Source organism: Bidens hawaiensis, unplaced genomic scaffold (genome assembly GCF_021521415.1).
Source record: "Bidens hawaiensis isolate Kalapana, Puna unplaced genomic scaffold, B.hawaiensis_p1.1 tig00026908_1, whole genome shotgun sequence".
Classification (NCBI taxonomy): Eukaryota; Viridiplantae; Streptophyta; class Magnoliopsida; order Asterales; family Asteraceae; genus Bidens; species Bidens hawaiensis.
The window spans coordinates 235,822-307,910 of NW_027494345.1; the positions used below are offsets into that span (position 1 = coordinate 235,822).

At 35.2% G+C, this 72,089-nt stretch overlaps 3 protein-coding genes and 3 pseudogenes across 4 annotated transcripts; 3 read left to right on the forward strand and 3 right to left on the reverse strand.

The window, feature by feature from the left end:
- Positions 1-1,965: 1,965 nt before the first annotated feature.
- Positions 1,966-7,552, reverse strand: LOC143574427 (DNA repair protein UVH3-like; annotated as a pseudogene).
- A 4,411-nt stretch (positions 7,553-11,963) lies between these two features.
- Positions 11,964-13,487, reverse strand: LOC143574431 (RING-H2 finger protein ATL46 pseudogene; annotated as a pseudogene).
- Positions 13,488-23,021: 9,534 nt separating this feature from the next.
- Positions 23,022-24,020, forward strand: LOC143574428 (uncharacterized). Its single transcript, XM_077059050.1, has one exon. It carries the CDS (start codon positions 23,022-23,024, stop codon positions 24,018-24,020), a length of 999 nt encoding a protein of 332 aa, XP_076915165.1.
- A 17,424-nt stretch (positions 24,021-41,444) lies between these two features.
- LOC143574416 (benzaldehyde dehydrogenase, mitochondrial-like) lies at positions 41,445-45,390 on the forward strand. The gene is made up of 11 exons (XM_077059043.1): positions 41,445-41,623; positions 42,931-43,056; positions 43,157-43,299; positions 43,386-43,539; positions 43,632-43,861; positions 43,956-44,045; positions 44,137-44,310; positions 44,383-44,520; positions 44,600-44,737; positions 44,831-44,892; positions 44,972-45,390. The coding sequence occupies exons 1-11, from the start codon at positions 41,554-41,556 to the stop codon at positions 45,243-45,245; spliced, it is 1,599 nt and encodes a 532-aa protein (XP_076915158.1). The 5' UTR covers positions 41,445-41,553; the 3' UTR covers positions 45,246-45,390.
- Positions 45,391-57,152: 11,762 nt separating this feature from the next.
- LOC143574429 (uncharacterized) lies at positions 57,153-68,020 on the forward strand. The gene is made up of 16 exons (XM_077059051.1): positions 57,153-57,224; positions 57,324-57,374; positions 57,460-57,558; positions 58,456-58,992; positions 59,076-60,269; positions 60,372-60,699; positions 60,883-61,138; positions 61,266-61,482; positions 61,584-61,936; positions 62,011-62,526; positions 62,613-63,789; positions 63,883-64,236; positions 64,335-64,572; positions 64,800-67,288; positions 67,376-67,518; positions 67,614-68,020. Exons 1-16 carry the CDS (start codon positions 57,153-57,155, stop codon positions 67,996-67,998), a joined length of 8,409 nt encoding a protein of 2,802 aa, XP_076915166.1. The 3' UTR covers positions 67,999-68,020.
- Positions 68,021-69,109: 1,089 nt separating this feature from the next.
- LOC143574430 (uncharacterized) lies at positions 69,110-71,316 on the reverse strand (annotated as a pseudogene). Its single transcript, XR_013142588.1, has 8 exons — positions 71,285-71,316; positions 70,938-71,036; positions 70,515-70,666; positions 70,263-70,393; positions 69,955-70,166; positions 69,655-69,861; positions 69,490-69,570; positions 69,110-69,400 (listed from the first exon to the last, which is right to left on the reverse strand). The product of XR_013142588.1 is annotated as an uncharacterized LOC143574430 (transcript).
- Between the last annotated feature and the right edge of the window lie 773 nt (positions 71,317-72,089).

Here is a 72,089-nt window from a genome sequence, read left to right on the forward strand (position 1 = left end):
ATAATAAAATCATAAGGAAAGTAAGTGTGTTTCACTACACATCACGTAACAAATTAAAGTTGTTTGATGTCTTTAAAAATATTTTTAACATTTAAAGCGATAGGATTAAGGGTTTATATGATTGATGACATGATTGTTTAAATATCTATATATAAAACAATTACGTTCTTTCTTTGGTTTACTTTTAATCCATTTAAATCACTTTTAAAGTTTTATCGAGGGTAGTGTTTGTGTATTGATCAAATAATGTATATCTAAAAGATTGTTCATATCTAGCTCATCAGCGACTGCGAAATTTTGTTTAATTGACAAATTTCATAATAATACAAAAAAACGCTCTCTTCAAATTCGCGCTTCTATATATAGTAATTTTTGTCTTTACAAATTTCATCCTTCTATAATTACACCATTGATGGTCCCTAGAAACATTTGGACCACATGTACTCGCACTACTATTTTGATTAAAAGGTTAGGCACTCTTGTCAAGTTCAATGTCACTCTTACGTGTAGGGCAGTAGATTAAAAGCTGTGTTGAATAAAAGTTGCATTGAATGCGATTTTAATGATGGTGCCTCGGTATGAATTCCCGATCCATCATAATGTCTCTAACCTAGAAAATCATAGAATCATATATACTTAAAAAACTTCAATAGCCAATTAAAAATATTAATTTAAATTCATGATAAGTTCTAATCAAGGTTTCGTGTACGGAAAAAACAGATATCGCGTCGCAACGTCACATCTAGTCTAGATTGAAATTTCGTTGAAGATATTAAACATTAAACGGATATTATATTCGAATATCATGAGTATGAGTATATCAATTAAAAAATAATTGTTATCTAGGTAGGTGTAGGTCTATACTTATTTTCTCTCCAAATTTTGAGTGGTGCGTTGAAAAGCATTTGTTTTTAATTCTTAAAAGTATCATTATACCAATTTAATAAGACTTTTAAACAAAGTCATAATCCTTTTAATCATAGTTAATAGCCACTTTGGTCACGTTGCTATACCTTTTATTTAAACAATCTAACTCTTTTTTATTTTGGAACGACCAAATTAAATAACGCCGGGTACTCCGTACACGTTCTCCATTGGCTAAAGGTAGCCCGAGCCGGCCACGAGTCCGGACGGACGGAGCCCCTAGCGGTCCATCTATTGAGGGATTCCCCGGATAAAACCTGACCCCCACGCCAGTCAAACGGCACGACAGTGAGAAGCCGGTAAAATCGTGTGAGATCAGGACTCGAACCCTGACAAGCCAGGGTCATCCCTCATATCTCTCATATAAATTGGTGATAGTGAGGTTTGATCCCTCATATCTCCCATATAAATTCCTCTAAAGATTTTGACTTTTGATAAAAAAAAATGTATACTTGCTAATACAATCACAAATGTAGTGTAAAAGAAAGTTTTTATCTATTTGTAACATATTTGTGTAATATTAGTTATGTAATTTATGTAATTTTAATTTAATTGTATTAACAATATATGATCAATTTGTTAACTGTATTTCACTTAATGGTCAAAGTTCAAAATTTTCAACAATTACCCGTGTAATACACGGGTCTCAAACTAGTATTAATAATATAGAACAAATGGGAAGGTTAACGTACAAATGAAATTCACGTACTAAACGTAAGAATTAAGTAGAGTAATTATATATACAAGTAGGGTTACTATGTAATTACATCATAGAGTAATTATCATAGAGTAATTACATAATTACTCTACTTGTATTTATAATTACTCTACTTGATTCTCACATTTAGCGCGTTAATTTCATTTATATTTGATCCAAACCTATATAACAAATATACTATATTCGTTTAAATAAACCTATCAGATATACAAACTAAACTAGTTAAAAATACAAGTCACTATTATTACATTCTAAAGTTCAAACCAAGTTTAAACCCTTGGGTTTGAAGAAACATGATAACTCAAAAAGCCCTTGAACCCAAGTCATGCCATCTTTCGCTTTCTCCTCAAGTTAGGCATAGCAGAAAAGTAACTAACAGGCCTAATCCCTTCATCATCCTCTTCATTGTTTTGACCTTGACCCACCGCTAACCCGGTTGCATCATCTTGGCTAGGTAATGCTTCCGCATCCCCTGACCCTCTGCGGTCAGAGTCTGGTTCATTCAACGGTTCAATTGAAGAGCTGCAACTAGGTCCTCCTGACTCCTTGTTTTCCTCTTCTTCTTCCAAGCAAAACCCACCCCCCATTTGAAGGTACTCTTTTGATAATTCCGCCTCCGGGTCATCTTCGTCATTTTGACACCAATCTTTACCCACATCCGCCACATCAGCATCGACGACACCGGTCTCCAAACTAGTGTCAAGCGTCACCTCATGATCTTGTGTTGTAGGTTCATCGGTTTCAGAGTCTTCATTGTATGTGGATATCACTGACTTTTTAACACGTTTTGACTGATAATAACAGCAAGTTAATCAGAAAGTGATAAAAGACATATAACTGTTTATTTCTGAATTTAAAGCGTGTGTTTACCTTCCGTGGTCCGAGTTTATGTTCATCATGCACTTGTTGCACATGGTCACTCTGGTTTTCTTCATCAGAACTTGTTCCAGAAAGTTCGAGATTATTCTTCTTTTTTCTTCTTCCTCTTCCAACTGATTTACCAGTTCCTTTAACACTTGAACCTCTTTTGGTCTTTTTACTTTCTCTCATGAACAGACAATTCTGACTTTTCTATATCATTATTATCTTCTGCATGCTTAACTTTCTTTCTCTTGTTCCCATTGGATGCATTTGCCTGCTCGTTGTAATCCATTAACTCTGAGCTTTTACTCCCTGCCATTCCTTTCACTGCTTTGCTTATCCTCTTGCTACGAATTTTAGCAAACCTCTCGTTAAAAGTGTAAAACGCTTCCAGTCGCAATTGAGTCTGCACAAAACAAATGGTCAAAACCAGACATTTTTCCTGAACTTTTTAAATTAATTAAAAATTAGGATGATGAAGATGGAGCACCTCATGTTTGTTGTACTCCTTTAGAACAGGTCGTAGTAACTCATCCGCCTTCTGTGAACCCCAACCAAACTTCTCAAAACACAATCTTTATAAAAACAAAGATCAACAAACATTAGAAACAGAGTAACTAAGTTACACTATGTACGAAAATATTTAATAAAAAACGCTCACTTGCGAAGAACAAATAGATCTGGCTTTCCCCATGAAAAAGGTTCTGTTGACTTGTCTACTTGTGGAGACGCGTATGCAGAAACCACTGCATCACTTGGAAACGTAGAAGGAATATGCCAGTTTTTGCTCACATTTCTCTGTATATAAAATATATTCAAACTGAGATCAAAGATGAAGAAATCGTTATAAAAATAATGATACGAACGAGAAACAAATTTATTTTACATGTGTGTCCATGAAAATTTGCTTCAGGTCATCAACACTGGCATTTGACCCTCTTTTCCTTGTATTTGACGAGTCAACTTTACCAAGGATACTTGGATCGGGAGGTTCTATCCACACACGAAATTTTTGAAACCCGTCTTCCTCGGGAAAAGCATTTATTACTTCTACTGCATTCACAATGCCAATTCCACTACACGATATTGCATAATAATCAGATAACCCAAAAAATATTTTGTTTCAAAACAAAATAAAACAAATGACAAAGATTGTCTTACCTGATACCTTCAGTGTAATCACTCCCCAAAAGCATTGCCATACGGATTAACTTTTCTCTCGTTAAGCCAAGCTCCTTTTCAATGTCCTAAAACCATATTAATATGCAACAGATACAATAAGATTCAACTATATATAAATTCTACAAAAATACACTAGTTATATTTGATGCATACCTTCATAAAGTATGTTTCTACATATTTTCTATCATCAAATATGTTTTTGTAAACACTTCGTGCCCCAAACAACAACACATCAGAGTCATCCGTGACAACTCCATCAACAAGCTTTTCAAGTTCCATGTATGCACATTGAGCTTCCGCTTCCATTGGAGCAATGATATATGGCAATCCAAACATTTGAAGAAGCTCCTGAAACATATATAAACAGAAATTAACTTCTTTTCTATTAGCATTTGTATCATGTGGGCTCTAAAGATGCTAAAAGACTGCTTGTGCTTACCTGGCATTCGGTAAACATATCACCACTTACAGACTCTGCATTCCGTTCAAGCCTTCTTTGTTCATCACCAAGATCGATGCTTTCCTTGTTTAAATTTGCCATTTCTTCCTCTATATTAGCCTTAGCGATTTCAACCTGTTCATCGCTCAGATCATTGATAACAAATCTGTTGGCATCTTCTTGTATTTGCACATGAGCTGCATTACTGTCGCGTTCCTCTGCAACCTTCTGCACGATATCAGATTCGGATTGTGACTTGTTAGAAGAAGTTCCTTTAGGTTCTAGTGGCTCGGAAACATGGTCAACCATCTGGTCTTTAACCTCACTTTGCTGAGGCCCAGTGAGATTATCATGTGAACTAGAAATATGGGTTCGAGTACTAGATATATTATCAGAACTTGTGATAATGTCAGCCTTCTCTCCAAGGTTATCTTCACTAACTCTTTCTTCTTCAGTTGTTTCCACATGTCTCTCTCCTTGAGAATTATGATCATCGTTTGCAGCTTTAACTAAATCATGGTGGTGCATTTGATCGCTTTGATACAAAGTTTCCATCTGTACTTTCATTAAATCTGGATCATTTAAAGTAGTTGCATCCACATCAACAGATGATTTGTTTGGAAGAGCAATCTCTGAGGATAATCTTGGAGTATCAATATCTTTACACGCTTCAGGTGCAGATGATGCATCGGTATCTTTCTGGTGCCTCGCATCATCCATACTTCGTCTAATTGCTTCCTGAAAATCCATTTCTTCCAGCAAATCACCTTTTGAAGCAGGCTCCGTTTGCTCTAACTCATGTGCAGAGCCCAAATCAGGATTATTATAAGAAGGTCCTTCTTCCCATTCCACTTCACTTTCATCGCCTTTAACTTCTCCCGGCATTCCGTCTTCCCATTCACAATCTGAAAGGTTAATAACGGGCTGCTTCTCAGATAACGTATCATGAGGAGTCACTAACTGAACAAATATATCATCATCACTGTCTGCAAATTGCTTCTCATTATCATCATCAAATGAAACCTCTATCGATGTTCCATTAACAGGAGTAGATTCCTGATTTGTTTTAACACTGTCTGCAAACTGCTTCTCAATGTCATCAAATGACACCTCTATCGATGTTCCGTTAAGTGGGGTAGACACCTGATTTGTTTTGGTGGAGAAACCGAATCGATCCTGATATGAAGTCTCAGAAAGCTTGGAGTTGGAGCTTTCAGGAAGTTTATTCGAATCAATCTTATTCTTTTCAATCTCTTTCATTAGATCCAGGTTCCTTTGTAGGTCACGAGTCATACGAATTCCCATAGCTCTCACCTTGCTGACTCGTACACGTCCCCTTTCATCTCTGTATGTCTCAACATCTTCAGTAAATGCCTTTTTTGGCCCATTTATGATAGACTCAACTGCTCCGTTTGACTTGGTGGTTGACCCGACACTAGAACCAATAGATGATAGCCTTGTTGCTATCTGGCTTTGCATGTTGCTGGTTGTCTCAACTCCAGCAGATGTAAGGGATCTACACAGTGAAGCTTGTTACTAAACAAGTGAACCACAAGGGGCGCTGTAAAAGTGTAAATTATTAACTGAATACATACTGTCTGTCTCCGGTAAAAGAAGTTGAAAAGATAAACTCTCTATTTGCTTCAGATGCTATCCGTGAAGTCTGGACCCCACCAACTCCCCTTCCACCAGCTACTTTCTGCACTTCATTAATCTCCCTACGAAAGGCGACTGTTTTAAGATAAGCCTCTATTTGCAGTTCAGAAAACTTTTCAGGGGCCTACAAGCACAGAAACATGTAACACAGAAGATCTTGCAAGGGCAATAAACATTTAGTCACCACGTTAAAAAAAATAAATACCTTCTTGACTTTTTGATACTTTTGCCGATTCTCTGCCATCAACCGTTCTCTCATCTATAACAAAAACGTATATTAAAATACATCAATCAACGAAAGTTGTTGAAACTCACAAAAGACATGATGGATGTTAATATGTGTACTTACTTGCACTAGAAGATCAAGTTGCATAGACGGTGGTAAAGAAGCTAAAACAGCAGGATCAATCTTTCCTTCTAGTGTTGGCTGAATAATTGATTAGATAGGAGATACGTTAAAAACCAATAAACCACCAAAAACATTATAAGTGCATTCTTCTGTAGTTTTCATGAGCTAAGTGTTCATCACAAGAGTAACATATCGACTGTACTTCAATATGAAGGACATGTCAAGCTCTGTCCATCTACATACCGCTATATCTTCTAATCAAAATACTTTAAAAATAAAAATAAAAAAACCTTTGTAATTAGTAGCACCTAACATTTTCACGTGTTCGCCTAACACATATTCTAACTTTTTCCTTTACTTAAGTTAGAAAAAAAAAAATACACATTTACTTACAAATTCACATAAGTAGTGAGCTGTAAAATTGTTATTCAGCTGCTCAGACTACAAATAACTTCACTCATTAAAGACCTACATATCTTATAACCTTAACTAAGATAACTTACAAGTAGCATCTCTTCATCATCTTCTTCATCGTCATCTTCCGCAAGATCTCCAGCACCAGACGTAGACGCCTCACCCATAAAACCTTCACCTTCCTCCGCCTCAATCGACGCTGCCAACCTTTAAAACAAAACTCACATCATCCGAATCCATTCCACAACAAATATCAATACAAAAAACGATAACTGTTCATAGCTCTTACATTGCATCTAAAGCTTCTTGATCCAAAACCTTACCATCCGGCGGATTCGCTTTCGCACTACTCCCAGAACAATCATCATTATCCATCACCACCGTTTTACCCTTATCCCGGTTACTCTTCCGCTGATTCTCCAAATCATTCGCCAACTCTTTCAACCTCATCGCCTTAAGCTATACAATAACATTAACTTCTCATTACTTAAAAATCCCTAATTTAATAGTGTAAATTATAAACAAACTACTGACATGATTAAGCAGCAACTTTTCAGCGGTTTTCCGAATCTTGGCTTGCGCATTCTCGCGCTGGCGCCTACGCGCAATCACCGTCCTCCTTGTTTCTCCTTGTTTCGGAAAACCATGGGCGTGGCGCCATCGAAAACAAACACGGGTTTTGTCCGTAAAAACAGCAGCTTGCAAATTCGACGAAAGAACCCTAGAATATGAGCGTTTCTCACCATTTCTCCTTGTTCATCATGCATCGCCTTCATAAACTGTACCATCCATATGCTGGCATCTGTAAAACAAATTCAATACCATTTCAACATATACTAATTGAGCTGGAAATAACTAAATTGAATAACTAATAATGGTTGACGTGTTTTTATTAATATTAAAGAATATGAATTGTTGTACCGATTGCGAGTCGTTTGCCGGCGAGGGTTTCGACGGAGACACGGCGGCCGACAGGAGATAGCAGGTCCCACAGACCGTGGACGCCCATGGTGTGTTGTTGTCTGATTTAGGTTAACAGTTCTGTTAATTGTTGCCGCCAATTTTTGTGAATTTGGGGGTAAAAGTGGGTGGACTATTGAAAGCTGAAACGACACCGTCATACACCTTTACGGTTTATATTGGCTTTAGAGTTTGTCGGGCGTATCCAGGAAACTATCATGTCGGTTACGTCTAGACAGTCGTTGTGTCATCACAAGAGCAGAATTCTCAGACAAAAAACACGGTGTGACGAAAACTCTAGTGGACTCGGTATTCGAACCAAGAACCTCACAAGATCTAGCTCAAACCATTTATTCTTATAATCACAAAAAATAACATAAGTAGAGATTGAACTTGTGTTTCCACTAGAGTACTTAAAAATATGCCACACCTAGGGATTGAAACCCTTGTGTAAATGATGTCACCAAAAAAGATTTGTGTTTACAAAAATATAGACTAACTAATCGAGTTTGGGATATGGTCAATATATTTCACATAACTGAATATATGGGTCATATTTTAGCTTATCAATTTCAACATACCATGTCGACAAGATTTTTACCTCTATTAATTCCTCTATGATATTTGTGACGTCTGTAATCTATGAAAGAGGTTTACGCCTAAAACTTAGTTTTAGCATATAGGTATTTTTAGCTTTTTGATAAAAATGAATAAATCATTCATGTTCAGCTCCTTTAAGCTCGTGCCTTAAGATCAAGTGTAGTTGAATGTGGCTAGTTAACTAAAAAAAAGTATCGTCATGTTACAATCACATAGACAGTGGGACATTAACTAATTAATCCATAAATCATGTGTATTGGAAGGGCTTTAGCTAGCAAGTAGGGGTGTTAATCGGGTCAACCCGATCGGCTTTCGGGTTAATCGGGTCGGGTTAGTCGGGTTTTCCTTAAATAATATCTAACCCGCAACCCGACCCTATTAAGGTTTGGGTTAGTCGGGTTTGGGTTATTCGGGTTTCGGGTTTGTCGGGTTGGGTTAATCGGGTTAACCATGTTACTTTATAATTTTAAGTTGTTTTATGTGTTTGTAACTTGTAGGTTGCAAAATTTCTCATTCCACTTAATTTTCAATTTCTTTTACAAGCAATTATCTTATAATTTCCAATATAAACCTGTAAATGAACCGAACGAACATGAACAAAGGCGTCCGTATTCTTTCATTTAACTTTTAACGAACACAAACACTTAATCAAACAAATATTTGTGTTCATGATCATTCATTTAAAATCTAAACGAAGAATTTACGAACATAAATGAACATAATCAAACGAAGATAAACGAACATGAAGGAACATATATGTACATACATTAACAAACACAGACATACATTAACAAACATAAATGAACGCATTTAAATAAACACAAACAAACAACTATAAAACATATTAGGGTGATATAATTACTAAATGCAAATAATATTTAATAATTTTTTATTAATATGCAAACGAACATGAACGAACGTAAACAAACTTAAATGAACGATCATAAACAAACATTCACAAACATAGATGAACGAGTGAATATGTGTTCATGCTCGTTCGTTTATTTAAATGAACACAACATAAATGAAACATTATTGTCTTTATAGTGCTTATTTCACCTTTTAATCATTGTATATAAAGTTAAGTATCGCCACTAATCGAGTTATTCGGGCTAACCCGAAACCCGACTTTTTCCCAAAAATGAACCCGAAACCCGACCCTATTAACAATTCGGGTTATTCGGGTTGACCCGAATAACCCGATTAATACTTTTTGACCCGATTTAACCCGACCCGGATTTGCTTATTTGGGTTCGAGTCAGGTCGGATTAATCAAGTTCGGGTATCTTGGACACCCCTACTAGCAAGTTAGCCATCTTAACTATTTTGGAAACCCTGCCCCTTTTAGCCGATGGGTGATGTCCACCATACAATACTTGGTCTAAACGTGTCTAATTGAGATTACCACCATTCATTATTGCTTTGAGCCCAATTCGTTTGTTTGTGGAAGGATTATTTGATAGTGGGCTGGGCTACCTATTCAATTCCACCATACCAAATTACCAATTGTGTTCCACAAATGTGGATTCCCATTTACTTATTTAGTGGTTTGGTTTGTATGATATTAAAGTTATCTTCGTGTTATTTATGTATGCATTGCAAGCTTACAAGTTTATGACCTGTCTCTTCTCCTATTCACATAACCAATAAGGCTAGTAAGACCTCTTGAGCCGATACGGCTGATAGGACCTCTTGAGCCGATATGACCGGTATAAATCATTTTATATTATTATTACACGAGAACGTCTACCCCCCCCCCCCCTCATATTAAGATAAAAAATTAGTTCTAAACTTATAAATCTGATTGTATTTTATTAACCACACAATTATGCGTTCTCTGTTCCAAATTCAAGCCATTTTTCCTTTTAAATTATCCAAACCATCATTTCTACATTAATGGCATCAATAACAATCTATTCCAACGTCAATGAAGAATTGCCCTCCCAAAGAGGGTGTTATTTCCGGATGCCATGCCGGTGCTGGTCTAAGGGATTATCACCGTTAAAGGAGTGGTCGCAGCTTGTTGCCATTCCCAAATTGAAAACGTTTATCCATCAATTTAGCATGCAACGTTTTAGGCACGGTAAATTCCAATATGATCCAACGAGTTATATGCTAAATTTTGACGAAGGTATAGGGTATTTGGAAGATGATGATCAGTCCGTTCCAAATTTCTCCATGAGGTACTTGGTGATTATGGTCCCCCATTCGATGGATTCAGACGATGATATTCAACATGTGTTCACCAACCAACTAGGCAAGAATTGATGGCTTTCGCAGGCGCCAAAAGGATTATTAGAATTGAATTTTGTACATTATGTATAAATCCTATATTGTCGATACAAAATGTTTTACAAGCCATAACTAGAAGGATCCACGGCCTGTTGATAACCCGCAACCAACATAGCTTTTCCTATCGATATGGGCATCAAATGTTATCAATTACATAGTTTGTTCATTGAACGTGTCGCCTGTAGAGTCGTTGAAGCGAATGTAAAATTCTTTTTCTTCCTGTTATTGTTTTTGTATGCCACATTCTTAGACTTTTGTTGTTGGTTCTACAGTTTCACTTAAGACGAGTTTCTACGAATGTAAAATTATAAGACGAGTTGAAACAACTTGCATCAAGTAAGTTAGGTTCGGACTCGAAGTTAAATGGCAATAAAGCATATTACATATACATATACATATACATATACATATAATATAAACGAAGACATAAAATCCTACGTGTCGTGATGTGGTCGCTCCCCTTTTTTTAAAGTCATCAGATTTGCTTGATTTATAAATGAAGGTTTCTCATGCATTTGACCCGAATTCATAGGTATGGGTTTTACCAAACCCATATATTCCTTAAATAGGTTATGACATCTCATTAAATTAAAAATTATTCTCACCAAATTATTTATGTAAAAATCATATAAAATAGGATATAATAAAAAATAATATCTTATTTATTTTAAAAAAGATATATATATTATTTAAATTAAAAAACTAATTTGATAGTAAAAAAAAATAAACGGGTCTTGGGTCTCATCAAATCATAAGTATATTATTAACTTTCATAAATATTATTTATAATTAAAAGGACAATTTCATAGTAAAAAAAATAAACAGGTCTTGGGTCTCATCAAAACCATATAGCTTTTAAACCGGGTTATAACATCTCATTTATTTATAAAACAATTTATTATTAAACCATAAGTATATTATTAACTTTCATACAATAAAAAAATGTAAATTAAAAAAATAAATAAATATTAGAAAGTTCATACCCAAAAGTCCAAAACAAGGTCACATTAACATAAAGAACAGTTTAAATGACCCACACCATCCCCGCCATGACCAATTTTGGAATCATGAAAAAAGCAATAAATCATACTTTCCTTCATATGAAAGAAAAAAAGATTCTTCATGATGCTCAGGCTTGCCTCCATGGATTACACACACCTCTATACAAAAATATGGCTTAAAAAGAGGCAGTAGAAACAACCAAACTACCAAAGACATGATAAAAAAGTAAAAGAGAATTTGAGATTGCAATTGCAAAAGCAAAAGCAAAAGATAAAGCAAAGTTTGCTCCTCCATTACCCTTAAATTATTCTCTTAAACAGTCATAATCTTAATCATCAAGACACTATAGTTTTACATATGTTTCTTCTTGAACTCTTTAACAAAAAACAAAAAAACAAAAAAAAAGTTTGGTTTTTTATTATCACTATCAGTTGTTAATATGTAAGCCATAATACTATAAAGTTTCAATCTTTAGCAGTAATAAGCCTCTGAAGTTCTTGCTTCAGAACCCATTAATAATCACAAGACTATACAAGAAACACACAAAGTTTGAATCTTTAAAATAATGTATTATTTCATTTAAAGTATTGATCAGGGTTTGCACATATAAGCCACTCAACTACAAAGTTATCATTTTGAAAGCAGGAAACCGCATATTATTGCTCTATACCGATAAAACTCTCTTTTGTAACAAATTCTTGAACAATTAGAATCACCATTTCATGCCAAAACGACGAGATAGCATTATTATATAGAGGGACTAATCAGTAAGAAAAATTATCATAAATAACATGAAAAAGAACCAAACTCTTTCATGTACCTTGCCTTCTGCTCATCCAAGGTAATTTCATGTCAACCGAAGATGGATTATGAATCTGATCCTCTGAAGCACCCGTAAACTTCCCCTTTTTTGACCATAACCAAATTTTTGAAACTGAATAACTATCAGTTTTCGCACTAATACTGATCTTTTTTTCCCTCCATATCATCATTAACTTTTAAACTTTCATCCCCTTCTTCGATCTTTCCTTCCAAACGGTTTCTTTTATTGTTTAACGCCAGCTTGAGGCGCGTATTACCAACCACATACTCGTATGAACCCATTGAATAACACCTTCTTGCATCCAGCTTTCTACTACTAGTCTCCCCTGTTTCCTTTTCACCTTCGGTTAATCTTCTAAACTTACCAAGCCTAACCATATAAACACCTTTTTCAGCAATCATCTGTTCATGTTCAACAATCTTTTGTCCATCATCCTCATTTTCTTCCCTCATATCATCAAACTCAAAAATCGGATTATCTAACGAAATCCCAGGGTTAAAAAGGGTATTTCTGCAAAGGGGACACGTCGAATTCGACTGAAGCCATGTATCTATACAACTTATATGAAAAGCATGGCTGCAAGTGGGAAGCAATCTTAACTCATCCGACTCAACAAACTCGGACAAACAAACCGCACAGTCAAATGACCCTTTTGCCCCCACAATCTCCTTGTACATGAAAACCGGCAACGAGTCGATAAACACTTGATCTAAACCGGAATCATGTAAATGAAACAGCTGTTGAAGCTGTCTTTGGAGCGTATCCGAGACGGGACCGGTTGGATACCGACTAGGTCGAGTGAAATTCGACGACGAGTGGTACTTATTCAATACTCTCACAAGCAAATGGAGCAAAGCAGATATGAAAAACAAGACAGCTAATATTATGATGATGAAAAGAACTGCAGGACTGATCTTAATACCTGAAGATGATGAAGGGTTTGCTGTATTATGAACAGTAACACTAAATGGAGGTGAAAATGATGAACCAGAAACAGATGATTGTTGGAACTTTAAACCATCATGTTTCAACCAAGACTTTTTTATATGGGTATGACTAGAAACCAATCTTTCTTCTCTAAAGATCATATTTTTAACATATAAAATCTTATAACACTAAAAATCTTGTCTTTTTATCTCAAGAACAAGAACCCAACTCAGTAATGATAAACCCTTAATCTAATATCCCAAGAACACAATGTGTAATGAAAAGAAATGAAATTTGTGAAACACCTTGAAATCTTGAAGATGTTGGGCTTCTGGTTTAATGGCTGAAACCCTAGAATTTCGGATTAAGAATGATGAGAATTAGTTATATCCTTTAATAGGAGAGGGTAAAGTTAAAGATGAGTGATTAAGAAATCTATAAGATGTTGATTTGTAGGTAAAGAAAGAAAGGTTTATTTTATATATTGAAGAAGTAAAGCAAAGGAGGATCCAAAGGTGGCAGTCACAGTGACACTATTAAAACATGACTCCAATTCCAATTGATGAGAAAGGTATTGAGTGAGAGATGATGCCACGTGAATGATGGGAGAGTGACGAGAATCATGTGATACGTGTGGTTTAATTTTTTATTTTATTATTTGACGTAATGCGCCGTGTCTCAGTCGGAAGGCTTTGGATGCAACTTGCGTTTAAAAACTTGTTGGTTCACGAGATACGATAATTAACTCCAAGTATCGCATTTTGATACGTTAGACTCAATTGTTCTCTAGTAATTTAGTTAGTTTCAATTTTTGTGTTTATTATTTATTTATTTATTCATATATTTATTTGCTATTGTCTTTAGGTCCAACACATGAGGACGATGGTTGAGGATTGGGGAACGTTATGGTCTAAGGTTTGAAACTTGGCTTAATGGGATAGAGGTGCACAGATCAGGTTTTTTCAAATATCCGGTTCCGGGTATGGAACCCGGTTCGGGTGTGACCAGGTATTGGAAATTCGGTTATTGGCAATACCCGGGTCGGGTTCGAGTCATGGTATTGTCTCTAAAAATCATACTATATGCATATGGTTCGGGTATTCTAACACCTGGTATTTGAATACCTTATTTATGGGTATTGAAAAACCTTATTTTCAAGATTTTTTCGGGCTTTTTTTCCGGGTATTTTTCGGGTATAGATTGGATTTTTTAAGATGTTGCACTTTTTAGGGGTATTTTCGGGTATTTTTCATGTATTTTTCGGGTTTTTTTGGGTATAGATCGGGTATTTGAAAACCCGATATCGGGTGTTGAAAAAACCCAGTTTTGGGTATGAAACCGGTTCTGATTTTCAGGTATTACCAAGTATAAATCAGGTCCGATTATGGGTACGGGTTTTGGTACTGAAATGCATACCCTATCTCTACCCTACGGTATAGGGTTGTGTACATGTTCGGATATTAAAAACCCGAATATAAAAAAACCTATTTCGGGTATTTTCGGGTCCGGTTCATAGTTCAGGGTTTTTTTTGCACCTCTACAATGGGGTTTTCCCCGCAATGGTGGGTGAAATCCTTGATTATGTTTATGTGTGATCAGTTAAGCATGTAGTGTCAAAATCAGTATAAACGATTGATATCCCGTTTTAAGAAAACTCACATAGTCATTTTTTGTAATTCCAAACGTTAATAAAAAAAGTTAAAATTAGTTTTGTAGATGAGGTTTACCTGCTATTTTTTATATTAATAAATAAGCATGCGAGTGTGGAGCTAACACAATTGATAGAGTTATTTGTCTTAACTTTAAATAAAATATCTCAAGTTTAAGTCTAAACAAATATGTAATTGAAATTCATTGATATAAAATAAAGTATGGATAACGTTTGCCGCTAAAAAAAGTTAGTTAAATAAACGAGATAATCAGTTATTTATATTTAATTTTATTTATATTGTTATTTCTGTTATTATGTTATATTGTTTGAAAATAACGACTCTAATAAATTAAGAGGTGAAGGATTGTATGGGTTTATCCGATTGATTTTTATAAATGTGTCATTACATACTATTAAATATTTTAGGTTGGAGTTAGTTTAAGGATCACACAAAACTAAATTCATATGTAAACCCACACGGCCACACCTAATTTCGTAGTCATGTGGTAGCAACAACTGAATTAATTGTTTATAACCGAAATCGATTAATTATGAAACTTTAAAACCTGATGCAAAGTTTAGGTTCGTTTCAACCTTAAAAAGAAAACAATGATGTGTGTAGCAACTTGTAGTTGTAACTTGCAAATAGCGGACATGTGCATTTATTTGAAGGATGAATCATGTGAACGTACGAATGCTTTTTGAGTTAAGATCGACAAGCACCATTAGCTACCCATTTAATATTATTAGGTAGAAACTTTGATGGCATTTTAAGATTACTTATCAAACCAGCAATAAGCACGTGGCAAATAGCCAAATAGTAGGAGCATATCATTTTGATTACTTAGACATGCCTCACGGTCACAATTAAAGTTAACTTTTTATAACCTTAATAGTGATTTCTAAAGCTTTGTACCTTGAATTGTATGGTATAAAGGAATGTTACTTAGGCCGGGTGTGTGCGTGCGCTAAACGGGCGTTTAGAGATGAGGTGGCGCACCCATAATGCCAGCCAGGGGTGGCTCGTGGGACAGCGAAAACAAGTTAGGGCTTTAGGCCCACACTCAATTAAGACCTTCAAATAAAAAAAAACATTATATATAAATATATTATAACGGGTATAATAAACTCAAAGTAATGTATTGGTATAGTGGTAGGTTTGGTTGTTACTATAAGTATATGTTATGAGTTCAAAATTTGTAATAATCAGTTTTTTTGTCTTTTCAATTGTTATGAAAAGGCCCCAAAATCTTGTTTCGATTTAGACATTCACATTCATTGAGCCGACCCTGATGCCGGCTATAATGAGCCACAATGTTATCGGTTTTAGTAAACACAATAACCTGTGTTATGGCATGAGAAAGGTGGTGCCACCTATCTCAACCAACTATAATTAGTTTGTTAATTCATAAAACCCTAATCAATCCGTTAGTTAAAACTCAACTGCCTAGGTGTCAATGACATGACGTTTTAACTAACACAATCAAAACAACTGGCCTTAGTATTTTAACTGTCTCTGTCACTCTGCGTAATTCATTTTTCTGATAATATGATTCATGTATATATGTATGTGTATGTCGTGTGGTGTAGTGTTGGGTTTAAATTAGGATTACTAATCTTCAATAGCTATTATAAACTATTTTATTCACTAATCAATAAACGAATACGGTATTAAACTTTATTTGATTTATTTTGAACGATAAAACCCACACACATCCTAAATTAGATAATTGTGGTTAATTCGTCCATTCGTCTTAGTTGAATAGTTGAATAGTTGATGCTTAAAGTTGAATGATTAGCAATAAACTAATCTATCAGTTATCATTGCTTATTGGGTTTAGAAGTTCTAAAAAACGGGCTTGTTACACAAACCCAAAGTCGGCTCAAAATTAAGCCCGTTTGATGTAAAGATCAAAGGTGTTTGTGTGTTCTATCCACAATCCCACACTTAAATCATTTATAATTTACGATAGATTGTTGTAATAATCGATTGTATTAATCATAACATGAATTATTCAGATTTTTTTTTCGGAACGACCAACTAAGTAACAATACGAAATTGGGTGCGTAAGTAACATAATACGAAATTAGGTGCGTAAAACAATACGAATTTATTCAGAAATTAGATGCGTAAGTAAAACAATACGAAATGCTTGATTTTTTTTATTTAGTAAACCAAAAAGTTATGCATTATCCATTAACAAAGAATAGTAAAAAGACGAACAATTTATTAAAAAAAATGGATGATATAACTCGTCATCCTATTATACTGTATAGCATAACGGAATCAAAAATGTTGAGATTGCGTAAGAAGAATTAGTTTATTCGGAGATTCAAGAGAAGCGGATACATTTCTCAACAAAAAGCTTTATCAATACAGTTTGGAGCAATGTTGTTGAAACCGGACTAATCAATAAGACTAATGATGCAATTCAATAGGGACACATTTTTTTCTCTTATGATACGTATTTGAACTCTTATGACACATTTTTTTCTCTTATGATACAGTTTAATAGTTGGACACATTCAAAAGTTGGACACATTTAGGCTAGCGAAGATGTTTGTATGTATTATACTTACATGTTCATTGTTTTTTCGCTCAATATGAGCGTTCACATTCGTTTCCCTTTGACCGCATAATATATTAGTTAGGAAATTAGGGTTTGTAGTTATATCACACTATATTTGAAAAAAAATAAAAAAGACTTGTTATTCATAATTATGTTTATTGTATGTTTATAAATAGAAAATTTTATTATCTTACAAATATTGTAAGCTTGTAAAACGTTCCATATCTAAAATTTTTTATGAAGATTTCATTATTCAGTATTAATAAAGTATTATCTTACACACTTCTACAATTTATTTTCACGTTATATCACGTGCATTTGATCTTCCGTATCACTAATAAGATATTTGCAATAAAATTTAAAATATTTTGATTAAAGGTTTTTCACACACATTCACACTTAAGCAAGATAGAAAACAAGTATAAAGTCTAAAGGCTAAAGTCTAAACCAACCTAGATGATAAGTCAAATTGTCAATTATTATTTTAATAAATTGTCATACATGTGCGATTGAATGTGGTGTTTGTTTATCTACGAGTATTCATAATCAAATCGTCTTTCTCATCGTATAATTAAATAAAATTTGTTTATTTTTAAAAATCCTTAACATTATATTTCTTACATATATTCGTCATCTAATCAGATAATAATTTTTACCACGTTAAAATATATGATGTTAATAGTAAACCTCCAAAATATGGGGGGTTTGCTTAAGTTTTTTTTTAATATAATTTTAGGTGTGAGTATGAGGATGTGGTATGTAGTAGTGAAAATGAACACAATCTTGTAATTTTGTTATAATTTGGATATTGCGATTTGCGAAGGCGATGAAGACTCACTCCATTATGAGTTCTCTAATGTTTTTATCACATCACACTTCAATTTCCTTTACTTCGTTTCAGTTATTTAAAAAATGTCTCATCCCTGTTCTACTTTGAACTCCATTTTTTTTTCTAGTAAAATAAAAATAATAGTGTTAACACTTATTAAATAAAAATAATAACTGTATGATTTAAAAAAAAAAACTTTATTGATATAAACAAACAATACATTAAAGACATAACTAAAAACTACATTTGTAACTCGAACGTACATGATCCGCTAAATCTGACTTTTAATGCACTTTGACGCCACTAAAATTGGTTTTATATTTATAAAAAAGAAAAGTTTTATATTTATAAAAAAGAAAAGAAAAACTATCTTGTAGAAGGATTTAAATACTAGTTTTAAGGTCTAAATATATGGGGTGGTAGAAAGAAAAGGCGAATAATGCAATAGATATATTTTGAATTTGTTAGTATGATAATGTCAACCACAGAACATTTAGCCCTACAATATCAAAGTATTAAATAAGTATTTGTTTTTAAAATAGTGACAATTCGAGTACCATGATTTACAAGAACATGCGTAGAGTTAAATTGTTTAAAAAAGGTATAATAATGTGACCAATAAAGTGGCTATTAACTATGATTAAAGAGAATTATGACTTTGTGTAAAAGTCTTATTAAATTGGTATAATGATACTTTTAAAAATTAAAAACAAATGCTTTTCAACGCATCATTTTTAGACCATTTGTAGTCATAATGCCCCTCCATTAGGCATTATGCGTCACGTGACATCCAGTCAAAGTTATGGTTGTTTTGCAAAAAGATAGCGTAGTCATAACTTTCCACCCCTGGGCGTTATGCGTCACGTGACGCCCAATCACTTTTTTTTTATTTTTAGTACTTCACCTATTTTAGTAATCTATTATTATTATTATTATTATTACAATGGATATTTGATATAGGTATGGTATTGGTAGATAGTTAGGTACACCATCTCTATCTCCTTCTCCAATTTGTAACTCCTTCTTCTCCAATCTGTAACTCACCCACCACCTCCACCTTAACAATAAACCGATCATAACATAAACCACCACCACCATCGATCATAACATAAACCACCACCACCGTAACTCACCCACCACCACCACCACCACCGATCATAACAATAAACCGATCTGTACCTCCAATCCACTCACCCAATCATCCAGTACCAACGGCTCTCAAACGGTAATGTAGAAAACGGTCAGATTTGTTTGATATGCGTGCCTTTTTAAGCGTTTTGTAAAAAACGCTGATAGAAAATGCCGACCAAAAACGCCGGAGGGGGCGGTGTGCCCCCGGCGTTATAGGCCAAAACGTCGGCTTAACGCAGCGACTACGCATGGTCTTAATCTGGAGAGAAAATAAGTATATACCTACACCTACCTAGATAGCAAGTTAAAACTGTCATTATTTTTTAATTGATGTACACATGATATTCGAATATAATATTCGTTTAATGTTTCATATTCTCAACGAAATTTCAATCTAGACGATATGTGATGTTGCAACATTATATTTGTTTTTTTCCGTACACGAAAACTTAATCGTAACTTATCATGAAATTAAATTAAGGTTTTTAATTGGCTATTGAAGTTTATAGTAACTATGATTTTATAATTTTCTTTGTTAGTTTATATATATATATATATATATACAAGTTTACATTCCCGTATTACGGGGGTTGTTTTATATTATTTATTTTGAATATTTATTTATTTTTTTAATTTTTATTTTTTTTATTGTATGAAAGTTAATAATATACTTATGATTTAATTATAAATTTTTTAACAAATAAATGAGATGTTATAACCCAGTTTAAAAGTTATATGGGTTTGAAGAGAATCAAGACCCGTTTATTTTTTTTTTACTATAAAATTGGTTTTTTTAATTATAAATAATACATGTTTTTATTGAATGAATCAGATATTAATTTTTAGTATATCCATACTTTATAGGATTTTTATATTTAATATTTGATGAGATTAGTTTTTAATTTAATGAGATGTTATAACTCATTTAAGAAATATCTGGGTTTGATAAGACTCATACCCGTGAATTTGGGTCAAATGCATGAGAAACCTTCATTTAAAAATCAAGCAAATCTGGTGACTCCAAGAAAATGGAGAGCAACCACATCACGACACATAAGATTTTTATGTTTTCGTTTATATATTATATTATACACACACACACACATATATATATATATATATATATATAACCATTACATCCTAAAACAAAAACATACCATTTGCTGAGCGGACGCCACATGCCACAAGTCACCCCATTGGATGAGATCCAGAGAGAACTTCTTTTAAATAGAGAACTATAGAACTGCTAAATAATTATTTTTAACTTTTTTAAAAATAATATTTTGTGATTTTTTTCTTTCTTCCGTCTAATAATATGATATTGTTCCTAAAAAAAATTTGTCGATGTAATGCATATGTGCAATAATGTGTATTGCATATATAAAATAGTGTTATAGCCTATAATACAACACAAACGCATTATATAATACACACTATTGAATCTATGCAAGTAAACACTAATAATTGTATGCAAAACATACTATCGCGTATATGTAATACAACAATAATGCACTTATGCACTATATATATTTTTTATTTTTGTATATAATATAACACTATTGCAAATATACAATACAAACAACTGTATATATGTTATTCAACACTATTTCAAATATAAAAATGCACACTATTGGACATATGCATTATAAAAAAAATCGATGTATCGCATATATGCATTACAACGAGTTTTTTTTTTAATAAATTTCTTTAAATTTTTATATTTTTTATGGTGAAAAATAACAACATATAAAAAGGATGAAAGAAAAAAATTAAAAATATTTTTTTAATAAAATTAAAAATATTTCATTATTGGTTCTCTAGTTCTCTATCTAAGAAGGAATTCCCTCTTGATCATTTCCCTACACACACACACATATATAATATCAATAAACACAAACACACACCAAACGACAAGAATTCATCCCCCCACACACCACATTTCGCTCCTTTGTCGCTGGGGGGTGGGGGGGGAAGGGGGGTTAAAAAAAAGTCACCCCAATTTGGGCTTATTTGTCACCCACTGCATACACCCTTAGAGACATTATGATGTATCAGGAATGCATACCGGGTAGTAAGATAAAAAAGACACTCGTGAATGCGATTTTAATGATGATGTGACGTGTTAATGCATTTGGAAAGTTTAAAATAGGGAATATCTCATAGAATAGTAATCAACTTTCAAAAGTGTTCCATTTAGGTCACTCATGCATGGTTTTCTCAAATCGGGTCACTAAATCTTCAAATTGAGTCTCACCGATTTTTGTGTGCGTCAAGAAAGAAATGGAGGATAAGATGTGGGGGTCGGAATTTGCAATATATGTAATATATGTAGTTATACTTAAAAAAATTAAAAAAACGTTAATTATTTTAAAATTCAAAAAAATAAAATCCACGTCGCCACTCAACGTCAACATAAAAAAAAAGTTAACAAGATTTTTATGTGAAACAAAAAATAAAAACGCTAAAAAAACATGTTAAAACTTTTAATTTAATAAAATATGAAAATTGAGTGACTTAATTTGAACAATTTTTAAAGTTAAGTGACCTAATTGAAAAACTTTTGAAATTTGCTTACTATTCAATTAAGTTGCCCATTTAAAATAATAAAATTTAATAACAAAAAGGTTATTAAAAGAGGCTCGATCGGATACTTGAGGATCAAGAATAGATCTAAATGGCGATGTCACTGAAAAATATTTTTTATATGTATACTCTCATTTTGATAATATAATGTTAGTGTAAGTTTATGACTACGATAACTATATTATTTCTGACCCAAATTTATATTTTAATTTTATATACCTACATTTTTTTAAATAATATTATATTGACTAATTGATTATTGATCCCTATAGACATTCTATGAAATAATGGCTAGGTATGCATTTTAAATACTTACAAAGTTAAAGAATTTGCGTGTTATGCCGGCTTAAATTTGATTCGCAATTGAACCCTAACGTGTCGTCGGTTACTTCGCTTGAAATCCTGAAAGATTACAAACGGTGTGTTGCCGTGGTGGGGGGGGGGGACAACAGTTCTCGGTTAGTAATGACCCGGTTCGTTATGATACGTACAAATTATTTTTTTCAAATTTTGTGCTATTTATAAAAAATGTTAAATGTCTTGTGACAAAAGTTAAAAAGCTAAAAGTTTTATCCAAAAGTTTAAAAGCGTTAAACTTCAATGACTAAAATCTAGAAAACAAATCGCTTATATGGCCAAAGTTAGAAATTTAACACTTTTTAACTTGACTTCTATTACGGTGTATTGATCAACTCTCTGGTTTATTACGGTGTCAAAAGGGTGTCTTTCCTTTCAAATATTTGGGTCTACCGATTGGGGCCAATATGAATCTAATAACTAGTTGGGCTCCAGTGATCAAATCGTTCGAAGATAAGTTATCTTTATGGAAGGCAAAAACGTTATCAATGGGGGGTCGATTAACACTTATTAAATCTGTACTTAGTAGCCTGCCATTATATTATTTTTCCATATACAAGGCACCGACATCGATTCTGAACGATCTTGAAAAAAGTATAAGGCGTTTCTTTTGGGGCGGAGACCCGGATAAAAGAGCAATAAATTGGGTGGCTTGGGAGAAGGTAGTGGCACCAAAAGAGTCGGGTGGTTTAGGCATTGGGTGGTTAAAAGATGAATAATAGTCTAATATTGAAGTGGTGGTGGCGCCTTAAAATGGAGGAAAACGGGTCGTGGAGTAACGTGATAAAAGCCATTCATTGGACTCCTAGAGCTTGCATGCCGGTTCCAAAAAAGAACGGGTTTCCCGGCACCTGGGCGGGCGGCGATTGCAAGAACGGATTTCACCAATTACAATATCAACCTGAATCATTTCATCCGCGGTGTTGTTGGGAATGGAAAAGAATCCGGTTCTGGGTCGATACATGGTTAGGTACGGTTCCTTTAAAATGCAGGTTCCCGGGTCTTTTCGCTATCATTAGGCATAAAGGAAGTAAGGTGGCAGATTGTTTTAATAGGAATGGAGACTTGCTTGTGTGGGATTGGAGTTGGATTAGAACTCCTACCAGTAACAGTGAGAGAATCGAGATACAAGAGTGCCATTCCTTACTTCGTTCGATTCGTATCACAGATATGGAAGATTCTTGGTTTTGGTCAGCGGATACGAATGGCCTATTTTCAGTCAGATCAGTACGAAGATTATTGAAGAGTCAATCTATGGTGAATTATTTGAGCCCATATGAGTGGAATAACTGGGTCCCGATTAAGGTAAACGTGTTCGGATGGAAAGCCCAACTCCAAAGAATCGTGACAAAAACGGCTCTCTTGAGAAGGAATGTGCACACGGGGTGTACGGTATGTCCTTTTTGTCTTGATATTGATGAAACAATTAACCATTTGTTGATTTACTGCTTGAAGACGGACATGGTGTGGCAACATATAGCTAGTTGGTGCAAGCTTCCACCTTTTTTTGCCTTCTCCATAAATGACGTGTTGAGTTACCATTCTAGCTTGGCTCAGGATAAAAGACGTACTAAGTTAGTTCAAGCCATTTTTCGAGTCACTCTTTGGTGTATTTGGAGAGCGAGGAACGACATGATCTTCAATGGAGTAAACGCTAGCCATACTCAAATTGTGGAAAACATAAAAATTCAAAGTTACATTTGGGTGGTTTCAAGATCAAAGAAAAATGTAATCGATTGGAATAGTTGGTGAAATTTTGATATACAAAATGTGTAAGCTCTTTTTTGTTGTTGGGGACTAGTAGTTGCTAGCTCGCCTTTGTTAATATAATGCCGCCATTCAAAAAAAAAACTTTACTTTTATAGTTTTTGCCCAAAGTATAAAATTTTAAACTTTCCGTTTTCCCATATATCATAATTATATGAAAAGGATACCGAAATTTGATTCTATTGCAAAAAATATGTGTTGTGGATGGATGTTGGCTAACAAAAATTAATTACCCCCAAGTCATTGTTGCGAAGGGATTTTAACTGACCATTTTAAAAAAACAAATGTTATGAAGTGGGTTTAATTAATCATATATTAAAAATATGTCGATTAGGTCGCTCAGTGTGTTTCAGTGGTGGTCACGACTCACGGAGCATACATATGTGGCTCGCGTGAAGCTAGCGGAACACCGCCCCAACCCTCCTCACAGGAGAGCCGTCTGAGCACGGTCACGAGGCTCACACTTCCTCTTTTCCAATTTCTTTTATTTTCAATGGTACAAGCAATTTTGATGGAGAAGATGGGGTTTGATTTGACCGGAACATGGCCGAAATGGTTGGGCGAAGAAGATGAGGATGAGGATGAGGATGATGGTTTTAGATTTTTAGGGTTAAATGGAGATGAGGATAGACGGACGGTGGGTGTATTATAACTTTTAATTATTTTATAAATATTATAACCTTTATTTTAAGTATATATTTTAATTATATAGATTGTATTAAATAACTTGAAGATAAAAAATGAAGAATGAGAAAAATAATTCATACAAAAGATTGAAAAGTGAGATCGTATGATGTGGAAAAAATTGACGTGAAGAACTTGAAAAAATAACTCAAACAATACGCCGCCGTCAGCGTTAGTTGAGATGGGGACGCCATCCGGTTGGCGAGAAAGAGAGCTACATAGTAATAACAACCTTTTTTTTTTTTGCCATCACCACTTTGGTGGGATGGTAAAGGCTTTGGCCTTTTGGTGAGAGGTCCAGGGTTCGATTCCTGGCATTTGCGGTATAATGTAAATAGTAGGAGGAAAGCTTGAATGTTCAAAAAAAAAAAAAAAAAAAAGTAATAACAACCTTTTGTTCTTAATATTAAAATAGGTGTGGAAAAAAGGATATGTGGATTTCATTTGACTGTTCATATTGGTATTTTGAAAGAATATGGTATGATAGGTAAATAAACATTAAACAATTCATTCAAAATGGACTAATGTTCTTTCAATATAATATATTTCCAAGAAAAAGGGTAGTCAACTTTCGCGGATCAACTCCTGTTCGTTCTAATGTACACGTCACCAAATTATATAAAAACGATGCGAGTGTTGTAGACAATTCGAGCCCGATTTTCACTAAGCTCGAGCTTTATCTTATTTTAACTTATAAGAGTTTGAGCTCAGCTCGTGAGTCAATTTTAATGCTCAAGACAGCTTGTTTATTATTAATTAATTTGATTTTTAATTGTTTTATATATTTTAAGAAAACTCTTAAACAAGTATAATTTTGACTTGAGCTTGTGTGTAGTAAGTAGAAATGTTGAGGGTTACAAATGCAAATTATTTAAAGAAAAAGACTTATTAAAATTCAAGTTTCATATGATAGCTTTATTAATGTTCAGGTGAAAACATAAATTCTTTAAAGAAAAAATTTGTTAAACTTTAGGAGTCAAATGAACTCTATTACTAAAATTAAAAAGGAAACGTAAATTGGTTAAAAAGAATAACCCCTATCCAATAACACATTGTTTATACTATATTAGATCCCATGTTACACACGAATACAAATATATAAAACTTCATATATATATATATGATAAGTATCATTACAGAACTGTTAAATTATTTAAGAACTTTTAAATTATTTAAGAACTTGAAGGAACCCTTGAAAACTAACGTTTTTTTATAAAAAATTTTGTATGTTAATGTTATTTGAGTTTAGTTTTATTACTTTGTTATATCTAAATTTACGATTACAATTTTGAAAATTAGTTTTTGTACACATTTTTGCTTTGTTTTACACCTATGTAAATTTGTTAGTACATAAATTTTACACATATGTAAACTTGTGATTAATATATGTAATCAAAATTTTTTATATAAAATATGATAAAACTACTCTTAAATAATGTTAATATATAAATAAAATTAAAATGTTTGGTTGTGTAGAGTTTCTAATAGTTCTTAACTTTTTTAGAGTTCTTAAATGATACTAACCCATATATAAATATAGATAGATATATATATATATATATATATATATATATATATATATAGGGCGGAGTTAAAATAAGAAGTGTAAAAAGTAATCTGGTACGTTAGATATGTTGATCTGATGGTGGATATGAAAAATGTGTTTATTATGCGGTTGTTTTATTAGATATGACGGGGAAAACACATTTTCTACACTTTTTAGAAAAAAACTACTTCTTATTATAACATTGCTATATATATGTGTGTGTGTGTGTATTATACATTTTAATGAATTGTAAACGTCTGATAATCTAACATTATTAATATAAGGTATCACATTATTGTTTTAATTAAATAGTTTAACATACAAAGATATGGTAAAGTTAAAATAAAAAGGACAATAAAAATGAGAAGTGTGAGAAGAAATTCAGTCCATTGATCTTATATTTGAATGACTGAGATTAATTTAATAAATAAAAATTGATGGAAAGGGCATGAAGGTAATAACACACATTTGTTGACTTTCTCTCTCCACATGCAAGACACATGCCAATTCCCCCATCATATTAAAATGTCCATAACTTTTTCATACGACATTATTTTTTTAAAAAAAGTCACCATAATAATAAGCGTTTTTTTTTCTTTAATAAGAGTATCATATTGTTAAATAAAAATAAAAAAAATTAATGGATTTTTTAATTGTGTTTTTTGTTGTTCATTGTGTCATTGTGTAATATGTTGTTTCAATTGTGTTGTACGTTTCAAGTCACTGTGTTATATATATTCACCGTTGTGTCTTACGTTTTAGGTCATTGTGTTATACGTATTCACCATTGTGTCTTACGTTTTAAGTCATTGTGTTATACTTATTCACCATTGTGTTTTACGTTTCAAGTTATTGTGTAACATGTATTAATCATTGTATTTTATGTATTAGATAATTTGTTGTTATTTTATCATTATTTTTACATATTATTACACAATGGTGTTATTAGTATTTAAAAAACATAATGATGAGTTAAAATACACAATGACGAAAAAACATAATGATAAGCGAAAAGATACAATGATGTGCGAAAAGACACAATGGTGTGCGAAAAGACACGATGGCGAAAAAAGACAAAATGATAAGCGAAAAGACACAATGACGAAAATAGACAAAATGATAAGCGAAAAGACACAATGGTGTGCGAAAAGACACAATGACAAAAAAAGACACAATGATAAGCGAAAAGACACAATGACGAAAAAAGACACAATGATAAGCGAAAAGACACAATGGTGTGCGAAAAGACACAATGACGAAAAAAGACACAATGATAAGTGAAAAGACACAATGGTGTGCGAAAAGACACGATGACGAAAAAAGACACAATTATAAGCAAAAAGACACAATGACAAGCGAAAAGACACAATGGCGTGCGGAAAGACATAATGGTGTGCGAAAAGACACAATGACAAAAAAGACACAGTGATAAGCGAAAATACACAATGGTGTGCGAAAAGACACAATGACGTGATTTTTGTTTTAAATTTTATATAACAAAAATTATACTCATATTAAAGATAAAAAAACGCTTGTTATTATGATGATTTTTTTATTTTAAATATCATACGAAAAAGTTATAAACGTTCTAAAATGATGGGGGTATTAACATGTGCCTTGCATGTGGAGAGTGAAAATGTGTACAATTACCTTTATACCTTTTTTTTCCTTTGGCCTCCACTTGACACATATCAATTATTTATGGTTTCTCACACTTATCATTTATTACCTTTTTTATAATAACTTGACCCTACAAAGATAAACAGATAAAAACAACAATTTAAAACATATTTTAACTTATAACACATATTTATAACTTATACCACGAAACAAAAAAGACATATCAGTTAAAACTTCATCATTTATTGAAGTCATGTATAGTAAACTATGAAGCGTAAACATGTAGATGTTGTAACATAAGTTTTGTGTTATAAAAACTATTTTTATTGAAATAAATAATGCTACAAATATAACAATGAGATATGAAAATAATAATTTTGATTAATTAAAACATTTAATAAAGTAACAATAAAATCCAAACTTCGCGACTTAAACCACCATTTTAATCCAAACATCTATATATCCAGTCCAAACGTTCATAAATAATCTCCCAAAATACAAAAAATAAAAAAATTAAAAAAAAATAACAAAGTCTCAAAATTTTAAAAAATAAACATGAAGACATTTAATTGTCTTTATTACTCAATAAATAGTGAGTATAACCATTTATTTAATTTGAAACATTCTTCAACTTAAGAGTTTTTTTTTAACGGTGATTTTTACAGTTAAGTTATCTCACTGCACGAACACGTCACGCCCCGCCACCCCTGTAACACCCCGACCAAAGGCGGATTATACATCGGGGCGCCACATATTGTTTCATTACTCGTGACACTATTGGTGTCAATATTTATTAATACACATTTTATCGCGCACGCGCAGCGGGGAAAATAAAGAACATAAATTAAACATAAATCAATATATTATAAATTATAACATTCAAACAACATTAACTTGTCTTGATACATTTTAATTCTAGGTCCAAAAGTAAAAACGTCCTACGTGTCCACAAGCTCCAAAACAGCTACTGCAAACCTGAACATGTGTTAAAATAAACGTCAAACACTTGCGTGTTGGTGAGAAATCAAGTTTAATAGATAATCATAGATAATCACAGTAAATCTGCGCGCAACACGTGTATGTCTAGAGTTTAACAAGGGTGTAATCAGATTGTGATCAAGCCTAAGATAGTTCATAGATCATAGTTCAATCCATGCTCCCAATTGAGCATAAAAACGAGAAAACATCTGTGCAAGTGTAAACCAAGAAAACCGTAAACGATAGGTCTCCCGTGTTCAACTAATGGTACCAACGGAACTGCGGAATAGGCCGAACAAAGCGGTTAATGATACACACATACAAATAAACAGCCAAGTAAACGTCCTCAACACATGGGATACTGCGCGACTAAAGTTCATAAACAAGTTTAAGACTCAAGTTTTGTATGAACACATGAACATCCCAAAGCATTTAAAATAAAAAGGGATTAGATACGAGATAACTCACTTGATAAACGATGCGGTGTAAGATAAAGCAAGAACCAACTTTAAACAAGCACAAGTTAACCTATAAATAAGATTATTGTTTTTAATGATTTGTTTTAAGTCTTGATTATAAGTTAGCATAATTAATAAGTAAATTATAATATATATTACCGGAAAAGCAGGAAGAACAAGGAGGAAGACGGAGGCAGAGAGGAAGACGGCAGAGAGAGCAAGGAGCAAGAGAACAGGAGAGATTAAGTGTTTTGTGTGTGATGTGTTATGAAATATTATTATTTATAGAGAAACCCTAGGAGACATAATCCCTAGAAAAAGGGGAAAAGATCTCAAAAAGTAAAAGAAAAGATATCAACGGTAAAAAGTTCTGAAAAGTAAAGATATCAAAAGATATGGCAGCTGCAGGGGGCAAGATAAAGCTGTCAGGGAACAGTAACAGGCATGGGCGGTTCAGATAAAGGTACTGGTCAAGCATGGCAAAAGCAGATCTCAAAAGATAATGTCAGTCACTTTTTCTACCAACCAATGGGGGTTGGTACGCATGCTGCGCCGAAAGTAACTATTCAGACATTAGATAGGTTAGGTCAACAGCACAGAAGATAAGACAACACAAAAGCAAACGGCTAGATTTAAACAGAAGATACAAGGGTTAAGCGCGGGAAGGCTGAGTGCGCGAGCGCGAAGGCTGGCACAACAATCCTTAGCGCACTGCGGGAAGAATCACATCCTTAGCGTGCTGCGTGAAGAACTAGAATTCTAAGCGCATCGCGGGAAGAACATACATTCTTAGCGCATTGCGGGAAGAACATACATTCTTAGCGCATTGCGGGAAGAACATGCATTCTTAGCGCGCTGCGAGAAGAGTTCTCTTCACGCATCGCAGGAACAAGATGTCTTCACGCAGGCTTCCATGTAAGGAGTCTGGCGCGTGGAGCTGCGCAGACAACCTTAGGCGGGAAGGAACAAAGGACAAGCAAAGAGGAGGGAAACAAGGCGGAAAGAGAGAAGGAGAGGGAGGGGACGGCGGAAAGAAAGAGAGAGAAAAAAGCGGGAAGGAAATATATATTATTATTATTAAAAGTAAAATATAAGTATAAATAAATATTAAATCATAAAAGAAAGAGATCGGGTCAGAGAAACGGGTACCTGGGTCGGGTCGGATCGGGGCAGATGTCACAGTCTCCCCTACTTTAAGAAATTTCGTCCCGAAATTTATCTCGAAGTAGGTTGCGCAGAGAACAGGTGCGGGTACTTGATCTTCATTTGATCTTCCCTTTCCCATGTAAACTCGGCTCCGCGCTTGGACTCCCAGCGAACTTTCACGATAGGGATACGACTGCGCTTGGTTTGCTTAACCTCGCGATCCATAATCTCAACAGGCTTCTCAACGAAATGCATAGATTCATCAACTTGAACTTCATCGAGTGAAATGTGAAGGTTCTCGTCAGCTAAACACTTCTTGAGATTGGATACATGGAACGTTGGATGCACATTACTGAGCGCGGGCGGCAGGTCAAGTCTATAGGCAACTTTTCCCACACGCGCGAGAATCTTGAATGGACCAACATAACGAGGAGCAAGCTTACCCTTCTTCCCAAAGCGGACAACACCTTTCCAAGGCGACACTTTGAGGAGAACAAGATCACCAACTTGAAATTCGAGAGGCTTTCGCCTACGATCTGCGTAACTCTTCTGTCGGCTTCTGGCAGTCAGCAAATGATCACGGATCTTGGCGATTTTATCGGTTGTCTCTTGAACAAGTTCGGGTCCTGTGATTTGAGTTTCACCCACTTCGCTCCAACAAATCGGGGAGCGGCATTTACGACCGTAAAGTGCTTCAAATGGGGCCATACCGATACTGGAATGATAGCTGTTGTTATAAGAAAACTCGATCAAAGGCAGGTGTGAATCCCAATTACCTCCAAAATCAAGAACACAAGATCGGAGCATATCCTCAAGAGTTTGAATAGTTCGCTCAGACTGACCGTCAGTCTGAGGATGATATGCCGTACTCATGTCCAAGCGAGTTCCTAGCGCAGATTGGAGAGATTTCCAAAAGCGAGATATAAAACGGCCATCGCGATCGGATATGATGCTCAAAGGAGTACCATGGCGGCAGACGATTTCCTTGACATAAAGCTGCGCGAGATGCTCAACACGGTAGTTTTCACGAATGGGCAGAAAGTGAGCAGATTTAGTCAATCGATCCACTATTACCCAAATGCTATCATGTTTGCTTGCTGTCAAAGGTAACTTGGTAATAAAGTCCATCGCTATACCTTCCCATTTCCACGTAGGAATTTCTGGTTGTTCGAGCAAACCAGATGGGCGTTGGTGTTCAGCTTTTACTTTAGAACAAGTCAGGCATCTAGCTACGAACACAGCAATATCCTTCTTCATACCGGGCCACCAATAAGTAATGCGCAAATCCTTGTACATCTTATCAGCGCCAGGATGAATAGAATATCGAGATTTGTGCGCTTCACTCAGGATATCAGCGCGAAGATTCTCATCACAAGGGATCCAGATGCGATTGAGATAGCAGAGAATTCCACTCAGATTAGGGACAAAGAGTGCTTCCGCGCCACACGCTAACTCGGCGCGAAGGTTACCATTACTGATGGATGCGCGCTGCGCGTCACGAATACGCGATTCAAGGTTGCTTTGAATCGGCGCGAAGTGAAGCTGGGTGCGCGGCAAGATACAGTTAAGTTGGCAGGGTTTTCGGCTGAGCGCATCGGCTACCACATTAGCCTTACCAGGATGATACCGGATCTCACAATCGTAATCGCTGATGAGTTCGTTCCATCGGCGTTGCCTCATGTTAAGTTCCTTTTGATCAAAGATATGCTGAAGGCTTTTATGGTCAGTGTAGAGGATACACTTAGTGCCATAAAGGTAGTGTCTCCAGATCTTCAAGGCAAAAACAACTGCACCTAGCTCGAGGTCGTGAGTTGTATAATTCTTTTCATGAACCTTGAGTTGCCTTGATGCGTAAGCGATAACCTTGCCTCGTTGCATAAGAACACAACCGAGACCTTGGTTGGATGCATCGCAATACACGACAAAATCATCATTACCCTCAGGTAGCGCAAGAACAGGAGCTTCACACAACAAACGCTTGAGCGTTAGAAAGGCTTCTTCTTGCTTCGAGCCCCAAATATACGGTTTACCTTTGTGCGTTAGAGCTGTTAAAGGCAAAGCGATCTTCGAAAAGTTCGAAATGAAGCGCCGGTAATAACCAGCTAAGCCCAGAAAGGAACGGATCTCAGAAGGAGAGGATGGCGTAATCCAGTTCTTGATTGCTTCAATCTTGGATGGGTCGACATGAATACCCATCTTGTTTACAACATGACCAAGAAACTGTACTTCATCAGACCAGAATTCACACTTGGAAAGCTTAGCATAGAGTTGTTCAGCTCTAAGCTTTTGCAACACCAACCGAAGATGTTGCTCGTGCTCGGCCTTGGTCTTAGAATACACCAGAACATCATCGATAAACACAATCACGAATTTATCCAAGAAAGGCCTACACACCCGATTCATAAGATCCATGAAAACGGCGGGTGCGTTGGTTAGACCGAAGGACATGACCAAGAATTCAAAATGGCCATAACGAGTTCGAAAAGCAGTCTTCGGAACATCTTCATCGCGGATGCGCAACTGGTGATAACCAGAGCGGAGATCAATCTTCGAGAAACAGGAGGCACCTTGGAGTTGATCAAAGAGGTCGTCAATACGCGGTAAGGGGTACCGGTTTTTAATGGTGAGTTTGTTCAACTCGCGGTAATCAATACACATGCGAAACGATCCATCTTTCTTTTTAACGAACAACACCGGAGCACCCCAGGGCGAAGAGCTAGGGCGAATGAATCCTTTAGCAGTCAACTCTTGAAGTTGGCTGGCCAATTCTTGCATCTCAGCGGGTGCAAGACGGTAAGGAGATTTAGCTACGGGGGAAGCACCAGGGACAAGATCAACACGAAACTCGACTTCACGAGCGGGAGGGATACCAGGAAGATCATCAGGAAAAACTTCAGGGAAATCTCGCACAATCGGGATATCGCGAAGCTTCTTTCCTTCATCGGGTTTAACCACATGGGCTAGAAATGCAATACACTTCTTCCGCATGAGTCTTTGGGCTTCGGCGCAAGACATAAGTTTAAGACCACTGGAGGGTTTTTCGCCGTAGATGTGAAGATCACCATTTTCTCGAGGTATGCGAATCAATTTCTTGGCGCAAATAACTTCGGCGCGATTCTTCGAGAGCCAGTCCATACCAATGATAACATCAAAGCTTCCAAGAGGCATAGGGATGAGGTCGATCAGAAAATCGTTTTCGTTAAGGTTAAGCGTGCAATCTTTAATTACCGAGTTTATTAAAACAGTTTCGCCATTAGCCAATTCAACTGAAAAATCTTCTTTTAAGTTATCGCGCGGTCGCGCAAGCTTCCGCTCAAAGGCGCGAGAGATAAAACTTCTATCGGCGCCAGTATCAAAAAGCATAGATGCATAAAATCCGTTAAGCAAAAATGTACCATTAACTACGTCGTTATTCGCTTGCGCTTGGTGCGCGGTTATGTTAAAAGCTCGTCCACGCGTCACTTGGTTCGAAATCTGGTTCACCGGATTCGCTTGTGTGATTTGCACTTGTAGTCTCGGGCACGCGTTCCGGAAATGACTGGGATCACCGCAGTTAAAGCACGATCTAGGTCGTGGGTTTTGGTAATTTGGCTGTGGGTTCTGCGGGTAGGCTGGTGGTGTTGGCGCAATCGGATTGGAGGGAGGGGTTCTACAGTACTCAACGGAGTGACCTACGCGGCCACATCGGTTACATTGTCGACACGGGACTTGAGGTGGGTGATGAAGTCTACAGGTTGGGCAAAAGGGTTGGTTTCCTGTGTAAGGCTTCTTAGTTGGCGGGGCAGGAAGTGCTGGATTGGTTAAGGCATAGTTGTGGACTACAGGAGGTGCTGGGTAGGTTGACAGTGGGTTAGGCGCGTAAACTGGTTGATAAATTGGTTGCTGGACAATGGGCGGGTTGGTAAGCGCATAGGCTTGTCTGCGCCTACGTTTCTGGTTATGGTTTGAGGGTTCTGGTTTGGTTTCTGTTGGTTCAGGGACAGTCTTGGTGGGTTTGGTCTTCTCAGTTCCCCGCAGGAACAGGGTTCCTGCTCTGACATGGTTGTCGCTGAGCACAGCGGCCAATTCGATGGCGTCAGAGAGGGTAACTGGGTTTCTGGCCCATACAGAATCTTGAATTTCCATGGGGAGACCCCCAAGGAATTTCTCGATGGCTCGGCGGGAAGGGGTAACAAGGTGAGGGACCAGTAAGCTTAGCTCGTGGAAGCGCGTCGCGTACTCGCGCGCTTCACCGCTGTATTGCTTCAAGTTCCAGAATTCTTCCTCCAGGCGCTTAACTTCGTTGGGAGGGCAGAATTCTCGCGTAAGAATTTCCTTGAATTCCTCCCATGTCATGCTAGAAGCAGCCTCTGCGCCACGCGCATGAGCTACTCCATTCCACCATGTAAGCGCTCTGGATTCCAGGACACTGGAAGCATATAGGGTTCGTCTTTCTGAGGGGCATTGGGTATGGAGGAAAGTGTTTTCAATCTTCTCAAGCCATTGGAGCATCACGGTGGCTCCTTCAAGACCTGTGAACTTCGGAGGGTTACCCGCATTAAAGGACTTAATGTTATAACTGGAGGTATTAGCATTGTTTTGGCTCAAAGCTTGGGCTATTGCGGCGGCCATTTCCTGGGAACGTTGCTGTCTACGCATGCGCGAGGCTTCTCTTCTCTGAAATCGGCGAGATAGCGGAGGCATTCTATAAAAGTTTTAAATTTTAGTTAATATCTTGGTTTTAGCGCAAAGTTTTAATCTTATAAAGCTTGGTTTCGCAGAGTTAGATACTATCAAAAGTTAAAGTAAAATAAATGACTTTAAATGCAGACTTAATAAGGGTAACAAATTCGAATCAAGAACCGACAATTCACGTATCACCGTGACTTTCCGAGTTCTCAATTTAAAATAGCTAGTAAACGAGTATTGGAGATTGACGATTCATGTATCACCATGACTTTCCAATCTTCGATATAAAATATACAAGAAAATGAGTATTGGAGGTTGACAATTCATGTATCACCATGACTTTTCAAGTCTCCAACCTCAGAACATAATCGTAAATGGAAATTGAAAATCAACTATTCATGTATCACCATGACTTTTCGGATTTTCAAATTCAACAAACGAATATGTAAGTAAAATCAATAAAAATCGAAATTCAACAAAAATCGAAATATCGCGAAATAAAACATAAAATCATATACTGCGCAAGTGCGAGCATATTCATAAATAACGAGTAATTAACAATAAGCGCGCAAACATGAGATTTCTCTCATGCGCGAGAAGGGACTCTTAGGTATTCTAGGCCGTTACGTCTAACCACCTATCCTAAAGTCAACGAGCTCTGATACCAATCTGTAACACCCCGACCAAAGGCGGATTATACATCGGGGCGCCACATATTGTTTCATTACTCGTGACACTATTGGTGTCAATATTTATTAATACACATTTTATCGCGCACGCGCAGCGAGGAAAATAAAGAACATAAATTAAACATAAATCAATATATTATAAATTATAACATTCAAACAACATTAACTTGTCTTGATACATTTTAATTCTAGGTCCAAAAGTAAAAACGTCCTACGTGTCCACAAGCTCCAAAACAGCTACTGCAAACCTGAACATGTGTTAAAATAAACGTCAAACACTTGCGTGTTGGTGAGAAATCAAGTTTAATAGATAATCATAGATAATCACAGTAAATCTGCGCGCAACACGTGTATGTCTAGAGTTTAACAAGGGTGTAATCAGATTGTGATCAAGCCTAAGATAGTTCATAGATCATAGTTCAATCCATGCTCCCAATTGAGCATAAAAACGAGAAAACATCTGTGCAAGTGTAAACCAAGAAAACCGTAAACGATAGGTCTCCCGTGTTCAACTAATGGTACCAACGGAACTGCGGAATAGGCCGAACAAAGCGGTTAATGATACACACATACAAATAAACAGCCAAGTAAACGTCCTCAACACATGGGATACTGCGCGACTAAAGTTCATAAACAAGTTTAAGACTCAAGTTTTGTATGAACACATGAACATCCCAAAGCATTTAAAATAAAAAGGGATTAGATACGAGATAACTCACTTGATAAACGATGCGGTGTAAGATAAAGCAAGAACCAACTTTAAACAAGCACAAGTTAACCTATAAATAAGATTATTGTTTTTAATGATTTGTTTTAAGTCTTGATTATAAGTTAGCATAATTAATAAGTAAATTATAATATATATTACCGGAAAAGCAGGAAGAACAAGGAGGAAGACGGAGGCAGAGAGGAAGACGGCAGAGAGAGCAAGGAGCAAGAGAACAGGAGAGATTAAGTGTTTTGTGTGTGATGTGTTATGAAATATTATTATTTATAGAGAAACCCTAGGAGACATAATCCCTAGAAAAAGGGGAAAAGATCTCAAAAAGTAAAAGAAAAGATATCAACGGTAAAAAGTTCTGAAAAGTAAAGATATCAAAAGATATGGCAGCTGCAGGGGGCAAGATAAAGCTGTCAGGGAACAGTAACAGGCATGGGCGGTTCAGATAAAGGTACTGGTCAAGCATGGCAAAAGCAGATCTCAAAAGATAATGTCAGTCACTTTTTCTACCAACCAATGGGGGTTGGTACGCATGCTGCGCCGAAAGTAACTATTCAGACATTAGATAGGTTAGGTCAACAGCACAGAAGATAAGACAACACAAAAGCAAACGGCTAGATTTAAACAGAAGATACAAGGGTTAAGCGCGGGAAGGCTGAGTGCGCGAGCGCGAAGGCTGGCACAACAATCCTTAGCGCACTGCGGGAAGAATCACATCCTTAGCGTGCTGCGTGAAGAACTAGAATTCTAAGCGCATCGCGGGAAGAACATACATTCTTAGCGCATTGCGGGAAGAACATACATTCTTAGCGCATTGCGGGAAGAACATGCATTCTTAGCGCGCTGCGAGAAGAGTTCTCTTCACGCATCGCAGGAACAAGATGTCTTCACGCAGGCTTCCATGTAAGGAGTCTGGCGCGTGGAGCTGCGCAGACAACCTTAGGCGGGAAGGAACAAAGGACAAGCAAAGAGGAGGGAAACAAGGCGGAAAGAGAGAAGGAGAGGGAGGGGACGGCGGAAAGAAAGAGAGAGAAAAAGGCGGGAAGGAAATATATATTATTATTATTAAAAGTAAAATATAAGTATAAATAAATATTAAATCATAAAAGAAAGAGATCGGGTCAGAGAAACGGGTACCTGGGTCGGGTCGGATCGGGGCAGATGTCACAACCCCACTCAGGCCAACTATGTTGACATGATCGGGATCCATGCTGGCATCCGAGTTTGGCTTGGCATTCCCGGTAAAACCTAGTTGGCTCACCCCGCCCGAATGCACAACAAGTTTTAATGCTCTGGTAAAATCTGGTCAGAATCAGGATTCGAACCCGAGACATCCGGGTCATCCATCATATTCCTGGCCATTGGGGCAAGCCCCGTTGGTTTTTCAACTTAGGAGTTAATGCTTAAAATTAAATTGTTTATTAGATAGATAATTTATTTATAAAAATTGTATACTTGGTATCCAATGAAAATAACCTAGTTAAACGACATGTGAAAAAAATGTGTTGCTTTAATAGTATAGTAAGATATTATGAATAATAGTTATATATATAATAGTTAATTACATGGATGGTTTATGTGATAATCATATGTTGCAAATTTGGTTGCTAATTTGCAAATGTTATATCCATGCTTTCCAAAACTTTGAAGCAGTAACGATTGTGGTCTCTAAAATGGATGGACGTTAGTTTTTTTTTTTCTTTTTGGGTTAAGTTAATGTGAAATAACTAACATTTGTGTTTCTAAATGCAAGGACGTTAGTTTGTATATTTTTTTAAAGTTAATATGAAAGGACTAAACTCCTTAACTAGAAACAAAAATAAATTAATTAATAAACATGTGGACTCACGTTTTATAAATTTATTTAAAAAAATAAATAAGTAGGTAGTTGGTTAAGGATAGTGGTGGCCCTATTTCCAAATTTTATTTTATTGCTTTTAACTTACTGTCTTTTAGCATAGTATTTTAGTATACGCATTTAACTGGAAAACCAACACCAGTCCATATTACGGACCGCGCATGTTATGTTTCGAGCTTTTGTAGAGTAGAAGTGCAAATTTTGTAAGTCAGAGCATTCTCATCCTATTCTTCAAATTTATGTGAAAGAAGTTTGCAAATTATAGGATGAGGTTTTGAGCGGTTGTGAGTGTAAAGTTTAGGATGAAGAGAGAAAATATAGTGATTTTTCGTAAATTTGGGGAAACAAAATTTATCCATATTTATTTTTTAATATTTGTTGAATTGGTTATGAGTAGAGGGAAAAGAAAAATGTAATGATAAAAGCATAAAAATATTATTTAATTGAACAAGAGAGAGAAATGTAATGTTTGTTAGTGTGATTATAGAGATGGGGATGAATGATGTGTTTAGATTTGATAATTCATGCACCTACAACAAAGATTTCCGTGTAATTTTTATTGGACGACAAGCTACAGTGTTTTTAAAAGTTAAACGACACCAATTTTTCTAAATTTATTCAATGGCAACTTGCCAAGTGATTGAATGTTGGATTTCCCACCGAAAAGAATAAGCCTCTGCCACTAAAACAACCACTCAAGTGATATATGTAATATATGTAAATATCTCTTTATATTACATATCATAATTGTATATGTTATTTTTCATATTGGACGTATTATGAACATTAATTGCTCATACAATAGGTACTTAAACTAATTTTGTTTAACATTAATTTTTGTCATTTATAAGATTTGAACTCAAAACCATCCAAACCTCTTCATATTTTAAAGGTTGTATCTTTATGGTCTTTTTACAACCAATCTACAAGGATTTAGTTTTATATAATTCATAAATATGAAGAGGTTGTATTTTTGAATCAAACTACTTAAAACAATTCATTTAATTATCAATAATTGCTGTTAAAAAATTTATATTACAGTAATTACAAAAATCCAAGTGAATTATATACCTTTCATGAAATATAAACAATATCATTAAAATTATTTCATTTATATTATTAAATAGGGTAAAGTTAAAATACAAATTACAGTAAAAATGAGAAGGGTGAGAAGTAATCCAGTTCATTGATCTTATATTTGAATGACTGAGATTAATTTAAGAAATAAAAATTGATGGAAAAGACATGAAGGTAATAACCCACATTTGTTTACTTTCTCTCTCCACATGCAAGACACATGCTAATTCCCCCTATCATTCCTAATTGTCCATAACTTTTTTATACGACATTATTTTTTTAAAAAAATTCACCATAATAATAAGCGTTTTTTTATCTTTAATATGAGTATCATATTGTTATATAAAAATAAAAAAAATTAATGGGTTTTTTAATTGTGTTTTTTTGTTGTTCATTGCGTTATTGTGTAATATGTTGTTTCCATTGTGTTTTACGTTTCAAGTCATTGTGTTATATATATTCACTAATGTGTCTTAAGTTTTAGGCCATTGTGTTATACGTATTCACCATTGTGTCTTACGATTTAGGTCATTGTGTTATGCTTATTCATCATTGTGTTTTACGTTTCAAGTTATTGTGTAACATGTATTAATTATTGTGTTTTATGTATTAGATAATTTGTTGTTATTTTATCATTATTTTTACATATTGTTACACAATGGTGTTATTAGTATTTAAAAAAACATAATGATGAGTTAAAAGACACAATGACGAAAAAACACAATGATAAGCGAAAAGACACGATGATGTGCGAAAAGACACAATAGTGTGCGAAAAGATACAATGGCGAAAAAGGACGCAATCGTGTGCGAAAAGACACAATGATGTTCGAAAAGACATAATGATGTGCGAAAAAAGACACAATGGTGTGCGAAAAGACACAATGGCGAAAAAAGACACAACGGTGTGTGAAAAGACACAATAACGAAAAAATACACAATGGTGTGCGAAAAGACACAATGACGAAAAAAGACACAATGATAAGCGAAAACACAAAATGGTGCGCGAAAAGACACAATGGTGTGTGAAAAGACACAATGACGAAAAAAGACACAATTATAAGCGAAAAGACACAATGGTGTGCGAAAAGACACAATGACGAAAAAAGACACAATGATAAGCGAAAAGACACAATGGTATGCGAAAAGACACAATGACGAAAAAATACACAATTACAAGCGAAAAGACATAATGGTGTGCGAAAAGATACAATGATGTGTGAAAAGACACAATGACGAAAAAAAACACAATGATAAGCGAAAAGACACAATGACGAAAAAAGACACAATTATAAGCGAAAAGACACAATGGTGTGTGAAAAGACACAATGACGAAAAAAACACAATGATAAGCGAAAAGACACAATGACGAAAAAAGACACAATGATAAGCGAAAGACACAATGGTGTGCGAAAAGACACAATGATGTGATTTTTGTTTTAAATTTTATATAACAAAAATCATACTTATATTAAAGATATAAAAACGCTTGTTATTATGATGAATTTTTTTTGAAAAAAAATATCATACGAAAAAGTTATAAACGTTCTAAAATGATGAGGGTATTAGCATGTGTCTTGCATGTGGAGAGAGAAAATATGTACAATTACCTTTATACCATTTTTCCTTTGGTCCCACTTGACACATGTCAATCATTTATGGCTTCTCACATTTCTCATTTTTATTATCTTTTGTAGTATAACTTGACCCTATTAAATAGGACTTTAATAATTTTTTAAACAATAAAACTAATTTTCCAATGGTGTGGAAATATGATCTCCGTTATGGGCCTCATGGCCATAATATTCAAGCTGTATATTGTCGACTACTTATTAATTTATTATTATTATACGTGAAAGGATGGCACAGTATTGAAGCTGTACACTCAACGCTGATATTATGCACAACCTTTTATAGTTGCTTTTCATCCAATATCATCTCTATTAGTATTCTGTGATTATTATTATTATCATTATCCTGACCAGGTGCATACTCAGCACCTTTGACAATCACTCTTACCAAACTCAACACTATAGTAGCCAGCCACCCTCTGATCTCTTCAGAATTAATCATCATGGCTGCTGCTCGGAGAATGTCATCGCTGCTTTCATCTTCTTACGCTCCATCTCTCTTACGTTCGATCGGTAAAACTCGGACGTTTTATATTTTATTATTCACTTTTATTTATTCAGATCGTACGATTACTGATTTGTTTTTATTTTATTTTCTGTTATGTCTATTTTGAGTAGTTTGATTCCGACCTTTTTGATACGGAGATTGATAATAGATCATCATTTTAAGTCAATTCAAATACGCCTAATTATAGTATCATCTATAGAGTCTCACCTAATTGATATAAGTGATTTTATTATAGCTAGTTGGAAAACATGTGGATTTTATTTATTTATTTATTAGTTAATAAGGAGTTCGAGTTCATCTCTGGTTATACTGACTCATGGTCGTTGTGATTATGGTTAGATGAGTTTGTAATAAGTTTTTTGAGTTATATTTTTCTGGTTATAAGACTGAGAGTTTTTCAATCCTAATTCATTGTGTGCGTTTTACATTTTGGTGACTTATATCAATTCCTTCCTGAGTACTCCGGTACCGGGAATACTTACTAATTATAGGACAATCTGATATATCTAGTAATTTGAGAGTTGGATATGAAGCAGACTGTCGTTTGTGGTGCCAATTTTTGATATGTGTGTTCGGTGTGTATATTGATTCAGAATTATATGTTTTTTTATGTTATCTATGGTTTGAAAGTTAAATTATATTAAAAATAGTTCCAATTACAATAAAGAGGCAGGTAAGCGGGCAACAAGCTGCGCCGCCACCCCCTTTTGAATGGCAAAACCGATCCTACTTAAAACAAAGTTATCGTTCTTCGGCGTCGATGAGTTACTGTGCACGACCCGCTGAACTCTTTTTAGAAACGCAACAGCATCGGGGGCAAGAGACCCAAATGTGTCAAAAGCAAAAGGAATGAAGGCGTGTTGATTCTCCACACACGCCTTCTCGTGCTTAGCAATTTTTCCTGCTTCTGCCTTTAGCACGGCATGCCTAGCAACAAACCCGGTGTCCCTAAGCCCAACAAGAGGGGACACCCCAGTAAGGTCCACACAAGCATGCTTCCCCCCCGCCCATCCAAACACAAGAATGTCCGCTGGTCGGAGAGTAGACCTTCCTTCACGTGGATCCGACAAGAAATTCACAGGAGCCTCTTTTCTTGCCGAGATTCCCGCCCGTTTTAACACATCACAAAGGATATCTCTGACCAAATCATGTCTATATTTGAACCCAGGGAGTTTTTTGAAAGTTGAAACTATTTTGTGTTTCTGATAGTAGGTGTAACCAATTGTATTTGTGTTTGTTTTATGAACATGTGTTGAATAATCTCATCTTTTGCATACTGTTATTGACTTTGACCATCAACTGCATAATTCAGGCAGAGGCACTGCAATCAGTAGGTTTAGTACAGCTGCTGCTGCTTTAGAGGAACCGATAACTCCACCTGTAAAGGTTGAACTTACCAAGCTCCTCATCAATGGACAATTTGTGGATGCAGCATCAGGTAACTAAAAGTCTAAAACTCATACGAATGATAATAATAATAATAATAATAATAATAATAAGATGTTGTTAAGTACTGAAATTGACCATCTTTGATACAGGGAAGACTTTTCCAACCCTGGATCCAAGAACAGGGCAAGTGATCGCCAATGTTGCTGAAGGAGATGCAGAAGATATTAACCGTGCAGTATCTGCAGCACGCAAAGCATTCGATGAAGGCCCTTGGCCTAGAATGACTGCCTATGTAAGCTTTGTTCTTTAGCTCGCAGCCTCTTCTTTCCATTAAATCTTTTCTTGCTGCTTCATTTTATTCTTTTTTTATATTAACAGGAAAGATCTAAAGTACTGTTGAGATTTGCTGATTTGGTTGAGAAGCATGCTGATGAAATAACAGCTCTTGAAGTTTGGGACAACGGGAAGACGTATGAACAGACAGCATCAGACGAGATACCACTGTTCGTTCGTCTGTTTCGTTATTATGCTGGTAAGCAGTGGTGGATGTAGAAATATTGGTACTTATATAAGTTTTTTAACTTGAAAGTTAACTATCTTCGTTCTGTTGCTACTGTTTCATAGGCTGGGCTGATAAGATCCACGGGCTCACGATTCAGGCTGACGGGCCTCATCATGTTGAGACCCTGCATGAGCCGATTGGTGTTGCAGGCCAAATCATTCCATGGAATTTCCCTCTTTTAATGTATTCCTGGAAAGTGGGGCCTGCATTAGCATGCGGTAATACTGTTGTACTTAAAACCGCTGAACAGACTCCATTGTCTGCCCTCTATGTGTCAAAGCTTTTCCATGAGGTAATATTAACATAATTTTAATAGTTAACATCAAAACTTGTTGAAGTAATATCCAATAACTAATGTCTATTCTCATCTTAAATGTTGGTAACAGGCAGGACTTCCTCCTGGTGTGCTGAATATTGTGTCTGGTTATGGCCCAACTGCTGGTGCAGCTCTTGCTAGCCATATGGATGTGGATAAGGTTGGTTTAAGGATAGAATTTAGTAGCCGTCAAATCATATTTACGGTTACAAGTTACATGAATGTAAACTTTTTGAATAAACCTTTTGTAGCTTGCTTTCACGGGATCCACTGAGACTGGTAAAATCGTTCTTGGATTGGCTGCAAAAAGCAACTTAAAACCAGTGACTTTAGAACTTGGTGGGAAATCACCTTTCATTGTGTGTGAGGACGCCAATGTTGATGAAGCTGTTGATCTGGCACACAATGCTCTATTCTTCAATCAGGTTTATTTATCGCCGTCTTAATTTTGTGTAATATCATAGAAATAAACTTAACGATTTGGTTTTCATTTGCAGGGCCAATGTTGTTGCGCTGGATCGCGTACATTTGTACATGAACGTGTTTATGATGAGTTTGTAGAGAAAGCAAAGGCCCGTGCTCTAAAACGTGTGGTTGGTGATCCTTTTAAAAAGGGTGTTGAACAAGGCCCTCAGGTATGAGATGCTAATAATTACTCAAAAACAAAAATGTCACAAATTTAATTTTCTTTTGTGATTATTGTCCAAACTACAGGTTGATTCTGAACAATTTGATAAGATCTTGAAGTATATTAGATCCGGTATTCACAGTGGTGCTACCCTTGAAACTGGAGGCCAAAGATTCGGCCCAAATGGATATTATATCCAACCAACTGTTTTCTCAAATGTTCAGGTAACATGTTCAATCACCACTCAAACAAAAAGCCGACATTTTTATTTATTATTAATCAAACTTAACTAATTTTTTTCTGCTTATTTCAAACAGGATGACATGTTAATAGCCAAAGATGAAATCTTTGGACCGGTGCAGTCAATTCTGAAATTCAAGTGAGCTTTGAAGCATCTCTGATAATATTATTTTAATTTAATCGTTCACATTTATTAATTGGTTTTCTTTATAATACAGAGATATCAATGAGGTGATCCGGAGGGCAAATGCAACCGACTTTGGGCTAGCTGCTGGTGTTTTTACACAAAATCTTGATAACGCTAATAGATTAACCCGAGCATTGAAAGCAGGAACAGTGTGGATCAACTGTTTTGATATTTTCGATGCTGCAATTCCGTTTGGTGGTTACAAGATGAGCGGGCATGGTAGAGAGAAGGGAATTTACAGCCTAAATAACTACCTGCAAGTTAAAGCTGTTGTTACTAAACTCAAGAATCCAGCATGGCTTTAGTTCTCTTAAGTTTGTCTCTCCATAGTCCATATCATGTATTGACCTGTCTTTATAAATATTGTGGAGATTTTAATAATTATGTTATCTTATGTGCAAGATAATGAAATAATGAACCCATTTTAGCTATCACCTTCTGGACTAATTATTAGTTTATCATTGTTAAATGACATAATGGGGTGCATCAAAGTAGTTAACTTTCTATGGTTCTCTGTTTACTCTTACGAGAGATTTTAACTATGTAACTCGTTTATGAGTTTATTAAGTGTCCGTCAAGTTAGCTAGCTTCCGCCACTGCTTCTTTGCAGGGCGGCTCAATGCCACAATTTTAAATTTATATAGTACAGATTTGTGTTATAATATATATAGTACACATCATTTGGTTCCCCGTTATCTAATATAAATCTATACTATATATAAAGCATGAGTCAGGGATCTCTTAAATTTTAAGAGGTACCAAATTTATTGCTTTTAATACAAACTATAATGCATGAAGTTAAGACATTTTAAGGGCAATTTAGTATTTTGACAATTTTGTCTTTTAGCAAAAGCAAAGACATATTACGGTTGATTTTAAGTTATTAAAAATTAATTACAAGTTTGGCAATTTAACTTTAATAAAATTTTGTTAATCTATATAATAGTTACATATATACCATTTATTTTAAACCAACTACCCCGACGACGTTTAAAACATTTATAACTTTTTCATATGCTAATATTTTTTTAAAAACATTATACCATAAAAACGAGTATTTTATTCTCTTTAATTTGATTATAGTATTGCTATACTTTTTTCATTTTAAAACTTAACGTTTTACGTGATTACCATTAAAGACCGGCAAACGAATCGGGCGGGCTCGGGCGTTCGGGTCATGGGTCTAAAAGGTTAACACATGGAATGAGTCGATACAAAAAAGGTTAATTTGGTTTAAGGTCGGGACGGGTTTGGGTTGAAAAGGGTCAAGTCATAACGAATTTCGGGTTAGAACAATGTCAAACGAAACGGGTTGCCGATCAAGACGAGTTCAATGTAGTGTTACGTGCGCACCGACACCTAATTGTGCGCGCACAATTGTTGTGTGACATGCTTACGAACACCGGTTAAGATTCCAATGCCGCAATACGAACATACCATCTCCGGGTTACGTCGTACTATTGTGAAGTCACGCACATACAGAAACGGTAACCCCGGTTACGCATTCGATGACATGTTTGCGTGCATACCTCGTCGCATCGCGCGGGCACACAACTAGTACTTTTCAAAAGCTGGGATGGGGGAGTTGTTTAAAGAAAACTATTAGAAAAAAATGGAGTTCAATACGAATTTGTCCAAACGTAACAATATTAAAATGGAGTTCAATTACGAAAAAAAAAATGGAGTTCAATTACCCATTTGTTAAAACGAAAAAAAAAATAAGTAGATGGCATTTTGTGATTGTTTAGATGTGTAAATAACTAAATATGAATTGTCCAAACGTAACTATATTAAAATTTGAGCGGTTTTATAAGAGAGTAGAGTATGCACGCTATATGATTTTATCCACATGTTCATTGGACTACTTCTCATTTACACAATTTTCATTACATGATCTAATATAATATATGAGTTAATTACATGGATGGTCACGTAATTACACACATTGCATTGCATGTGTTCCCACATTTTGATAGTTACACTTGTAGTCTCGACTTTCGACTCAAAGCAACACAAATTGTTTCTAGGGTAGATGGATGTTAGCTTTTCCTGTGAAGTTTTTAACAATTGAGCAAATCGTCTATTATTTAAATTAAATATCAAAATAAAAGTAAAACCCTTCTACACAAGTAATAGAATCTAGTGAGTTTGGTGTCCCTTCCACCACATGAACGAGGGTCCGACATATCTTATTTCGCAACGCTTATCGGAGATTCCTAAAAATAATCCTCGCTCCGCCTCATTTAGTTTACCATTTATGAAAAAAATTAACAATAAATAAACGATATTAAAACTTTAGTGGTTTTGTAAATAGCAAAAAAAAGTCTTAATTACTTAGACGAAACAGTATTGAAACGTGGTAATATTTTATGATTATGATTTTACCATATTCATTGGACTGATTCTCATTACACAATTCTCATAACCATACAATTAGGACTATCATTTTATCCGTAACCCAAAACCGACCTGAGTACAACTTGAATTAATATGTGCCAAGTACCGAGTACTTTTTAATGGGTTTAGGGTAAACCCGAATAACCCTTTGTATTTAATTATTAGATCTCACGCCTTAACATATTCAATAAATATCGTCGCCTATCCAAATGATGGGTCATACATGAAAAAATGTAAAAAAAATAAAATAAAGATCATATTAGTTTTGAGATATCATGTGGTTCATATAGAATAAAATTTCATATTACATCATGCTAGTTTTGTCATATAGCATGTTTTATAAAAAAATATATAAATATTGCCCAAGTTACCTTATATATAGAAAATGAAATACGTGTTATGCTGCGACTATACGTATCTTTTAACAAGAAAAAACATTTCATCTTTGACCAGTGTTAACGTGGCTCACCTTTTATTAGTTCTAAAGTGACTTGTTAAAGGATTGTGTATTTTGGATTATGTGGTTTACTACATAATCCACTACTAATGATATTCCCCTTTCAGTTTACTACATGCCCGTTAAAATATATCTTTTGTAAACATTACTTCATTAAGAAGTAACATTTTATGAAAACTTGTTTATAAATGTTTATAAATATGTTCAAGGTTAAAGGCCATAGCCTTGATTGATATCTAAGATATAACTTAAACGAAATTCCTACCTTAACACGGATACTTGGAATGATAATAAGAAAAGAAACTTGACGGTAGGATCTTGCTTTAACTCGCTTAAGTGTTTAATAACTTGATTATTGCTCCTAAACTTGCACAAACTTTGTGTACGGAATGTCGGCTTGTCACGGCAATCGGGCTCGTTCTCCTAAGTTAACTATGTGAAAGTAGAGTGTGTTTTTGGATGAGAATGCCTCATACCCGTCACCCTCTTTTATAGGCGAATTCAGTGACCCATCGCGATACGCGATGGGTTTCTCTTTACCCAGTCGCGTATTGCGACGCCGCCTTACCAAATTATGACACGTGGCCTGTCAAAACGTGCCACGTTTTGACACGTGGTTGGACACGTATACCCGTTACTTCACGTGGACATCGCGCTACGCGATGGTCCTATAGGTTTGAGCCATCACGTATCGCAACGCCGCCTAAATCTGGGTCCAAGTACAAGTCCATCGCTATACGCGTTGGGCCTTAAGGGTAACCCGTCGCGTATCGCGATGAGTGTAAATTTTCAGAATTTCAAGTTTAGCCCCTATACTTTATAAATTAGTTATTTTTGGTTAAATCCTATTGGGGTATTTTACGTGGTTTTACAGGTTCTTCGGGGGCAAAGTTTAAATCTATACCCAAAATCCAATCCAAATCTTTCACGGTTTCTTCGGGTGCAGGTTTTTTCGGTTTGGGTTAATCGAGTTTCGAGTATCATAGGAAAAAAAAACTACATTGCTAGATTTAAATACAAAACATTCTTCTTTACCCATAATGTAAGTAAATTAAGAATAAAGCAAAATTAAACCAATAAATCATCCTAAAAAGGTAAAAATTTAACAAAGTTCAGCCATAATAAACAAAACCGAGATAATCATCTTTAGTATGCCGTGATTAGGATATTGGATTATAGTTGCTTTTAGTCATATATTGAAACATTAATAAACAATAAACAATTGATTAATAATAGGTGGAATGAGAACAATTAACTTGGACTAAATCCTGACAACATCAACGGCTAAGGTTTGGCCTATAATACCTAAAAGTATATATGGTTTTAAAACTAAAAGTTTATTTGGGTTTTTCAGGTTGACCCGAAACATAGAATTTAGACCCAAGAACCAACCCGAATTACTTCGGTTTGGGTTCGGGTTAACTTTTTCTCGGGTTCAATTTTCTCAGGTCGGATCGATTCGGGTACGGTTTTTCTCGGGTTGAGTTTCGAGTAGAAGTGACATCCCTGGAAAAAACTATTAGCTTTCAGATTTTGCCTAATTAGTTCTCTTAAATCTGTTTTACCCTTTACTGTTTAAAGAGGATATACCATTAATTTAACTCAATATTGAATATACGCTTGTGCATAGTGATTCAATTACACATACTCAAAACCAAATAAAAAGGAATGAAAGAGATCAAATAGACAAACTAAATTGAAGACATGAGCGATGCAAGGAAAATACCAAATAACAATCGAGATTCAGGGTCAAGGGTCAAGTTATTCTATAAAGGAGAACAAAAATAAGAATGATGAGAAGGAATTCTAGCTGTACAAAGAAACTCTTAAAAATATTTTTAAAAAATCATAACTCAAAATTTAATAAAAAACGAAAAAGGTAAAAATACAAAAATGTTTCCACCGTCTTTCTCGTTCTCAACAAAAACACACACACACACACAATGGTGAGTGAAAAAAGTCGTTGTGTCTTTTTGTTTATCATTGTGTTTTGGATTTGTTTTCATCATTGATTGAATTTTTTTTCCTTTATATTGTGTCATTTTTTCTTTATATTGTGTATATTTTGTTCGGCATTGTGTTATATTTTGCGATCTACTGTGTCTTTTTTTTGTTGTAATTGTGTCTTTTGTTCATTTTCGTCATTGTGTCAATGATTTTGGCATTGTTGTCACACCACCCATCTTAGGCCTAGGGGTGTGACCCAACAGTTGGTACCACATTTGTAAATAAATCAGAGTTACGGGTTTAAACGGAAGACTTTATAAAACATGTGGATTTAAAGTTAAATATTTACATTACAAAAGATGGAACAAAAGTTCCATTTAAGTTTACTTGTTTACTTGTTTTACAAAAACATCATATTTTAATATTCAACAAAAATATCCGAGCCATCGGATTCTTGAGCTCTTCGTATTTCAAGCTCTAATCTTTGTTACCTGCAAAATATTAGAAAATACGTCAACAACGAATGCTGGTGAATATGCTGACGCTAAAATATTTTCTTTACTTGATTACCCCTCGTAAGTCTCGGCCCATCTTGGCTTAGGAATAATCAAGTTAAAACAAACATCATTATAAATTCGAGTCTCTACACTAGGTCACCCAAGCAAAACACCGCAGCGTTTCGACGTACTTAGGTGCTGTAAATATACACATGGTCATTCTCACTCGAACGTACTTAGGTCCGGCCCATCGTGGCTGGAGGTCGTGACCAAGCGTGGTGGGATGTGCCCACCGCATTTAACCACATATGTAAGGATCCAGACAAACGTATACTACAGCCTGAGGGCTAGGCTTTTACTCTTATTCATAATGTTTTTAGAGACACTTAGTCTCATGTAAAGTTTTACATATAACACGTTTGATTTGTTTGAAAACAAGTTTATAAAAGTGGGGCGTATTCACCTTTTGATTGGGGATCGGTTTCCAACACCGTCCGTGAGTCCTTCTCTTGCTATCTCGCACATATAGTACGAGTATAACTTTTATTAGTCGGATATACAATCCGGCTTAAGACCTTTAGTCTTATTTATCTCGATGAACCTTTAGTTCAATACTCTTTTACTTTAAAACCTTTAGTTAAAAAGTAATGTTTATAAACCTTTAGTTTATTATAAAACCCTACGTTTCTTCTTCTTTTTTAAGAAACGTATTCTTTTCTTTATTATTTAAGAATACTCATTATTACTTAAATAATATTTATAACAAATAATTATATATATAATCAAACATATATATATATATATATATATACACTTTTATATTTCTTTCTTTTCTTTGTTATTTATTTTCTTTTTATAAGCATCGAATATAATTCCGACTTGGGGTATTAAGACTTTATAATATTTTATTATTATTTTAGTCGGGCATTATGCCTACCTTTTTCTCGGCTTATAATCCCTAGACACTTGGGCAGCACTTCGACGCCGCTTGATCTTTTCAATACTTGCTTTGATCAACACTTCACTCGAACACACCAACGAGACACACTTCCACGTCGGCACGCTTTTCACGAGGTAACTTGTCGGGACGTCACTCCAACACCATCTTCTTGCTTAACATCATTGGGAAGTGACACAATTATCGAGGTATGGCACGAAAAATGAGGAATCAGGTATGGTTATCGAGATGGATCGAGGACACGAACTTCGAGGTGTAGAGAGATGTTAGAGAGAGAGAGGTATGTGAGATTTGAGGTGTGGGAAATGAGAACCCAGAGGTTGCTATTTATAGACATAATTTTGGGTCCCATCGCGATACGCGATGGGTCCTTGGGCTGGCCTATCGCGTAGCGTGATATAGGCCTGATGAATCACACAGTAGACCTGCCAAATGGCGACACGTGGCGGACGAGTTGCCACGTGGTGACACGCGGCAGACGATGCCACCGTGTGCCACGTGGCACACGTGTCACAAACTGTCAGACCACGTCATCGCGATACGCGATGACGAGGGTTCAACCAGCGATCGCGTATCGCTGTTGACCCTTCCAGAATGTTTGACCAAGTCCCATCGCGTATCGCGATGGGCTGATCTTTTGTCCCCATCGCGTAGCGCGATAAGACATAAAAACTAATTTTTCATTTTCAACCTTGGAGTTTGGAACTTGGCATAATTGATCCCTAGACTTTGATGCTTGACATTTGTTGCCCGAAATTTCCGTGATGTTACAATCGTGTCTTTTCGTCATTTTTTATTTATTTATTTTTGAACATGAATGATGGCGGAAACATTTTAGTTTTTAAATTTTTTTCGTTTTTTATTTATATTTTGAGTTATGATTATTTTATTATTTTTTAAATTTATTTTTAAGGGTTTTTTGTGTGGTCACAAATCCTTTTCACACTCATCATTTTTATCATTCTTTGTATTTTAACTTTACCATCGAGATGCATACAGTAAACAATTATATATATTTGTATTGTATAATTAGCAAGGGAAGTATGTACATTTAGCCTAACCCAGTTATAATCATCTGTAATCAATATACTAACTGGCATCACACTTTACACGCTAGGATGATAAATAACATACAGACAGGGACTTACTTTGTAAACATTTAAATTCACCTGGGTGAACACACAAAGCATCCATCAAGGGCCAAAAATATACTTTCCGAATAATATGAAGGACCAAGTATGAAGACCCCAATAATTCACTATAGCAAATCATTTTCCAATTATATATAGGTTAATTCAATTATGATAGGGATTTTACTTGATGTTTATAATCTAAACATCTACTACAACCATAGGTAGTGGTCTAGTTACCAGTGACAAAGGTATACCCTGTATAGTTGATCCAGAAATTTTTTATTCTATAGGTTCATTATATCTTGATGCTTTATTTTCATAGGCTTGAAGATAAAAAAATGTCATGTCAATTTAATGGTTTGAGAGGTTTGTGTTGGTTCAGTTCGGCCTTTCAGGTTGGACAAGTTTTATCAATCATGCTAACAAAAATGTGGGTGTTAGTATATTTGTTTTACAAATTAGCAAAATCAAGTAATAACTGTAACATAACATGATGTAGAAATAGTATTTAGATTTTCATCTGATTTGATGTAGTTAAAGTTGTTAAACTAGGGATAAACGTTTTCAGCACTGGTACATGTGCGGTTCGATAACGTTACCGATAGTAAATATTTTCAAATTTCGGGATCGATATCAGTACCGCCCAGAGCTTATCCCAAAATCTAACACACTAACCAAAAAACAAGTTTTTTTAACGGCAAATTTCTTGTATTTAGGCTACCGGATTTCTCAACTTTGGAGATGTCTGTTGCCCACTCTAACCAGACTATGTTATTTTAACCCAGCTTACGCTAGTTTTAGAACTTTGCTTGGAAAGTGTTTTTACCATTTCATTTATTTAAAAGTGCAATAATTTTATATTTGAAAGAAACAAAACTCAAACTGATTATGTCACTATCAAGTGAATAAATAAAAGAGACTTAAACATTCAACAAGGAATTAAAGTGAAAAATGAAAAATCTTGGAAAGAACATTATATATATATATATATATATATATATATATATATATATATGAATTAGCAGATGACTCACAAATATTACTGTTCATTTCACCACCATATCAGCTTCTGACAGGTATAGAAAAGAAACACTAATTTCAATGTGACGGTTATTGGACCTTCTCTGTCTCTATATCAACTGTTTATGTCTTGAATGAGAATTGCAGAGGCATGTAACTCAAGTGGACCATCAATCTAATCGATGCCGATGGGTTGTGTGTTAGGTGGCTGTTTCCCTACCATTTACGGTGGCTCCAGATCTACAAAGTCCTATTGTATATTTGATAACTGGGTTTTTGGTAATACATTTGGTAATGTGGATGTAGTGTTGGATCTTTGCTATAACTTATGATAAATTGACAATGATTTATGCATGAAATCGGTTGTATTGTTGGTAAATTGTGTATTTTTACATCATAAAAAGAGGATCATCGAGGAAGATATTTGGAATTATTTTAGTGTTTATGAAACTATTAGAAAACCTAATTGAGGTTTTAACAGTTACCATTGGATCTTTATATAACTTACTCAATTATGGATTCAACTATGTCACAAATTCAGTTGTATTGTTGGTAAATTATGTTAAATTGGCCTGTTTTACATAAGCTAGAACATAAACAAAGTATCGTCATGGAAGTGTAGTCTTAATGAAATTATTAGAAAACCTAATTGTGGTCTTTATCATTTTTGATTATTCAGTTCATATATAAATAAATTGTTGTCTAATAGACGAGACTAATTGTCTTCTGATTGTACAGGTATGTATAGTTCTCCGCTTGCAATTTTGCAGCCATGGCAATTTAATTCTCTTGCTTAGATGACAAAACAGGTCTGAGCCTCAATAAATTGTACAAACTTTTACTTGAGTTTGACCCTTTAGATAAACTATAGTTGAGTTCGACACGTTAGAGACAAAACATAACCCGAGTGTATCCAATTCAGCTTACCTTTTATCTCTAACGGGTCACAATCTGGATGTTGCAGACTTTAAAGTGTAAAGATCATTTGCTGCGGTAACAAGAAAGTTTTGAACTGGTGATAACAATTACGATTTTGCCCTTGGCTTGACTTAATCAATAGGAGATTAGATGTTAAAAGTTTTAATACCAAGCTTGGTTAATAGGATGCAAACAAACATTACAGATTTTATCCTCATTTACAAGGTCAATGTTTTACAGTGTTGTTTAGTCTTTAGCACAATCTGTTTTCTGTATGCATTAAAATTTAGGAATAGAAGCAACATGTTAAAATACAATAACCTAACATAGAAATCATGCCCCCTGTTATGTGTATGATCTAAGCATCTAACTTTAGATTCTCTTTTGCAGTAGTACATTAGTTCTATATGCATCGATACAATGAATAGCTTTTTGATGAAGAAATTTGGGTTTTATTTTGAGTTCAACTTGCAGTTAAAAGTTTCAATGGCTTTATATAATAGTTCAAAATTTCAGAACGCTCTACATTATTAATGTATGTTTGTAACAAGTGACTCATTTTTACATGTGAATGATTGGTAGGCCTTCACAATTTTTGCGTTCTGTACGACATAAACATAGGAATAAGCGCGTGATGTACGATCGAACGTTGCCTCGCGCCGCGTAGCGTGCGGGTAAAACTTCTAGTTAAATATTAAAAACTCGTACGATGGAAATGCAAAAGATAAGTGAAGGAAATTTCTTGGAAAGAAACATTTTGATAACTAAAATTTTAAAAAATCATGTAGCTTAAAAAGGATTTGAATCCAAGACCACATACTTAAATACCTATGCTTTATTATTCATCGTACCACTTGTTTAACTTTGACAGGAGTTCATCCATTTTAATAAGGGTGAACCCCCTTTGGAACATGTATATCCCTCTTTCAAAAGAAAACAGGTTCAAAAACTTTGTCTGAGACTTGATGTAGATTCAGACCGTAAACTTAGGCGTTGTGGTTAGGACTGGTAATTGGGTACTTGTTTAAGACATGATAAGACATATTAAAAAAAAAATGTGGTATGTGATTTTTTTATTTTCTTAAAGCTGTCTTATAGTCATGCTATATAAAGTAGTTAAATGAGTCGTATTCATGTTTGATACTTCTGTTAAGCGCGTCGCTTCAAACATGTTAAACCTGTTAAGACACGAATTGTCAACCCTAGTTGTGGTGCGCGAAAAGACGGCGCGAGCCACACACATCACAACACACATGCGCGAAAGAGCTTCTGCGCGCCGGCTCGCGTGAGAGATGTCTGTTGGAGATGTTGTTGGAGATGTTGGATGTTGTGCAAATGGTCACATGTGACCGTTTTTTATTATTAACAAAATCAAAGTTAAAGCTAAATGAAGGAGAAGGAAGGGCAAATCTAGACGATGAAAAAAATGATTTTGCCCTAATTTAAATTACATGAGCTTTTATTTCCTTGCTCAAATTTAGTTACATAGACCTTTTATTTTTAGTTACATGGTTTTTTTATCATATTGTTCCTTAATAAAAAATTAGGCTATAGTCCGTGCTCTACATGCTAAGAAAATATAATAAAAATAAAAGGTTATTATATGTAATATGTAAATTTAATTATTTCATATAATAATTTTTATTTATGACTTTTTTTATTAAGCATTTGATATACTATGCACTATAGTTTTAAGTTAAACCAAATCTTGGTATTTAATTTATTTAAAATAAAACATTCATACCGATATTGTTTTATTAAATATTGTGCATATAAGAATGATATTTATAACAAAATGTTGTCACAGATTTAAAAACCAAATTTACAAAAACTAAGGTATTGTTATAAAAGAAAAATAAATAAAAATATTTTAAAATATATTTTAAAATAATAAAAAGAGAAACGACGAACAATCTTAAATGGTTGTTTTAAAAAGATATAAGAATACAATGTGAATTATGGAAATGTTAACAGTCAAATATAAGTTTGGTTTTATACTAGAATAGAAATCACATTTGTATATGCTAAGGTAAGAAATCAACACAATTACCATTTTAGGGGCTGTTTGGTTCATTCAGATATGAATGAGTCAGATCTGAATGAACCTCTGTCCTATTCAGCAACAACAATAAGTCTGAATGATTCATACCTAATTTTTTAACCATTTAGATGTTTTTTCGTTTGGAATTAAACAGTCTGAATTCTGAATGAATTAGATGTTTACATCTTAATGGTTCCATTCAGATGTAAACAAACAACCCCTTAGTTGAGTTGGTAAGCATATTTGGTTTGAAACATAAGGTCTTAGGTTTGAAACCTGTATAAAAAAATAATTTATTTTTCAAAGTTTGATAAAGACTTATGGGTCATGGATCATAACTGGTTTATATTTTATTCAATGGTTTAGCACTTCGATCAGTTATTTTATATTTTATTCTCGTTCGTCTGAGTTACAACAGACTCATGTAGCTTCAATGGAAGCTTTAACAAATGTGCAATAAAAAATATCTAGCCAGCACTGCATGAAACAATATTAGTAAATAAACTCAAAGGATAACTTCAACTAGCACACACACGTTCAAAAATCAAAATGAGCATAAAACTTATCGTACCAAAATTTCGTGTTTCATACCGGGATACACATATTTTTGGCGGTTTAATAATTAAGAAAATGAATTGACAACAAAAGAAAAGAAAAGAAAAGAAAAGAAAAGAATACAAATGGGCGTACGTACGCCAGTGGATGATCAAAAGCACAAAGAAATGAAAGAAGAAGTTGAGTAGACTCCAAATTGACTCACTCAGTAGTTTTTCGAAAATCAAATAAATGATCCTCCTTTCCAACGCATTCTTCTTCTGTTGATTATTTGTACGGAGAAAGAAAGATGTTGAAAAAGATTATTCAATCGTTCCAAAGCATTACTGCTACCACTGCTTCAGCATCAATTCCTTCGAAAGTAAGTAACACCCTTTTCATTTATTTACCTTTTTAAATAATAATAATAATAATAAGTAAGCTTTGTTAACTTACCTGCATTTCGTTTCATTTGATACAGGCGATGATGGAAGAAGAAGACTACGACGACTTTTATCATTATCAAAACCAGGTCTGTTATCTATTATGCTTTTACTGTATTCAATTAATAATATTGATTTTTATATAAGTTTATTAAAGTTTCATTTTTGATACAGGGATTGATATCCCCTCAGCATCATAATCATGGGTTTGACCATATGCTCTTTTCATGGTCTCTTGCTGATATCTTGAATCACGACTTGTATAAACATCAGGTTTATCTCTTTTTCATTAGTATATTATATATGGGATGCATTCTTTTCAGAATAAAAAAAAATGTTGAGAACTGCTGCATAATGCACCTGTACACAGTGCATTAGAGATAGTCAAGGTAGCGGGAGAGAGAAAGCGTGGCGGTTACATAACCGTCTTATGTACCACAATTAAAGCACCAATTACAAGTGTTTTTAGGGGTGAGCAATAATCGAACTTAACTGAAAACCGACGAAACCGAATCAAAGTTAACTAGAAAAGTGGTTATCGATTATTTTTTGTACCCACGGTTAACCGAAAATTGACCGAACCGAACCATTAATATTTTCATATATTTATAGCTTTTATACCTTCATTTCATGTTTTTCATGTTCTATACTACCATTTTATGCATTTATATACCAGTATTATGTATTTATATCTTCATTTTTGTAGTTATGCATGCATTTCTAAGTAAATTTTTAGCCCAAATTTGATTTTGGTATGAACCAAAATTAACCGAAAACCAATTGGTTAATTTGTTTGAGGCTAATAACCGAACCATACACACCCTTAAGTGTATTATGCGGTTCTTGAGGCTCTTAACAATGTTTTTGGTTCTCATCTGACTATCTTCATACACTGTATATCATATATATAGTAAGGAGTAAAGATAAACAAGATTGGTAGGAATTAGGAATATAATCGGGTAAATATTTGGGTAAATAGGTATATGTTATCGGGTAATTGGGCCGGGTAAACGTGCATATCACGAAATCCCATGCCCGGTTATGGGTTTGGGGTTGATTGTCATCCCTAGTTTCAAGTGTTCATAGATCATGATAATGATTTATGAAGCTTAACTATTGGTTTTTGGATCATATATCGATAACATGAATCATTCTTGTAACCTGATATAGGTGGAGGACATACCACTTACTTTCCAATCAGAACACCACTATGTTGGCTCTTTTGTTTATCCTTTGTTAGAGGAAACGCGTGCTGAGTTGGCTTCATCTATGGAGGTCATGTATAGAGCTCCATACGCTGAAATAATCTCTTTAACCGAAACCAAACGTCACGGGGAAACACTGCATGATGTTACTGTGGGAAAATGGAGAAACAAAGTTAGCGAACGTGGTAAAGAGCCTTACCGGACATTACCAGGTGATCTGCTTATTTTAGCAGATGGAAAACCCGAATCTGTTGAAGATTTGGAGCGTGTGGGAAGAACATGGGCTTTTTCATTAGTTACTCAAATCAGTCAAGATGATGATATTGATGATGATAATACATCAATACGTTTTAAAGTTAAAGCTTCGAAAGATATTGAATTCCAAGAGGGGATGTTTGTTGTTTTCTTGACCAATATTACCACCAACAAAAGAATCTGGAATTCGTTGCACATGCACCGAAATATGAATATCATCAGAGAGATTCTTTACAACGATTCTATGGTAAGATTTTTGTTAAGATAACTCTAATAATATTTATTTTTTGTTGGTAACTTTGTTGTTAATTGTGAATGTGTTGGTTACAGGTTAAAGAGGGCTGCGATATTTGCTCTGTTGATAGCGATTTTTCTCAAAAGTTTGATTCACATGTTTTAGATCGGTTGAACGAATCACAAGCAGGGGCAATTAAGGCAGCTCTTTGTAAAACAGAATGTAGCCACGGTTCCTTTGTGGAGCAGATATGGGGACCACCTGGAACCGGGAAGACGACAACTGTCAGCGTGTTGCTGTTTATTCTTCTGCAAATGAATCATAGGACAGTTACTTGTGCTCCAACAAATGTGGCAATAGTACAAGTAGCTTCGCGTGTGCTTAGTCTGGTTAAGGAATGGTCCAAAATTACAACTGCGAGTGGAGATTCCTTTTATTGTATCGGAGACGTGCTTTTGTTTGGGAACAAACAGAGGTTGAAAGTTGGTTCAGAAGTTGAAGAAATTTATCTGGAAAATCGGGTTAAGAGGCTTACAGAGTGCCTCGGGTCATTCACGGGTTGGAGGGTATGCATAAAGTCTATGGTTGATTTACTTGAAGATTCTGTTTCTGAATATCATGTTTTTGTGGACAATGAAAAACAACTTGCAGCTAAAAATGAAGATGAAAATGAAAATGAAAAAGAAACTGAAACTACTGAGTTGGTAGTAAAATCGTTCATTGAGTTTGTTCGTGATCGTTTCATTTCGTGTCTAATTCCACTCAGGAGATGCATTTTACTGTTCTTGACTCATATTCCAAAAAGTTTCATGAAGGAACACAATTTCCAAATGATGGTTTCTCTTTTGGATGATTTAAGTTTGTTTAGGTCACTATTGTTTCAAGAGAAATTGGTTTCTGAAGAGCTTGAGCAATTTTTAACTTCTCAATCATTGCTAAATGATTTTGATGAGTCGAGTGACATGTCATCATTAAATTCTGCTAGAACCAAGACTTTGTCTGTTCTGAAAGCTTTGAATATATCTCTTGGAGGACTCCGTCTTCCAAGTGTTTTGAACAGTTTTGTGATAATGGACTTTTGCTATCAAAATGCTTCTCTTTTGTTCTGCACAACTTCTACTTCCTACAAGTTGCATATGGTTCAAATGAAGCCTTTGGAGATTTTGGTGATAGATGAAGCTGCTCAGTTAAAAGAGGCTGAATCCACTATTCCTCTTCAGCTGCCGGGAATTAAACATGCGATTCTTATTGGAGATGAATGCCAGTTACCTGCAATGGTTTTCAGCAATGTAAGTCTATACTTCCTCTGTTTTATGGTTACTAAGTTAAAGAAACCAGAAACCGATATTGATACATATATTTGACAAAACAATTTTTTTGTTTGTTGACAGTTATGTGCTGAATCTGATTTTGGAAGAAGCCTGTTTGGCAGACTGAGTTCTTTGGGACATTCTAAGCACTTACTTGATGTGCAGTACAGGATGCATCCTTCTATAAGTTATTTCCCAAATTGGAAATTCTATCAAAATAATATTCTGGATGCTGAAAATGTGAAATGTAAAAGCTATGAGAAACAATATCTTTCTGGACCAATGTTTGGTTCATATTCGTTTATAAATGTTGTTGGTGGAAGGGAAGAAAAAGATGACGAAGAAAGAAGCCGGAGAAACATGGTTGAGGTGGCTATAGTGATTAAGATTGTACAAAATCTTTACAAAGGTATACGAGTTCTTTATATTTTATCATTTACACCAACATTTTGTTTCTTCATAATTTTGTTGCGGGCTCGATTTATGTATACTTATAATTCTAGAGAAGACAAAGTAGAATAATGTTGTAACACTAAAACATAAGTAGCTGTGAAATTTTGTTTAAGTTTCATCTTTTTTTTTGGTGTTATAGCATGGCAGGAGTCAAAGAAGAAATTTACTATCGGTGTTGTGTCTCCTTATGCTGCACAAGTTGTTTCCATTCAAGAAAAGCTTGCTAAAAAGTATGAGAAACTTGATGGATTCTCAGTAAAGGTGAAAACCATTGATGGTTTTCAAGGTGGTGAAGAAGATATTATTATCTTATCAACAGTAAGATCTAATAACCATGGGAATGTTGGCTTTTTATCTAGTCCTCAAAGGACTAACGTAGCCTTGACTAGAGCACGGTATGATAGCTTATCAGATTGTTTTATTCAGTTATTTAGAATAATATTCCTCTTGTAGTTATGATAAAACTTGTCTTGAACCTCAGTATGTTTGACTTTGTTAATGTTTTGTCTTTCATTTTTCTAGACACTGTCTTTGGATATTGGGCAATGAAAGAACCCTCACTAATAGTGAATGTGAATGGAACGCGTTAATTTATGACGCAAAGACTCGCCATTGTTTGTTTGATGCTGATGCTGATGAATGTTTGCAGTCTACAATCATAGCTGCAAAGAAAGAACTAGACCAACTTGATGATCTGGTTAATGGCAATAGCATTCTTTTTAAACATTCTAAATGGAAGGTATTGTACCTATATGCTTTTTTTTTCCAACATAAACGTATCTCATTATGTGGTATATTTTGTGCTTTTGTTTATCTATTTTGTTACTTTTATCCAATCAGGTTCTCTTTAGTGATGATTTCAGAAAGTCGTTTGGAAAACTGACATTTGCTCGATTAAAGAAGGTGGTTTTAAATCTTTTACTGAAACTTTCCGGTGGTTGGCGTCCTAAAAACACAAGTGTAGACATGTGTTGCGAAAAATCTTCACAAATTTTGAAAAAGTTTAAGGTTGAAGGTTTGTACATTATCTGTTCAGTTGACATAATCAAAGAAGTCAAATACACCCAAGTTTTAAAGGTTTGGGATATATTACCCTTGGAGGAAATTCCTAAACTCACAAAACGACTTGAGAGCATATTTTCCGCTTATACAGATGATTATATTAATCGTTGCACAGCAAAATGTTTGGAAGGGTAATGCTAATATGATGTCTACTAATTACTAAATAGCGGTTATACATGCTAATTTTCAATTTTTTCGTGTTCAGGAATTTTGAAGTTCCTAGGAGTTGGTCGGCTTCACAAGAATTAATCAGATTTAATTCTTTAGCCAACTGTGAAGGTGATAGTGAAGCGGGTGCGAGTGCTGGTGATGGAAGAATTTATGTTGAAAACTCCAAAGTGAGTGAAAGCTTACTGCTGATGAAGTTCTACTCGTTGTCACGTGGGGTGGTGACCCATTTGCTTTCTGGTAAAGAACTTGACTTACCAATGCAAGTAACCGATGAGCAAATGGATATAATTCTTTTTGACAAAAGTTCTTTCATAATTGGGCGATCGGGAACCGGTAAAACCACAATTTTGACTATGAAGTTGTTCCAAAATGATCAAAATTTTCGCATTGCTTCTGAAGGGATTAATGAAGCAGAAAACAGTCGAGTTAGGGATGGTGAAGTTGCTAATGACTCGGAAAGTAGAAAACCGAGTGTTCTTCGTCAGCTTTTTGTGACAGTCAGCCCAAAGTTGTGTTATGCTGTAAAGCAGCATGTTTCTCAACTTACAAGGTGAATAAATACCTGTCTGTTAATTTATTATTATTATTATTTTGCATTGGTAGTTTTCTGACATCAAGAATTGATGTATATGACAGTATTTCGAGTCATGGAAGTTCACCAGCTGAGATTAATCTTGAGGATGCAGATTCTACATTGGAATTTAGTGATATCCCGAACAAATTTGTTGACATTCCCGTGAAGAAGTATCCTCTAGTGTTGACTTTCCAGAAGTTTCTACTGATGTTGGATGGCACACTGGGGAGTTCATTTTTTGAAAGATTTATCGAGGCAAGAGAGAGTCCTCAATCTAACTTTATAAGTTTAGGATCTGTTGCATTGCAAAAATTCATAAGACAGAAGGAGGTTACGTTCGATAGGTTTTGTTCATTTTACTGGCCTCACTTTAATCTAAATCATAAAAAGAAACTTGACCCTTCTCGAGTATTTACAGAAATAATTTCTCATATAAAAGGGGGCCTGCAAGCAGGAGAATGCAGTGATGGTAAACTAAGTTTAGAGGGATACTCTTTATTGGCTGAAACACGTGGTTCCAAAGTAACCAAAAAGAAAAGAGAGAACGTCTACTCTCTTTTTCAAGCCTATGAAACTATGAAAACGGAACGTGGGGAATTTGATTTGGGCGATCTAGTCATTGACCTTCATCATCGGTTAAAAAATTCAAGGTACGAAGGTGATCAGATGGATTTTGTTTACATTGATGAAGTTCAAGATCTTAGCATGAGGCAAATCTCTCTTTTTAAATATATTTGCCAAAATGTTGACGAGGGTTTTATTTTTGCTGGTGATACTGCACAAACCATTGCAAGAGGCATTGACTTTAGGTTTCAAGATATTAGATCTTTGTTTTATACCGAGTTTTTAAGCTCCCGACGAGCTGGGAAACAAGAGAAAGGCATTGTATCTGAAATCTTTCAATTGAAACAAAACTTCCGAACTCACGCGGGCGTTCTTGATTTGGCTCAAAGTGTCATTGACATTTTGTACTGTTACTTTCGTCACTCGATTGATATTTTGGAGCCTGAGACTAGTCTGATTTCTGGGGAAGCACCAGTTTTGCTAGAGTCTGGTAATGATGAAAACGCGATAGTGACAATCTTTGGTGGCAGTGGGAGTGGTGCAGAAATTGTTGGTTTTGGTGCTGAACAAGTGATTTTGGTACGGGATGATGAAGCAAAAACCGAGATATGTGATTATATTGGAAAACAGGCTCTTGTTCTCACTGTTGTGGAGTGTAAAGGCCTTGAGTTTCAGGTCAGTTTCTTATTCTTTCTTTCACTAACCGATCATTTTTTTTGTAACTTTACTTTACTTTTATTTTTAATGTTTGTGTTGCATGATTTATAGGATGTGTTACTCTATAACTTTTTTGGGACGTCTCCTCTGAAAGATCAGTGGAGGGTAATATATGAATACATGAAGGAGCGTGACTGGCTCGATGAGAAACTTGCTCAGTCATTCCCTAGTTTCAGTGAGTCAAGACATAGTGTCTTATGTTCTGAATTGAAACAGTTATATGTGGCAATCACCCGCACACGACAAAGGCTATGGATATGTGAAAATAAAGAGGAACTCTCCAAGCCAATGTTTGAATACTGGAAAAGAAGGGGACTCGTTCAGATTAGAAAGCTGGATGATTCAGTTGCGCAGGCAATGCGAGTTGCAAGCAGCCCTCAAGAATGGAGGGAGCGTGGCAAAAAGGTAATATTTTTTAAATGTATTACTGTTGTAGTTATTTTATGATATTTTATTTTTATTACATTTTTAACATGCTTTTGTGATTCTCGTATGGTTTTCAGCTTTATTATGAGAATAATTTTGTGATGGCAACCATGTGTTTTGAAAGAGCTGGTGATATAAAGTGGGAGACTTTAGCCAAGGCTTCTGGTCTCAGAGCATCTGCTGATCAAATGCGGGGTACAAATCATGAAGCTTTTACAGGTTATGCTAGACAAGCGGCGGAAATGTTTGAATCTATTGGGAAACTTGAGCTTGCTGCATCTTGTTTTTGTGATTTGGAGGAGTATGAAACAGCAGGTAACGTCTATTTTAACCATAAATGCCTGTCTAAAGATTTACTCAACAATTGCGTGACTAGTGCTCACATTTGCATTCTCTCTGGTGTCTTATTAAACACGTTGAACTGGTTATTCAAAGATATAGTTATTTTTTCCGGTGTGATAACTGTGTGTTTTTGTTCATAATCAACCAACCTGACTCGTCTATCTTGACACATTTATTTTGATCTCTTGTTTTTTGTGCAGGAAAAATGCAGCTTAAGTGTGGAAAGATGAACGCAGCAGCTGAATGTTTCACTCTAGCAGGGTGCTATATTGATGCAGCCGAAGCCTATGCAAAAGGAGAGGAGTTCTCCAAGTGTTTATCAGTTTGCAGAAAAGGGAAACTTTTCGATAAAGGATTGCAGTTCATAGAACACTGGAAAGAGTTATCTACTGTTCAAAGCAAAGAGTTAGAACTGATTGAACAAGAGTTTCTGGAGAGCTGTGCCCTCGATTTCCATGAGCATAAAGATCTTAAATCCATGATGAAGTTTGTTCGTGCTTTCTGTTCTATGGAGTCCAAGCGCGTGTTCTTAAAGTCATTAGGCTGCCTTGACGACCTTTTGGTTTTGGAAGAAGAGTCTGGCAATTTTCTTGATGCTGCTGAGCTGGCAAGGTCTTGGGGTGATGTTTTGAAAGAAGCTGATCTTTTGGACAAGGCTGGTTGTTTTAAAGATGCAGCGGTTCTGTTGCTTTGGTATGTGTTTTTTAGCTCGTTATGGGGAAACAACAACAAAGGCTGGCCATTGAAGCAGTTTGCTCAGAAGGAAGAGCTTTGTGACAAAGCAAAATCGCTTGCAAAAATGTTATCAGACGATTTCTATGAATTTGTTTGTAGTGAGCTTAAAGTAGTCTCTGATCAGCATGGCAGCTTGCGCGAGCTCAAAAAAGATTTTCATGTTTCCCAGATAAACAAGAGTTTAAGGGGAGAAAACTTTATTATTAGAAAAATCTTGGATTCTCATACTCGTTTGAATTATTCGAAGTATGACTGGGAGGATGAATTACCGGTTGATGTTAATAAGCACTGTGAGAACAAGATTTGGCAGAACCAAGTGTCTGTTAGAACACTTGTTTTTTACTGGAATGCATGGAAGGAAAGTGTTCTGGATATATTTGAGTGTCTTGAAAGCTTCCACAAAGAAGAACATGAACACGAGGGTTGTGTTGACTTTCTTTTAAATTATTTTGGGGTGAGGAAGCAGTTTCTAAAAGGCAATATCGTTTACATGTTAGTCAACGAGCAGGCTGATTGGATAAGAAATGCGGGTCAAAAGGGTCTTCAAAGGGACGGGAAGCTTCTTACTATGAATGTAAAAGATTTGGTGTTTTCTATAAGGTCTTATTGGCAATGTGAATTAGTTTCTGTGGGTATTAAAGTGCTTGAAGTTCTTGAAGGTCTTTATAAGTCAGTCAACGGTTCTGCATTTCATCAAAGCACATCCCTTCTTCACATGTTTGAGGTTTCCAAGTTTCTCATAGACTGCAAGTACGTTAACGCCAAAGATACAAGGAAGCTGGAAAGGTACCTAGGGATTTCTTCAAATTATTTTGATCTCGTGTTTCCATTAGACTGGAGAAGATCGGTCTCTGGTGATTTAATTTCGTTAAGGGACACCAATCTGTCTCATAACTTGCTTGAGGAGATTATTCATCAAAATGTTAACATGAAGGGTGGTGTCATCACCTATCGGACAATCGGGAGGGTGATGATGATATGTCTAGGTTCTAGAAAACCTGCAGCACTTTACGAGCATATAACTACACGGATTCAATGGAATCCCGCATGGAAGCAATGTTTTGAGATATTCATGAATGGTGGCTTTAAAGAGGTTTATATTTCTCAAGCACTACTTAGTGCTTTGGAAGATACGTTTAGAGCCAATTGGAGAACTGCCGGTTACATGTCACCTCACAGTTTTGTTTATCTCTTGGAAAGTCTTTATTTCATGACATCTTTCTATTCTAGAATCTTTTACACCACAAAGTCTTCTTTTGTTGGATGGTTCACAGACGTCCACTCTACCACAACCTACTTGGCATCCCAACAGATAGTTTCAAACGCAACAAACTTTATCGTTGGACTGATTCAACAGATTCTCTACAATAAAAGTGATACTAAATCATGGATTCAAAGTTCTGGTATTACTTTCTCTAATTACCATCGATTGTTATCTTTGAAGCTGGTTATGATGCTGGCTTTAATCTGTCTGCAAGTATCAGACTGTTCTCAAGTACTACTTGATTTGCTGTTGGGAAATAATAATGTTGCTTATTTGCTTCCGAGGGAGTTCATGACTTGTCTTCTAAGTAGGAGAAAGGGCCGTTACTTGAACTTGCATCCAGAAGTGGTTGCAGAGGCGTTTACGAGCATAAATGATTCTCTCCTAATCGTGTGCACGGGCAATGCCAATCCAAGAATCCATGCTCCTTGTGCTCTGTTTGTGGACCTTAGGAAATCCAAAGAAGAGATAATGCGCGTATTATTTCCAAGAAAAGTTGTACCTTCAAACGATGATGAAACTGTGGTGATTCCTGAGGCACCATCTTCAAATGCATCACCGGATGACAATCTGAATGTGAATCCTGTGAAACTGCAATTTAATTGGAAAGTTCTTGAAGATATATCTAAAGCTGTAAATGAGAAGCGGGATGTGACACTAAACACCTTACCTGCTGCGCCTATGATAAAGGTAATATTGTATCATTGTGGTTGTAATGAATAATTATGTTAGTTTACTTTTATCATCATTGGTGTATGTTTAATGTTTTGGTTTCAGAAAGAATTGGATAAGAATATAAACATATTAGCTACTGCTCTTGCGGACAAACGATTCTGTACTGGAAAAGATGAACGTGTTGTACATGAAGCGATGGATGCAAAAACTAATCTAGAGATGCTTTCTTCTGCATTTGGCACACGGTTAGACTTGTGAACTATGAAGCAGTTTTTATTGTTGATTGATGTGTTTACATACATAATAACAAGATTTTCTTGGGTTTATTTTGATCTTTCAGTCAAACAATTTTGGAACGTTCAGATTTTCTGAAGATGGTGCGAAGGTTGGTGGAAGAACTGCAGAATGTTAGGCCAACAATAGATGGCTTCTTGAGCGATACTGTCACGGGTCAGGAGTCAAAGATTGAGCAAAAGGTGGTGTCGGAGACAACTGAGGTTGGTCAAACGAGTGAGGAGAAGGATAATGTCAAGGGAACCGGCGCAGTGATAGAAAATCAAACCGGTGGCGGTAACACTCAGGATGCAAAAAGCAATAAAGGGAAGAATAATGTCAAGGGAACCGGCACGGTGGTAGAAAATCAAACCGGTGGTGGTAACACTCAGGATGCTAAAGGCAAGAAAGCGAAGAAAAAGAAGAGCAAAAAGAACAAAGGTAAAAAGTAATGATTGTGGAAGATCATGTCTTTTGAGTTTGAGAATCTAAAGTGTGTATATACTGAGAACATATTTAAGGTCATGTTTGCTTTGGGTTATGTAGAGTGGTCTCATGTTTTTGGCTGTGGAAATGTGCCTAGTGTTATTTTCATATTCGGGGCAGTTCGGTTTCAAGCTGGTTGGTTTTACACATAACTATCGATATCACAGTATTCAAATTCTGACATCTGATAATGATTCGGTTAGTTCGGTTTTTATGATCACCCTTTACTACTAATTATGACAAAATCAGTTGTTGGGGTGGTTGAAAGTGGAAATGCAAGTACTATGGCATGTTAACTAAAACTAAAACTGACTCTAAAAAGTGAAAATCGGTTTTAGATTTTTTTAATTATTTATTTTAAACCGTTTTTTTTTTTCGGGTTATTTAACGGTTAACCGGTTCGGTTATACCCGAAACCAATTATACTGGTTAGGGTTTTTGTGTTTGAAAACCGGGTGGTACCCAACCCGATTAACTAATGTTACTGGTTGGTTGACTGTTGGCCACTAACCCCGGCTATTAAATTAACTGATTTTCGAATAACCGGTTAACCGGTTTGTGCAATGTGCATGTCTAGCCAGAGCTTTAAATCCGTTGTATAGGGCCCATTCTAGTTGGAAATGGGCCGAACTTGTCTAAAGCCCAATTGTTAGGTTTGTAGTTTTATTTGTTGCAACATTTTTAACGTACAAGTACATGAACATCTCCAGTTGATTATTGTCTTTGTTTTTGGTTTGTAGTTTCTGCATTTTAGATTTCCAGCTATGGCTAAATGTTGTATTATAGAGTGGATCTACTTGTCACAGGCAAGGAATTAATAATTTAATACATGTTTAGTTATTGTTTTATGGTATATAACACACATTTATTCATGTTTAATCAAAGTCCATGATATACTATTTCCATTTTCATCATATAACATATATAATAATCAAATGCTTCATTAATTCATATATATATATATATATAGGCACATGCCTAAATCATATTATGGCTAGAAACTAATTAACCTAGAAATCAACCATTGACTAATTTCCATGCTTTATTCTTCTAATAATCTTCTAGATACTGTATATAATTAGCTCAAAACAATCTGGATTCATCAATGGTGTTCCCCTTGTTTAAACATAGTCTTTGCTGTCTAAGCACCAACAATAAAAATCGGACCTTGAGATTCCAAACAGTTCATCAGGACTCATCCTCTCAAGCTCGCTTTGTCTCCATGAAGCAAAGTTATTCTTATTTTGTGTGTCGGTAGCAAGTGGATAGTTCTCATTTCTATGAGCCTGTGACCTCATCCTCCTGTAAAGCCTCATCGTTGCAACACAATCTTCGTAAGGATCTTGTATGCCAACTTGAATATCATATCTGTTTCATGAAATATCGCGAGATCCATTAGCATACTTAAAATGGAAAATTTTAGTCATTAAACTTGTATAACCATCAAGGTTAATTACCCGAGGTATGCTTTTGTGAGATACTTAAGTGAGTTGCTGAGCTTGCTAGTCTTCATTAGGGGTGGATAGTTTTCTGTATCTCTGTATATAATAAAAACCGAGTATTTAAGATAAATAGTCATGCATATTTATAAGTGATTCTCTACAAAAAAGATGCTTGCTTGCCTTAATTTAATTGCAGGGTACTCCAACTCCAAGGATTTAAGGTCATGATCCAAACCATGACCTACAAGAATCCTTGCTTTCCCGCCTCTTGGCCGAATCTTCCATACGGGTTCCCCATTGCACAAGAAATCTTGAATCTTTCTTTGAACTTGTCTAAGTGGCATTGCATCCCTCAGGTATTCGGGCCGAATGCCAGTTGTCTCATACCTATGCGTTTTCAGAACTTAATATATATATTGTGTAATGCTTGCACAATACGAGTAATATATATGGGACCGGAAGGGGGATCGAAAAAGATACCTGTAGTGTGTAACAGGAAGGTATGGCTTGACGTAGGACCGGAATAATATGTTCTCATATTCATCAATGATGCAAACTTTGGCACAAAGATCCAAAGAACCATCACTACCACCACCAACCATTTTGCAAGCCATTGCAACGGCTCATGTTTTCCCGTTATCGATTCTTAGGTCATCTTGGATGCCTAAGTTAGCAAAGCGGTATAGTAGAGCCTGAAGTAATTTATAAGTGTCAAGGGGATTTATTTCTTGATTAATTTTTTTTTAAAAAAATAGATGCATTTTCAATCAAGATCGATAAGTTATTACATTATTTCCATATGATAGTTGGCATGTATCTCGGTGAACCCTGAGAGCATTGCGACTGCTAAGAATGGTTAAGCATATATCACAACCACGCTCACGAAACACCCTTTCACATTCGGCCTTTGGTAAGGGTCCTGTGAAAGAAGAAAGTGAAACATGTTATGATACATGATATAATCATTTGTGAGTGAAAAGTCAAGGTTTGAGACTTGATGCAATCAATAACAAATCTATATATATCATGTAGCTAATTACCTATAAGATGTTCTCGAAGAGATTCAAATGATCGGGAGCGTTTTCCACAAATTCCACAAATGGGCTCATGAACCGAGTGGTATGAGGTCCTCATGTGTTCCACTAGGTGCTCCTTTTTGTTGAACTGCCTATAGCAGGCTGCACACTTATTCCTAACAAAAAAGAAAGAAATAGGTGTTAGTTAACAATCATGTAAGAAACAGTATATAACTTATTAACATGTTGAAAGTTGTGACAACATGTGACAGCTGATTATGTATATAGGCATGCTATTAAAAGCATGCAGAACATTATTTTTTACTCATCAATTAATAATCAGATAAAATTTCTACACACCCGCAATCAAAATGAAAAAAACAGACAAACGACTCGTGTTAGACAATTTGTGTGAAACTGCGAATGGGTGCGATTTATGCTTGTTACCTTAGAGTCTCGGAAGGATCCATTATAGTGATGACAACTTTGATGTCAATGAACTCGAGTTCGTTCTTGTAGTTTTTAGGAGAAGAAATGAAGAGATGACTAGTTGAGGAAGAAATGAAAGAATGCCCAAGGTATTTATAACCAGAGATAGAGTAAAAAAAAATAAAATTATAAAAGAGTGGAAATTATCTAGCTATATTCTCAACCTTTATCCTAGTCTGAGACAAGTACTAAAGAAAACATAGTCAAGATTTACAATGTGGGCTGAAAATGACTGATTCCTTAAGATTAGAAGCAGTTTGAGTTAAGATATCATGTTGATCTGTTGAATGCTTCACTGCATATACCTGCATTCTAAGAACATGCATGATAATCCCATGGGCCATGCAAAATCATACTGAATAATTCTACTCGTATCATTCCTGTTTCAGTGATTGCGGCTGTTTACTTTATTCCATCCTGTCAACTTGGTACCACCCATTGGGTGAGATATATACCATGCACACTTTCACAAACATAAAATCTTAACCTTAAAGTCTTTAACATGAACCAAATTGTCTACAAAACAAATAATTTCTTTATCTATATTTTATTATCATGCATAATCAAGAAACTGATATTAAACAAGCATTACAAGATTTCTTTTATTTTTTTTATACTTATTTATTTTATAATAGTTAGAAATCAAACAAAAATAGTAGTGTGTATATATATTCCTTATAGTGCACATTTTGTGTTCTTTGATCATCTACATCTTACATGACCTTATGAAGCTTAAAAACTCTAGAAAACTACCCCCCCCCCCTAAAAGGTAAACTAAACCCGAAAGCCAAACTAAGAAATTTTTTTTTAACGAGGGATGCTATATAAACATTTTTTTTTACTTTTTGTTTTCTTTTTGTTTTATAATTTTTTGGAGGTTTTTTTTTTCTTTATAAAAATGATGTGATGTAGATGATCAAGGTTGCACCATAAGATGGAGGGAGATGATCAAGGACTGGGAAGAGTATTCCCCAGTTTCTCACTTTTTTGGAATTCCATTTTGAACATATATATATATGTGTGTGTGTGTGTGTTTATTTACAATAATAATCTTATAGGGGAAGGTTCATGTACATTTTAATATTAACATGAAAATGTAGGAACCAATAC

Excerpts from the sequence above, each read along its gene's own strand:
- LOC143574416 (XM_077059043.1), top strand. The coding sequence starts at position 41,554 with ATGGCTGCTGCTCGGAGAATGTCATCGCTGCTTTCATCTTCTTACGCT. Across the intron at positions 44,521-44,599 it reads GTGTTGAACAAGGCCCTCAG|GTTGATTCTGAACAATTTGA; the intron begins GTATGAGATGCT and ends TCCAAACTACAG. Across the intron at positions 44,738-44,830 it reads CTGTTTTCTCAAATGTTCAG|GATGACATGTTAATAGCCAA; the intron begins GTAACATGTTCA and ends TATTTCAAACAG.
- LOC143574429 (XM_077059051.1), top strand. The coding sequence starts at position 57,153 with ATGTTGAAAAAGATTATTCAATCGTTCCAAAGCATTACTGCTACCACT. Across the intron at positions 62,527-62,612 it reads CATGTTTCTCAACTTACAAG|TATTTCGAGTCATGGAAGTT; the intron begins GTGAATAAATAC and ends TGTATATGACAG. Across the intron at positions 67,289-67,375 it reads CTGCTGCGCCTATGATAAAG|AAAGAATTGGATAAGAATAT; the intron begins GTAATATTGTAT and ends TTTTGGTTTCAG.
- LOC143574428 (XM_077059050.1), top strand. The coding sequence starts at position 23,022 with ATGGAGGAAAACGGGTCGTGGAGTAACGTGATAAAAGCCATTCATTGG.